The sequence below is a fragment of the Thamnophis sirtalis genome, unplaced genomic scaffold (genome assembly GCF_051295495.1).
Source record: "Thamnophis sirtalis isolate CommonGarterSnake01/CBP01778 unplaced genomic scaffold, rThaSir2_p1.2 scaffold_3, whole genome shotgun sequence".
Taxonomy (NCBI): Eukaryota; Metazoa; Chordata; class Lepidosauria; order Squamata; family Natricidae; genus Thamnophis; species Thamnophis sirtalis.
The window spans coordinates 10,993,016-11,054,568 of NW_028261383.1; the positions used below are offsets into that span (position 1 = coordinate 10,993,016).

Genomic DNA, 61,553 nt, shown 5'->3' on the forward strand with positions numbered 1-61,553 from the left:
GAAGCAATGGGAGGAGCTAGACCTAAGGTTAAACAGGCCGTGCAGGAAGCTCTAAAAATGCTTCAACCAACCAAAGATGACAACTAAGATTTTAACATGGAATGTCAACGGACTGAACTCTCCACAGAAGAGGAAGAAAATATTTCATTATCTCAAACAGTTTAAGAACGATGTAATTTGTTTGCAAGAAACTCATATCAAGTCAACTGATCAAAAATATTTGATCAACTCAAAACTTGGTCAACATTTTGCAGCTTCTGCTATGGAAAAGAAGAATGGTATAGTTGTATACTTAAGAAAAGATATGAAAGCTGAATTAATAGAAGCAGATCCCTTCGGAAGATATATTGCTTTAGACTTAATCTTAGAAGGGAAAAAGACATTACTTTTGGGAATTTATGCTCCCAATCAACAGCAAGATAGATTCTATAGAAATCTTCATGCTAAACTAGTACAGTGGGACTATAGTTCCTGTATACTATTGGGTGACTGGAATGGAGTGATAGACACTAAGAGAGATAAGAAGATTTCCCGCCTAAATACCAAGATGCGAGCAAAGTTACCCAAATCTTTCTTTGACATTATGGATGATTTTGAATTGAGAGATATTTGGCGAGAAAGAAATGCAGAGGAATGTGACTTCACTTTCTTCTCGGACAGGCATCAATCCCTTTCAAGGATTGATTTTATTCTAACCACTAATGATTTGCTTTCTAGGGTCAAGAAAACAAAGATTGCAGCTAGGATCCTTTCGGACCATAACCCAGTTTGGATGGAGTTGGGAAGGGTAGTGCAGGCAAGAAGGTCTTGGAGATTGAATGAAAACTTATTTAGATATGAAAAGTATATTAATGATTGTAAAAAATTACTATCTGAATATTTTGTTTTGAATATGAATAAGGGTACATCTATGGAATTTGTATGGGACGCAAGCAAAGCATATATGAGAGGAGTTTTGATGAATATAAATAAAACACATAGAAATAAGCAAGGGTTAAAACGAACAGAACTGGAAGAGGAAATTAAGAGAAAAGAGCTGGAGTTAACAATGAACCCAGACGATACAAAGGTTAAGGAAGCTATTAACATATTAAAATCTCAATTTGACATGTTGATCTCTGACCAGGTGGCTACTAATCTATTATATGCAAAACACAATACTTTTTGTAATGCAAACAAACCTGGCAGATGGTTAGCTTATCAGATTAGGAAAAAAAGGAAAACTCGAAATATATCTAAACTGATTTACAGAGGGAAGGAGGTGTTTCAACAGGAAGAGATTCAAAAGGCTTTCTGGGAATTTTTTACAGAACTGTATAAAGGGGATAAAATTAATGGTTTAGACATAGACAAATATTTAGATAAAGAGAAAATACCTTCAGTTAGAGAAGAACACAGGCAAAAATTGAATCAACCAATAACCTCGGGGGAAATCCTGCAGGTAATTAAGCAATTAAAGTCAGGGAAAGCACCAGGTACAGATGGCTTGACAGCGGTTTACTATAAAAACTTACAGTTAGAAATGGTAGAACCTCTTAGAGAATTATTTAATATGATTCAAACGGAAGGTAAAGTCCCTCCATCTTGGAAGACAGCGTTTATATCTTTGATACCCAAAGAAGATCAAGATACTACTCAACCCAAAAATTATAGACCTATTTCATTACTGAATGTAGATTATAAAATTTTTACTAAAATATTAGTAAATAGGCTAATGTTGGTCACTCAACAATTGATACATACGGACCAAACAGGTTTTATACAAGAGAGACAGATGAAAAGTAATGTTAGATTAATTATTAATGCATTAGAATATTTGGGAAAGAACAACCAGATCCCTGCTGCGTTTATATTTTTGGATGCTGAGAAGGCCTTTGATCGAGTTAACTGGCAATTTCTGTTGAAGATACTGCAAAAAATGCAGATAGGAGATAATTTTTTACAGTCAATTAAAGCAATATACCAACAGCAAACAGCACAAATCATAGTCAATGGAAGTCTAACAGACTCTTTTCAAATTGGAAAAGGTACAAGACAGGGCTGTCCTTTGTCCCCATTATTGTTTATTATAACTTTGGAAGTATTGTTGAATAAAATACGGGGCTTGGATGGTTTAAAAGGGATCAAGATTAGGCAGCAAGAATATAGAGTCCGCGCTTTTGCGGATGATTTGGTCATAATATTGGAACAACCGCAGGAATCCAGTATGGTTTTAATGAATATGATTAATCAATATGGTCAAGTGTCGGGCTTTAAAATAAACTTAGGAAAAACCAAAATATTAGCTATAAATATGAATATTAAACAAAAGGAAGAATTAGGAGTGATGCTAGGATGTGAGGTAGTTAAAAAAGTCAAATATCTTGGAGTTAACATTTTAACTTCAAATGGGAAATTATATAAGCATAATTATGAACCACTTTGGCATAGCATACAGACAGAGATGAAAAAATGGGAGAAATTGCACTTATCTTTGCTGGGTAGGATAGCGGCAGTGAAAATGAACATTTTACCAAAATTTTTATTTCTCTTCCAAATGTTACCTATACTTAAAAAAGATGCGAACCTTTTAGAATGGCAGAAGGGTATCAACAAATTTGTGTGGGCAGGAAAGAAGCCGAGGGTAAAGATGAAAATAATGCAAGATGTACGTGAGAGAGGAGGATTGAAACTACCTAATTTAAAACTATATTATGATGCAGTGGCATTATCTGTAATTAGTGATTGGATTCACTTAACCAATGATAGAATATTGAACATTGAGGGACACGATCTGGTATTTGGTTGGCATGCTTACCTGTTATTCAACAAAAAATTGGATAAGAACTTTAAAAGTCATATTTTAAGAAATGCTTTATTGCGGGTCTGGAAGAAATATCAATATAAATTAAATGACAAGATACCCATGTGGGCAATTCCTAGACACGCAATTGAAAATATGAATACAGCACAAAAACATGACAGAATTACCTACAGACAGCTTCTTACCTCGGAAAGGGGGGTATTACAATTAAAATCTTTAGAGGTATTAAAAGAGGAGAAGGTAGTTCAAACATGGTTCCAGTATGGGCAATTACAGGCTAGGTGGAAAATAGATCAAAAAATTGGTTTTATTCATGTTGAGGATAATCTGTTTAAACAAATAAGAGATCAAAGCTTAATGCATATAAAGAGGATATATAATGTATTAATACAGATGGATTCGGAAACAGAATTAGTTAAAGATTGTATGATAAAATGGGCTCAAAATATTGAGGAACCAATAATGTTGGATACATGGGAAAGAATCTGGGTAAGAAATGTGAAATTTACACAAGCTCAAAATCTGAGAGAAAATTTTTACAAGATGTTCTATAGATGGCATTTAGATCCTAAAAAGTTGGCTTCTATGTATCCGAATGTACAGCCTAAATGTTGGAGGTGTGGTTCTCTCGATGCTACATACTATCATATATGGTGGACCTGCCAAAAGGTTAAGGCATTTTGGATAAAAATATGGTGGGTCATGCAAAATGTTTTTAAAAGAAGGATAAAGTTTAGTCCTCAGTTATTTTTACTAGGTATATGTACTGACTTTACAGTGGTAGAGACCAATTTGATTCTGCACCTGATAACTGCAGCAAGACTGTTGGTGGCGCAATATTGGAAGAAGGAAGACTTGCCTACAATCCAAGAATGGACATTGAAAGTAACAAACTTAGCTGAAATGGCTAAAATATCGGCATATCTCAAAGATAATTCAAATGAGAGATATAAACGAGACTGGAAAAAATGGATTGACTATATACAAAATAAATACGGGACTAAGAAATTCCAGTTAGCCTATGCTTAAGATCAGAAATGATTTAAACTGTTAAAAGTCAGTTCAGTAAGAAGAAGCTAAGGTCAATCTAGAATGTCATTAATTTCTTTATTTCTTTTTTCTCAATAGATTTTAGACTGTGTTAGTTAAAAATCCATACCGTGTACGGGTTCTGGGAAGTCGGGGGGGGGAAGGAGGAGGGGGGTGGGGGGGTGGAGGGAGGGAGGGGTATACACAACAAAAAAAATTGTACTTCAATGTTTTAATGATTGACAAATGATGACATATTTGTGTTTTTTTTAAAGAAAAATAAAAAAAGTTCTGTTCAAAAACAAATGCCTGAATTATCATACATGATAATCATATGAGCCAAGGTGGCGCAGTGGTTAAATGCAGCACTGCAGGCTACTGCTAGATCAGCAGGTCAGCGGTTCAAATCTCACCGGCTCAGGGTTGACTCAGCCTTCCATCCTTCCGAGGTGGGTAAAATGAGGACCCAGATTGTTGGGGGCAATATGCTGACTCTCTGTAAACCGCTTAGAGAGGCCTGAAAGGCCTATGAAGCGGTATATAAGTCTACTGCTACTACTACTACTACATGTATGGAGATATAATATTTTCAGATTTAATGAACTGATTAATGAAAGAGCCAGAACAACTAAGCAAAAGCTAGACGGTACCATGGCTTTATGTGCCACTATCTGGGAGGATAAAATAGAATAGAATTCTTTATTGGCCAAGTGTAATTGGACACACAAGGAATTTGTCTTTGGTGCATATGCTCTCAGTGTACATAAGGAGAATAAAAATACATTCATCAAGAATGAAAAGATACAACACTTAGTGATAGTCAAATTATATTAGGACACACATATAAACTCTTACCCAGATACAAATGAGAAAAAAACATGTACAATAATATGTATGCAGAATTTCAAAGAAATACTCACAATAAGTCAATGGGAAGAGTTATAGATCAAATCCATAACATTTACCTCAAATTACAACTTAAACAAAAAGTCAGTTTGTCACATATTCATTTATTTTTCCCAGTTTTCAATCATCCATTTATCACACAAATAGTGGACAAGTAACAAAACAAATGCTGGAAACATGTTTGTATGCCTGTCTGGGTATATCATAATGCAGAAAAGTTTGGAAATTAAATTTAAAATGAAACCATATTTTTTACTAAGTATAAATCTAGAAATCATCAACAAGGAATCTCATATTTTACTAAAATACCTGCTCAAGGCTGTAAGAAAAAACTTTGTCCAACAATGTAAGAAAGGTACAATTCTAACAATATCTGAATACTACATATGAATATCTTCTCTATTTTAATCTTTAAAGGTTTGTTATCTATATCAGTGGCTCCCAATCTTTTGGGCACCAGGGACCAATTCTGTGGAGAACAGTTTTTCTGCAGATCAGAGGGGTTTTGTGTTATGAGATGCCTGCATCCCACAGATGGGGTTTCACTTGTTTGTATGGACCAGTTTCTGGCATGCCACAGACTGATGCTAGTCCATGGGTCAGAGGTTGGGGAGCACTGATCTAAATAGAGCATCAGTTATCCCTGCTATGTACCAAATACATACCAGTGTATCAAAATGATATCATCTACTGTATATAAAATAATAAAAGGTAAAAGAAAGGTAAAAAGACAAAAATGATAGAGTTGAAATCAGTTTATTTTAATCACCAAATGCTGCTCATTAGAATTAGAAATGGACATTTTAAGGAACCACTTATCCAATATTCGATTTACTGCATTTTTTTGACATCATATGCAGTTTTGTATTCAAATCAGGTCTTAAGTAAATAATGTAGCACTTGGGGAAAAATATAAAGCTCACCAGACCAGCACTGGAGGCTAAGATGGAGAAGACCTGCACAGCCACCATGTATTTCCCTTTAGTGCTCAGGTAAGTGGGCACAAAGGACACCCAAACACTGCAAAAGACTAACATGCTGAAAGTGATCAGCTTGGCTTCGTTGAAGGCCCCAGGCAGATTCCTGGCCAGGAAAGCCACTGTGAAGCAAATGGCAGCCAGGAAGCCCATGTAACCAAGGGCACAGTAAAACATGGTGATAGACCCTTCATTACATTGCAGAATGATCTCTCCAGACTGAGAATGCTTGTCAGAGTCAGGGAATGGGGGGAAAGTGCCCAACCAAATGCTGCAGAGAATAACTTGGACACCAGAGCAAGAAAGGATGATGGAGTTGGCCAGGCTCTTCCCCAGCCATCTCTGCATTTTATTCCCTGGTTTAGTGGCCAAGAAGGCTAGCACCACTGTGATGGTTTTGGCCAAGATGGAAGAAATGGCAATGGAGAAGATGATGCTGAAGGCTGTTTGTCGGAGAAGGCAGGTTTGTTTTGTTGGCCGTCCAATGAAGAGGAAGGAGGTTAAGAAGGAAAGCAGGAGGGAGACCAGGAGAATGTAGGAAAGGTCTCTGTTGTTGGCTTTGATGATTGGAGTGTCTAGGAATTTAATGAAGATTCCCAGAACAAAGGTTGTGGTTAAAAACATGAACAAGGCTATGGAAGCCAGGATGATCCCCAGAACTTCTTTGTAAGAAAGGTAGTTTTCAATCTTGGGAATACAGTGAACACGTTTGATGTTGGGATGCCGATCTTCTAGACATTTGGTACATTTTTGCGCATCTGAAAAGAGTAAGAATAGGATTGCCCATTAAGCATGTTCTTTAATCAAATCAATTGATTGGGTCAACTTATGGGTGTGATCAATTGGAAGGGAGGGAGGGAGGGAGGGAGGGAAGAAGGAAGGAAGGAAGGAAGGAAGGAAGGAAGGAAGGTCCACTATTTTTATAGCAATAGTTAGGCTTATATACCGCTTCATAGGGCTTTCAGCCCTCTAAGCGGTTTACAGAGTCAGCATATTGCCCCCAACAACAATCTGGGTCCTGCAATTTTATCATTCCACTGAACATTGAGAATAAAAGTCAATCTTTTATAAATGCATCAGAGTACTAATGAAATCCTCTTCACAATGAAATGACATATACTTGAATTACATTTAACTGAATGACATTTAATGAGCTGTGGTGGCACAGTGGTTAGAATGCAGTATTGCAGGCTAATTCTGTCCACTGCCAGGAATTCAATCCTGACCAGCTAAAAGTTGACTCAGCCTTCCATCCTTGTGAGGTCAGTAAAATGAGGACCCAGATTGCTGGAGGCAATATGTTAACTCTGTATACTGCTTAGAGAGGACTGTAAAGCACTGTGAAGTGGTATGTAAGTGCTATTGCTATTTCATACAACTTCTTTCAACCATGGGGCAAGAAATGTAAGGTGGAGGCAATTTGCATGATGAGTTAGATATGGATTGAAGATGTCCTGTGTTACAAATAGCAAGTTGGATATTCTCCTAGGAGGGCAAGATGAAAATTTGGCTCAGCACTGATTTATTTATTTATTTTTCTATGCCACCCATTTCTCCTGCAAGGTGACTCTGAGTGGCTCACAAATTATAAACACGGGAAAAATAGTTAAAATTTTAAAATATTATAAAAAAACTGTGATACAAGAACCAAGTGACAAATGGGGCAAGGATGTGATAAGATTTCCTTTATACTGATGAATGTCTGCCAGTTTTTCTTGGTGTCTCTGAAAAAACAGAGAGATTCCTTTCCTTTCCTTTTTTTCCCTTTCCTCTCCTCTCCTCTTCTCTCCTCTCTTCTTCATGATATAATACAGGAGTTCAATAACAATAATAGTTCAGTTTTATTCACCAGGTCAAATTTCTGCTCAGTATTGGAATCAAAATTTAATAATGTTTTTTTATCTGGATTGTGAACATAGTAAGGAGGAGTACAGAATGGAAAAGGAACAGAAAGAAGTTGCTGTGCATGAAAGATGCATTGTAAAAGTTAAAAAGCAAACGATGCCATCATTCTCATAACAACCCTAGATCTTTTAATGTCCGATCACAGTTTAGCTCCAAGGAAATTTTTCATAATTCACAATCACATAAATGTACATATTGAACATATGCCCATTTCCCCTGCTGTCACCCACCTTCTGTAGTGGAGATGGTTCCTTCTCCACAAGGACGACAGTCATAGCAGCAGATGGGCTTCCCTTCCTGAGCCACTTTCATGAATCCAGGATGACAGCTTTCCACACACTTGGAAGGAGGCAGGGGCTGAATGGATACCACATCCAAAAAATGAATCATGTTTTTATGTTATGAAAAGGGGCAAAAGAAGAAGGCATTGGAAATTTCCAGTTTCAATTTTAAGTGCTATATTTAAAAAATGGAGAACTGATTCTTAATCTCTTCTAATTCTCATACACTAAAATTGTTTTAATTTGAAATGTAATGTTAAATATTAAATTCTACTAAAATGTTAGCTGGATTATCTGCTTTGTGATGGATCAAATCTTTATCCTTTTGTACAGTACGGACTAATATTCTCTCTCTCTGTGTCTCTGTGTCTCTCTGTTGTCTCTCTGCCTCTCCCCCTCTTCCTTCCCCTTCTGCCTCTCCCTCTCCTCCTCTCCCCTCCTCCTCTCCCTTCCCCTTCCCCCCTCTCCCCCTCCCTCTCTCCCTCTTTCTGACTTGTATAGCCTCTCACCTTGATGTCCAGTACTCTGGACAGCTCACAAGTAAAATGAACTTGTATATTTACTTGAATATGATTGTTTATAGACATTTAAACATCTGGCCAAAGAAGATGTTGCCTCTGTTGGTGAACTGAGATGACAGCCCAAGCCTACCCCTCTCCCAAACTGCAATACTTCTTGGTAACAACTTCAAGAAGAACAGAATGATTTCCTTTCCCCACCTTGTTCAGCACGTCCATGTCTTCAATAGCTTTCTGACTGATCGTGAACTTGAAATCCATGGATCCTTGTCTTTCTATACTACCACATTTCATTTTGCTAACAGACATATTGGAGAAAACCACCCAGTTCACAATATCCAGGTCTGCCACCAGCTCTCCCTTCTCATCTGCATACAACACTCCTATGGAATTATTGTAAAACTCAGAATTCTGAAGGAAAGAATGGAACTGGAATGGAAGATAAAATGGATAGAATCAGTCAGAAAGATCTATGGAGAGAAGTGAACATTTCAGATTTATTTTCCAATCTAGAAACATTTAAATTCTAATACTGTATCTACTAATTTAAAGTGTAATTGTGTATGAACTGGACAAACACTGAGATGGGTTAGAAACTCATTTGAACAAGCTTTCAAGATAGCAATAGCACTTAGGCTTATATATCACTTTGTAGTGCTTTGCGGCCCTCTCTAAATGGTTTACAGAGTCAGCTTATTGTCCCAAACAATCTGGGTCCTTATTTTACCAACCTTGGAAGTCAACCTTGATTTGGTCAGGATCGAATTCCTGGCAGTCTGCAGAATCAGCCTGCAAATCTACATGCTAACCACTGGGCCTCTGTTCTTATACCATAAAGTAGCATTTCTGGAATCCTTGCAGATTTGTGCATCTTTTCTCTCAAGGGGCTGGGCTGCAATCCTGAAACCTTCTCCACATTTCTCTGGCCCCCAACTTGTACTAAAATAAAATCTAAACCCAAAAGATATTAAAATATTTTTATTTGAAAAGCCATTTAATAAGAAAACTAGATGCCAATGAAGGTAAACGAGGGATGGTAATACAAAAGAGAAAAGAAATGAATGTTTACATTCAATCTATTTTTTTTGTTTCAAGAATCAACTATTTTTTCAGAATGCCCATCCAGTTCTTAGCTTCAAGAGGAATCTAGTGTCAACCCTGAAGCTGACCTGGCTGTGGCCATTGTCTTTTCTGTAGCCTTTTCTAAGGATTTCTTTTCACATAGCTTCAGGCTTGACACAACCTGTGTCAAGGGGATGGGGTGGGGTGGTATAGCAATAGCTGGGGTTTTGTAGCTAAAACAAAATAGTTCTCTAATTAGCCAAGGACACTCCAACTGCTGGCTAGCCAGAGGAGGAGGAGAAAAGTAACCAGGCAACCAGCCAGAACCCAGATTGGACAATGTGACTTACAGGAAACTTTCACTTTTTAATGAGATGGAAAGTGCGGGACCTCTCAGATTTGGCTTTCCACCAGTCTGTACCAAGTGTTATGACCTAAGCTTCCCAAGAGCATGAAGCAAACTCCTTGTCCTGACAAAAAAACCCACCCCTTTTTAAAATTTACTGTGAATTCTGCTCATTCTCCTACAAGCAAAGTCTTTCCAGGGAGGATTTACATTCACAGACCTTATCTGGCATAGATCCCAGGCTGATATCTGCACAACTTGGCAAGGAGTCTCAGAGAGTCACGGGCCAATTAATCAAACTAATTATCTCCTGCAAACTCCACTCCCCTTTCACTCCCCTTTTATTTCCTCTGGGGGGGAAAGTCATTCATTGTCCACTTGTGGCCTCACTCCCAAGTTGGTCCCTGTTCTTTAGCTGTTCCCTTCATCTGGCAACTCTGTGCATGCACCCACTGGGAACAGGCTCCAGCTGTTCACCTGCCTCATTGATGTCTGACTCTGAGGGCAGCTGATAACTGGCCCTCTCTCTGCCTACCAAAACAGAGCCCTCATCAGAGCCTTCCCCAGACTTCAGGACTGGCCCATGTTCATCCCCAACCTCTTCACTGTCCGAATCTGCTGCCAGCTCTGCTAGCCACTGGAGGGCCACAACACCAAGGTGATATCTCTTAATAAAACTGTTCTTTGAGGAATCAACCTGCCTTGAAGTTCTTTTTGCAATGGGTGTATTATGTGGAACCCTGACAGCTATGCAAAGAAAAAAAAATACCTGCCAAACTTCCAGCCTCGGAGCTTCCATTTTCTTGCCACTTCTATTCCTTGCCCTCTTAGATCTGGAGAAAAGGGCTGCATGTAATGCCCGTGCCACAGCCCAGATTGTGTTGTAAGTGAAATAGTTGTCTACCGACAAGATACGATTGATCTGCTCTTGGGGCAAAACCTCCAGTTCTTCTCCCTCCCTGCAGCGTTTCCAGATTTTCACTGAAAAGGCATCAGGGGAGTAAGAACATGTAAAGGCCATCCCTGAAAAGTGTTTCATTGTAGAATAAAAGTGACGAGTCACATCATAGTTTGCTGTTTGCTTTGTTTTCATAAGAAAGGAAAAAATGCTATGGATGAGTTCAATGAGAGCAGCAATTTCCCGCAAATACAAGTGAAAGTCTCCCATGACAGTTGCCATCAGGACCTTGCCTTTAGCAGGTTCCTTAAAATTTTGGAGGGCTTTATGTATAATTAATATCCCAATATATATGGAGTCCAAGTCTGAAAAATAAAGAAAGACATTCACTTGTCTCCAACGGTGATAGGCTTCAGAAAGCCTAAAGATTTTCTTGCCAGTTGTGGAAAAGCTTTGTGACAAAACTGGACAAATGCCATTCCTGATCAGGATGGAGGTCACTGTCCTCAAGAACTTCTCCCCTTGGTCAGTGTATGGAGCAATCAGACCAACCAAGGTCCACCTGAAATAGAGGAGCAGCTTGACCATCCCTGGGTACTGGACTCCTTCAGAGGGGAGCAATGGGTAGAAGAAGGGAAATTGGCTTTTATCATTCAAAACCTGGGAAACAAAACTGTAACTGATCTAAAACAAAAAGAATTAGAATTAGAATTATTAGAATTGGAATTAGAATCAAAGCATTAGAATGCGCAGAAATGGATATTTGTCCCTATTAAGGACAAAGAAGAAACGGAATATTTTTTGACATGGGATGTATTTTATCAATGGTTAGACAACAGAAACATAAGTCAGAAAGGAGGTGACATAAAAAAGAAGAAATACTAATGCGGAGAGTTGTTAAAGAAGATGTTAAGTATTATTGTTATTATATTATTATATTTTCAATATTATTGTGATGAATGCTACAACAAATAAGTGGATTATGATTGTTTAAAAACAACTGTACCCAGATCAATGGAAAACGAATGTTATATAAATAAAAGAAAGAAAACATGGGTGGGGGGGAAGAATTAGAATTATTTATTGGCCAATTGTGATTAGACACACAAGGAATTTGTCTCGGGTGCATAAGCTCTCACTGTACATACAACTATAGTGATAGATCATTATCATAGTCATTGTGAAAATACATTCATCATAAATCATTAGATACAACATCACTAAGTGTCATGGATACAAAATAAGCAATCCACATAAATCATACTAAGATACTAACTAAGCAATTTAAATCGTACGATAAAAGCAATCAAGTTATAGTCATAAGGGGATGGGGAATAGGGTGGTAGAGAATAATTATGATAATACTGCCTTTCTGGATATTTTATCAGTGTTGTGCGAATTACTTAGCAGAATGATGGCATGGGGAGAAAAACTGTCCATGTGTCTAGAAAGAAAGTTGGCATTTTATTTGACACTCATAACATTGAACTTTACTGGCTCTTATGCCCATTCCCTATAGTGGAGACTTGTTATTCCATATATGGTTTTTCTCTCCATTTGTTTCTTCAGTTGAAAATTTTCCAAACTCCAAGAATTAGAAATCCCTCCAGTCTGGACAAGTACTATAGTTTAAGGGAATATGTTTGCTCTAATCCTTCTCACCCTTTGGACAACCTGAACCTTCAATTTTAGAGGGTATCATGTCCATGACAAAATGTTGTGCTTTGTTTACAAGAGAGGACCTCATAAAGCTCCATAACTAAAACTTTTCTCATGGCAGAGTCCAACCTGTGGGATTTTGTAGATATTTAACATGGTTGAAATCTGGATGGAGATGCCAGTCTGGGCCCCTTCAAGGATGGCCAGTGTGTTTCTCTGCCTTCCACAGCTGTAATTGGGAACGTTGGCTTCCCCGTCTGAAAGCAAGTCCAGCAGAGCATCTGAAGTCATTCGTGGGTTGAAATAATTTTCATAGACATTGTAACCCAGGGTGATGTTGGGTAAGACATGCGGATCCTGGTTGATCTCCTTGGTGGCAAAAAGGAAGGAGAGTGCCTTCCAGTATTCTGGTTTTCCCATCCTAGAAATATAGCAACAGTACTTAGACTAATATACCACTTCACAGTGCTTTATAGCCCTCTCTAAGCTGTTTATGGTGTCAGCATATTGTCCCCAACAATCTTACCTGACATATTCCACTTCATTACAGAAGTTACTTTCTACAGTTTTTAATACTCGATATAAGGATGGAATGGGGCAATTATAAAGTTGGAAAAGGCCATTCACAGCATCAAGTTCAGTAATACATATGCAAATTTACAGAGAGATTGAGCAGCTGAGACTTTTAACAAAGCCCATATCTCTGAGCTTTGAAGTCTCCTGTGTGAACTTCTTATATTCAATGCAAGGAAAAATTACATCCGTCTTGCATTTTTTCAGTCTATTTTGACTTCTTTCTTTTTTTCCAGCTACAGTGTAGAGTTGCCCAAAGGATGTTAAGAAAATTCAGATGTAACAAAATAAAAACAACCCAGCAAAAGTAGAAAATCAAACAGACAATGCTTTATAAGGCTGCATAAACAGAGGGATGCATTCAATATCATGTGAAGTGTTAATACCACTTTATAATGCCTTGGTAAGGCCACACAGTGCCATGCAGTGCCAAAAAACCAACAACACTTACTATGATGGCTGAGATGAAGGCGATAAGTGGAAGCTTAAGGGGTGAAATCTAGCCCTGTTTGCAGAGATGATGCCACCAATGAAAAGCTTTCCTGTCTTGTAATGATTCAGTGGATTCACTCCATCCCTATTCAGAGTCAAGAGGCATTTGACTTTGAGTGTCCCACAGACTCCCTGGGGCCAGAAAAGCAGCACAAGAAGAAGCAAAATCAGCAACATGACTTGTGTTCCTGATTGAGCTTCCTGTGTTGGGCCTGCCTTAAACAGCTATCTGGAGCAGGAAGAAAAGAAAACCCTCTTTGGAGATTGAGGAGTTTTCCATAGTCCTCCCAAGCTTCACATCTCAAGGAGAGAGGTGTAGGTGCAGCCCCTGACTGCTTTCAAAAACAACAGCCCAAATATCTCTTTCTCCAGACCCTTTTATGCACTCCTGTCTTTCCGATGCCTTGAACTCAGTCAACAAAGCTTTACGGTGGTTTTGAGATGAAAACATTGTTACTGACATCCTGCTGTCAAATCTGAAAATGGGTAGAAAAATCTCTGGAGGTTTTGCACCAAGGGAACGAATAAATCATCATGATTTGTATAACCACAAGGAGAAGAGACATTGCTTGCCTTGACTCTGAATGAGTCAATAGGCAGCTGCATAAATTTTGAGTGAAAGGCAGAAGATTTAGCCTCAAGCATATCTGAGATTGGGTGGATCAGTAGCTAAGAGGCTGAGCTTGTCGATCAGAAAGGACGGCAGTTCGAATCCCTAGTGCCGCTTAACAGAGTGAGCTCCCGTTACTTCCAGGTTCTGCCAACCTAGCAGTTTGAAAGCATGTAAAAAAATGCAAGTAGAAAAATAGGGACCACCTTTGGTAGGAAGGTAACAGCACTCTGTGCTCCTTTGGCATGTAGGAAGTTATCACCCAGCCCTCTCCCAGAAAAATGAAATATCCTAGGAAATATTGAAAAGGCAGAATATTTCTCTGGATGTGAAAAGAAAGAAACATGTTTTAAAAGACAGAATAGCTGCCTGTGGCTTCCTGCCCATCCCCACTTTGTCAATGGGCCATTAAGAAGGCCAAGCTAGTCCACTTTACATAATAAAGACTTCCCCACTTCAGCTCCAGGGGAGATGGGATTAAAGCATGATAATATTGGCCCCAACTCACCACATGACATCTGAGAACTCAACCAAACCTGGATTCAAAACACAGCCTAGAGAGTTGCCCCTGCATGGCCCCATGGGAGTCTGACAACCAATCAGAATACATTTCTTACACAAGAACAGAAGACAGAGAGGTAGGGCCGAACATGTTATAAAAAGCCTAGCAAGCCCCTCCCTCAGCCCTTCTCTTCTTTTCCACCAACATTGAAGCATGTGATCACCTTTTCTGTTCAGGACTCAAGCCATGTGGTCCTGTCCAACAATAAATCATCTTTCCAAGCAGCCTCCATGTCTCCAGTGTCTTTTCCCTCATTTGGAGCCGAACCCAGAAGGACATTTCTTTCATCAGGCATTTAGGAATGCTGGTCACATGACCATGGAGACGTCTTCGGACAGCACTGGCTGTTCAGCTTTGAAACGGAGATGAGCACTTCCCCCTAGAGTTGGGAATGACTAGTTCATATGTGCAAGGGGAACCTTTACCTTTACTTATATCTGAGATAATGTCTGCATACAATCCAGTAGCAGGAGAAATAGTTATCATGGGTTACAAGAGTCACCTATCAAAAGTGGATTTAGTCATTCTTGATTTGTGGTGGGCTTTGACTTTATCAGTCAAGTTAGACAAGGATCTGTTGATTGCTTCTTCTTTGAATGCATACAAGTATAGAGATGGATGTGCTTCTGATCAATTATTTCACAAAGTTGATAGCAATGTTCTGAGAAAATAAAATTTTAATTACTGTACTGATGAATAGTTAGGCTTAGTATTCTCCTATTCAGTTATACCCATTTTAAAAATTATTCTTCTGTAGTTAAAAATACATTCTTTCTTTGCTTGAGAAGATAGAACTAAATCATATAGCATAGAATATTGTGTCAAATGTCCTCTGGTCCATCCTCCCTGCTCAGATCATGAGGCTTGTATCATCCCAGGCAATGGGTATCCAGTTCTATCTTCTTCTTGTTGTGTCATATCATCATTGGACTTTGGCAATCACCTTGGCCTATTTTTATCAACAGCCATACGAAAAAGCGCTGCTGACTGTTGTCCAAACCAGTCCCTTAGATTTTGAAGCCATTATGTTCTTCTTCTGCCTGGACCTCATTTGCCTTCAATCTTTCCCTGAATGATTAAATGAAATATGATGCATTTTTCTGAGTGCTGCATCACATGTCCAAAATATTCTAACTTTAGCTTTTTAATGGTTTTTTTAAAAATCTAATCTATTTTTTGAAAACCTCCACTAATGGAGCACTCACAACTCAGGGCATAGAGACAAACTATTCAAAGTAATCAGAATAGAGTTGGAAGGAACTTTGGAGATCTTTTAGTCTAATCTCCCGCAGGAGACCTATAACATTTCAGACAAATGGCTGTCCAATCCTTTCTTAAAAACCTCTTGTTTTGGAGCACCCACAATTTCTGGAGGCAAGTCGTTCCACTGATTAATTGTTCCCACTAGTTAATTGGTTGCTTCTCTCCTTGATTAGTTTCCATCCATTGTTTCTTGTCTTGCCTTCTGATGCTTATTTTCCAAAGCATCAGAAGGCAAGACAAGAAACAATGGATGGAGTTGACATGCTCTTCTTTGTGGCAGCCCCTCAAATATTTTAATGCTGCTATCATGCCACCCCCTAGTCTTTCTTTTCTCCAGACTGGCCATACCCAATTCCTGCAACTGTTCTTCGTGTTTTAGAGTCCTAAACTGAAATGCTTTGCTGCCCATGCAGGAAGCTTCATCAGTCAAAAAAAAAAGAGTTAGTTAGATAGAGAGTGAAAGAGTCCTTGGAATGTACCAACTCTTGTCACACCATCTTCAATTTTTTTTGACTGATGAAGCTTCCTGGATAAGAAGCAAAACATCTCATTTTTCAATTGTGAAAAACGGGATGCATGAGGCAGGGTTTCGGGAGGTCAAAATTCTGTATTCAGTGTATAAGACGCATGTTAGGGATATTTCTATTGGGAGACAGAAAGTAGTGCAGCGGAATGTACAGCTAAAGAGAAGGAACGTTGCTAGTAGAAGAAACACACAAATAGAGTCTCATATACTGCTAGTAAAAACAAGCAGCTTTACTACTAACAATAGCTTCACAAGCAGTGAAAGTAGATGTGTGTCCAAACACAATTCAATGTACAAACAATTGCTTACAGTCACAGTTCACGTTCCAGTCATCAAGCCAGCAAGTAATCATCAAGCATAAGACAAGCAGAGAGAGAGAGTGAGCTTTCCTGACTCCCTCTTATTGCAAAGTTAATTACAGCTGATAAGTACATTCATCCATTTAAAGCAACATTGACTATTTGTTATTATATATGAATCTATATTGCCTATCCAACACTAGGAGTATACTCCCAATAATGCACCAAGATTTTCACCGTCTTTTTTTGGGGGGGGGGGGAAGGGGCATCTTATACTCTGAAAAATACGGTATATTTTTTTGACTGAAGAAACTTCCTGGATGGGATGTGAAACGTCTCAGATTAACCAATTTTGATCCAGTTGCCACGATTCAACATTTTAAATAAACAGACAGAAAAATGTTTTAGACTTGCTGTCTTACGTAGTATCTCAGTAACTTCAATGCAAGAAGGTGTAACAGGAAGATGAAAAAGACAATTGGGAAAAAAACAGCCAAGAGGTAACCTGTGAAGCAGGAGTTTGGAAGTAGAAAGATAATGGAATTATTTCCAAGAATGGCAATAAAGCAAATTTTATACTCCATAACCAGACCCACGAAGGAGCAGAATCATGAGCTCAAACTTTCAACTGATGTTGGCTAGCATAAAGAATTCAAAGAGAGGCCAAAGTTGTAGTGGCATCTGTGCAGTTTATTTAGCCCCTTGATGCTGAACCTATGGCATAAGTGCCACAGGTGGCACATGGAGCCCTGTCTGGGGATATACGACCATTGCCCAGTTCAGCTCCACTGTGCATGTGTGCATGCCTCCCGCCAGCCAGCTACCGCACATGCGGGGGATATGTGCACATGTGCAGGGGTCATGTGCACATGTGCAGGGGGTGCACATGAATGAGGGATGAGGAGCACAAGGGGGGGGGGGTTCCCACTTTTGGTCCCAGGAGGCTGGAGGGAGGCCTACTGGACCCAAAATGGGCCATTTGATGGTGTGGCACCTCCCCTGTGGCCCACTTTTGGTCCCAGGAGGCTTCATGGAGTTCTGCTTGGCCCAAAACAGGGCACAGGGGTGGGGTAGGTTGAGGTAGGGGTATGTGTGCATGCACAGGGAGGGGGGAGCTTAAGGTATGTGTGTGGTGCCCCCCATGGCACTTTTTTAGTCACAGGAGACTTCAGGGATGTCTGCTATGCCCAAAACAGGGCACAAGGTGGGGTACATACATTATTGGTATGGGCATGTGCACAATTTTGGCACATGAAGAGAAAAAGATTAGCTGTCACTGATTCAGCCCATTCTAAGGCCAGGTCTGTCTCAACTTTCTAGAGAGAAGTTCCACCCTTTCCAGAGGATTGAAGTTGATTTTGATGATTTCCTGTGACTACCTCTTCCCACTGACATCCACCCATCTCATCAGGTCCAGCAAAAGAAGCTTGCTATACATTACATCCACTGGAGACAGTCATCTTGTGGAATTCGGAAGTTGAGAGCCATTTCTGCTGTTCCTCCAACCATATGGAACACCCTTCCTCAAAAGGTCAAGTTGGCCCCAATCTAGCTGGCCTCCAAGAAGGACCTGAAGTTCTGACTTTGCCAATTGGCCTGGGAATCAGAAAGAGAAATGTACCCATAAAACAGCTGTACTGTTACTCTTCTTGAATGTTTTTATTGTACATCTTCTCATTTTAAATTGTTTTTAGTGTTTGTATTGTTTGCATGGATGATTTTTTTTGTGGGACCATTTATGTTATAGCTGTAAACCACCAAGTGTCACAAAAGTGAAATGATTAGCTATATAAATTGGAAAAAATAAAAAGCAACAATGGTTCTTGTTAGATTGATATAGATAGAAAAGCAGAAGTTGAGATATTCAAATTGTGTTCACAAATTCATCAACATAAACCAAAGGCCAAAATTTGGTGGAACAGGAAGGGAAACAAACTCTGAGAGGAGTTTTCTACATACACCAACACAATGAAAAAAAAAAGAAATATATTTACGGTTTATAGATTTTTTTTCCTACTGTGATGAAATAAAAAACAGGACTGTGGGTCTAGGTGTATATGAACTCATGCTTTTTCTAGGAACTTTAAAGAACAAATTAATATATTTCAGTTATTAACTGGCATAAGGAGAAAAGTCATTTGGAAAGTTAATTACGATTTTATTTTGACATCAAATATTCTTTTGTATTCAGGTCTGGTCTTAAAAAGATAATGTAGCACTTGGGGATGAAGATGCAGCTTAGCAGGCCAGTGCTTGAAGCCAAGATGGAGAAGATCTGAATGGCCACCATATACTTTCCCTTGATGCTCAGGTAGGTGGGTAGGAAGGATATCCAGACGCTGCAGAAGACCAGCATGCTGAAGGTGATGAGCTTAGCTTCATTGAAGGCCCCAGGGAGATTCCTGGCCAGGAAAGCCACCGTGAAGCAGATGAAAGCCAGGAAGCCCATGTAGCCAAGGGCAAGATAAAACATGGCAACAGAGCATTGATTACATTGAAGGATGATCTCTGTGGATTGTGAGTGCATGTCTGACTCAGGGAATGGGGGAGAAGTGCCCAACCAGATACTGCTGAGGAGAACTTGAACACATGAACAAGAAAGGATGATAGAATTGGCCAATGTCTTCCCTAGCCATCTCTGTATATTATTCCCTGGTTTTGTGGCAAAGAATGCTAATACCACAGTGACTGTTTTGGCTAAGACTGTAGAAATGGCAACCGTGAAGATGTTGCTGAAGGCTGTTTGTTGGAGAAGGCAAGAGGCTCTCCTTGGCTCGCCAATGAATAGGAATGATGTCAAGAAGGAAAGCAGGAGAGAGATGAGGAGGATGTAGGAAAGGTCCCGATTGTTGGCTTTCACTATGGGAGTTTCTCGGAATTTAATGAAGATTCCCAAGGCAAAACTTGTAACTAAACACAGGAACATTGCAAAGGAAGCTAGGATGATCCCCAGATTTTCTCGATAGGATAGGAAAATTTCAGTCTTAGGTATACACTCATCTTGCTTAAAGTTTGGATGCTGATCTGCTGGACATTTGGTGCATTTTTCAGCATCTGGAAAGAGAAAGATAGCATGTACCAATTAAATCAGGTTGTTCCTTCAGGTGCATAGTTGGAGTGAAACTAGTGATGGTGTGGATGAATGTTTTGATTCCGATGTGATATGCATTGTTTGAATCCCAGACTTCATTAACCATCCTTTAGTGGTGAAAACTCTGCAATGTCCCCCTGGCAATAATCCATGGAACAATAGTCTCTTGGACCTCCAAAATGGGACCATTTCAAACCCAGGAAGGAGGATCACTTAGTCTCAGTGGGCCTTCCAGCTCTGCTCATGTGTATGAATAAACTGGAGGAAAGGAAAACTCTTTTATCAAATCCCATTTTGCCCAACTTGACTCAAGAGTCAATTCCCCCCCCACACTGCTGTGATCAAGGAAACTGGACAGTTGCTGCTCTGGCTGGTGTATTCCCCTGATCAGGAGCCAGTCAGAGTCAATCCTTCCTCATGGGCTCCATCATGAATTTGAAAGCCTGGAAGACTCAACTCTGTTCCTAGTGACTGAGTCAGGTTGGATCATGTGACTTTATCCTGGGACCAGTGGTGGGTTCCTACCAGTGCAGACTGTAGTAGTTTGGGGGCCTGGGTCACTGGAACTGGCAGCAACCCATGCCTGCCACATCCCCAAACCAGTTCTCTGGGTGCCACCATAGACGCCATTATAGGTGCTGCCATTTTGTTTTTCAGTCTTCGCATGAGCAGAACAATTTTCATCGCACTGTACATGGGCACACATTGCGGCACGCACATGAGCGAACCGGCAGTACTACCTGTCAGAACCAATCCCTGCCTGGAACACATATTTGTCTTCATTCCTCAAATTTCTCATCTTCCCAACTTTTCTAGGAAAACATTCCAGAGTCCCCTCCCAGTAATAATCCATGGAGAAATCGTCATTGGGACCTTCCAACCTGGACAATTTCAGATGAAGGAAGGAGGAGAAGGTTAGACTCAAGGTTAGATTCAAGGTCCTAGTGACCTGTTCCAGATCTCATTCTTCTGGGCATCTGTATGAATAAACTGGATGTTAGGAAAACTTTGTCATCAACAACCCCTTTGTAAATATCAATTTCCCCCCACTGCTTTGACTGAAGAAACTGGACAGCAGTAACTCTGGATGGTGTATTCCTTAGGGTTTTTTTTAATCCTCCCACCCATTTCCAGAAAAGCAAGCACCAATGGCTCCTGTTTCCATGGGCATCTCTTTTGAAGGGTGAGGAAAAGGACCAGCTTCAGTTTTAGCATTCTTCCTGTGAAACCAGTTAGAAGAGGAAACTCTTGTCTCTTTCACCCACTTAGTTTGATATTTCTCATCAAGGTTCGGGAAGGATGGAAGGAAGGAAGGAAGGAAGGAAGGAAGGAAGGCAGGAAGGAAGGAAGGAAGGAAGGAAGGAAGGAAGGAAGGAAGGAAGGAAGGAAGGAAGGATCTAGGGCTGGACTTGTTATTGGGATTGTTAAACATACAAGTTCAGTCTTCATTACTGGGCTTAAGAAAAGGAGAAATGAAAAGAAAGAATTACTCCATTTTTCAGAAACACCAAACAGTAAACAAGATGAAGAGCAAGAAATCTTCTAATGCCAAGGCTTCTTTGATCCCCTGTCTTTTTATATCCTTCCCCTGATTTAATCTCAAATATTATTCATTTTCATATATTATGGAGATTTTCTTTTAAAAGAAAAGTCATATCGGAAAAAAAAATCATGAGCTAGGTTGGCTTCTATAGACTTCCCAAAAGTCTATATCATTTTCTGATGCCACCCACCTTCCATGGTGGAGATGGTTCCTTCTGCACATGGAAGACAGTCATAGCAGCAAATGAGTTCCCCTTCTCTAGCTACCTTCTTGAAGCCAGGAAGACAACTTTCCACACACTTGGAAGGAGGAAAGGGCTGAGGAGAGAAAGGAGAAATATTTACAATATGAACTCCCCACCCCGAAAAATATTAAAGGAATAAAGGCTAATTGAAATATGTCAAGGTACTGAGGATTTAATAGCTGCCAGCTGATGAAAGGTTGTAAGCTGTAATGCAATGTAAGGCAAGGGTGATGCAATGAGGATGATTTCAGCAATACAGGCATAACCTTTTTAGGATTCTGATGGGAGGTCCACACAAGTCCATATATAGGTGGCTATTAAGAGGGTGTTTTCTTCTCAGAGTGTATTCAGTTCTCTTGTGAATTTCTAAAGCGTTACCATGACTAATATCAGGATGGCATGGAAGGGGAAAGTCCATGTATGCCTTCAGCCAGAGTCAGATCTCATGTCTACAGCCTAGTTGGAGAATATGAATTATGACGCAGGACAGAAGGGAGGGGATACAGGGGTAAACTGTTCGTGAAGCATATCTACCGACTGCATGTAGTACCTCGAAGAATTATCTCCGACAGAGGGGTCCAGTTCACGGCTACGTTCTGGAGTTCCTGCAGTCCATTGGGTCATCTTACGGTCTTAGCTCAGCTTTCCATCTGAGCACCAATGGAGCAGCAGAGAGACTTAATGCCATGATAGAGCAGTATCTGAGGTGTTACATGAATTATCAGCAGTCCAATTGGGCAGACCTTTTATCTTTTGCTGAGGTCACGTACAATAATGCTGTTCACAGTAGCACAGGACTCATGCTATTCAAAATAGTGAGCGGTATGGACTTCGTCCCAATGCCTGAGTATCCAAGGGATCCCCCCTCCTCAGTCAGCTTGACTGATTGGATGTCGATGCTGAAATCAACCTGGGAAAATGTCAAAAAGGCACTGGCCAAAGCGGCACAAACCTATAAGAGACAGGCAAATAAACACCGGGCTCCACAACAGCCATTCCAGGTGGGAGAAAAGATTTACCACCCCACAAAATATTTGAGATTAAAACTGCCTAGCAAGAAACTGGGGCCAAAGTTTATGGGACCATTCCCCATAGTAAAGATCATCAACCCAATCACAGTGCAATTGAAACTACCTTGATTGTTGGGGAAGATACACCCAGCGTTTCATAGTAGCTTCTTAAAGCCTGTGATTGGATCCACTCTGAGACCACTACCCCGGGAGCCCCTGGGCCCTATGGTTATAGGGGGCCAAATCCATTATGAAGTTAAATGAATCCTCGAATCAAGGTGGCACAGGAGACAACTCCAATACTTAATCAAGCGGAAGGGCTACCCATTATCGGGGCATCATATGTGAAAAGTAGAAATATCCAGGCTGATCGACTCATAGCAAAGTTCCATGCAGAAAATCCAAGCAAGCCTGGGGGAGGGACACATCCCTAAGTTATATACCTGTACTCAAACTGTCTTTGTGTCACACAGGTTGCTTTCAGGAAGTGAGGGGAGCTGGATGTCAACATCTAAAGTGTTGCCATGACTATTATCAGGCTGTCATGGAAAGGGAAATTCCATGTATGCCTTCAGCCGGAGTCGGATCTCATGTCTACAGCCTAGCTGGAGAATATGAGTTATGACGCAGGACAGAAGGGAGGGGATACAGGGGTAAATTAAGCGTAAACAGTTTTGGTTCCATAGGAGTCCACATCAGAATGTTGATCCTAATAAATGATTGGATTTCTTTTGAAGTTTGTCTCAAGGCTTGTAAATTAATTAGGTCGTCTTCTGGGAACTTCACATCCCTCTTGTGTCTGTAGTGAATAGTCAGGGATTTTATCTTCTGTATGTGTTTGCCTATATATAGTTGTAAATAAACCACTTGTTAATTGTCTTAAAGACTCTGTGTGCTATGTTATTGCTACTTGGTGTATCACATAAAGTCATGCTGCCAAAACTCTGACAAAATACGAGATTTATCCAACAAATTATCTAACAAATTGATCTGATACTCCTCTGTTTTTGTCCTTCCTCTTGTTGTTTCATATGCACTATGATTTTGAGACGTTGATTTTAAATTTTGTTATGAAATTTATCAGGGAACTATTCATTGGATTCTTTGGTTAGGTAAACGACGTTATCGACAAAACTGGCTCAATCTCCTTCCCTTTCCATAGACTCAGTGAATATATACTATATGTGAAAATAGTTAACTCTGTTTTTCAAGATCACCTGAATAACTGATAAAAAAATTTACACTCTTTAGATTCAGGTCAGTTGACTTGAAAACTCAAAGGCATTGAAAGCAAACCTCCACCAATCCGAAAACTGGAATCATGTTTTTGCCACTTTCAGTGAAATAAAATAATTAGTCCCACCTTGCTCAGCATTTCCACCAGTGAGATACTCTTCTGGTAAATGATTACTTTAAAACCTTGGGATGCATCTTTTTCTAGGTGCCCAGATTTCATTTCGTTGACAGATCTGTTGGGGAAAATGATCCAGTTCAGAATATCCAGGTCAGCTGTCAGACCTCCATTTTCATCCAAATACACCCCATCTATGGAATTATTGTGAAACTGTGAACTTTGAAGGAAGGAGTGAAGCTGGAATGGAAAAATCAGAGTTTAGAAACGACATCAGACTGGGGGAAGCTATGTGTAGGTTTGTGTGAGAAACCTTCAACAGAAAGATAGCACATAAAGGGGAGGGGGTTCAGAGGTACCAATTATAATGTTACCTCATTTCGGTAATGAAATATCTGCAAGGAAACAATCAAGCTCAGGGAGCACCAAGAATACTCCCCCCCCCATTCAGAGGAATTTGACTTCCCTCTTGTATCAGAAGGAATGGAAAGGGGTTCTCTGAGGCACATAAACACTTATGCTTTTAGAGAGAAAGTCCAAAGAAGAGCGACATGGACACAGAATAATATTATAGTCAGGTAAACGGGAGATATTTGATTGAATGAGATAGCAGGATAGAGGAATGAACAAGGTATCAAAGTATTCTGTTTGGGGAAAAATTAAACTGATTCCCAACTGTAAGAATGTTGGAATTCATTGTTGGAATGTATTTCAATGCAACAACAACAATAATATTCAGCCAGTAGGTGTTTACAAGTTTGGATCTATGGTATATATATATGTTCTTTTGTTTAAATAGAGCTTCTTGTTAACAGTTAAAACAGTTAAGCAGTAAAGCACATGGTGACTGTACTCTTTGTTAGCTCTGTGGTGCTATATATAAACAGAATTTCTAACCAGGGGAAATGCAAAAAAGAAATACCTGCCAACCTTTCAGCCTTGGAACTTCCATCTTCATACTCTTCTTCCTCACAGATTTCTTGAATCTAGACACATAAACTGAATTTAAGGCCCTTGCCACAGCCCAAATAGTGTTGTAAGTGAGATGGCTGTCTACTGCCAGGACCCAATCAATCAATTCTTTTTCCAAAATCCCCAGTTCTGTCTGTCTGCACCGTCTCCAGACTTTCAAGGAAAAGGCATCCTTGGTAGATGAACATGTAAAGCTTTTCCTCATACTATTACGCATGGCTTTGGAAGCAACAGAAAAAACATTAAAGTTTGCCCGTTTCCCTTTCTGTATCAGAAAGGAAAAATGGGACCAATGTGTTTATAGGTAAACATATTAAACTTCAAATCAAAACTGAGATCCCAATGAGCTGTGGTGATCCAGACTTTTTCCAGAGTATTTCCCATTGCATGTAGTACTTCTTGTACAATTCTTATTCCTACCCGGAATGAACTAGTTTGTGATCCATAAACAAAGACATTAATTTTCCTCCACTTGAAAAATGGTTCTACTATCATATCCATTTTTTGCTCATTTAGTGGAAAGGTTTGATATATAACTACACAAATGCCACTCTGTAGCATCAATGAAGATATTGTCCTCATGAACCTCTCCCCTTGGTCAGTTTCTGGAGCCACAAGACCAACAAAGGTCCACCTGAAATGGAGGAGAAGCTTAACTATTCCTGGGTACTGGACTCCTTCAGCAGGCAGCATTGGGTAGAAGAAAGGAAAACAAATTTTATCCTTCAGAAGGGGTGTAGCCAAACTGTAACTAATCTGAAAGGAATGGAAGATGGTAATATTTTACATTTAAGAAGCAAAATGCTTTTGCTCTCATCTCTGTAATGAAAAGAGTTCCTCCAGCAGAGGACCTCTTATTCAAAGATGCAAGACTGAAAACTGCCTCCACAAGAAAGACCCACCTGAGGGATTTTGTAGGTGCCCAACATGGTTGAAATTTGGGTGGAGATGCCAGCCTCGGCCTCTTCCAGAACAGCCACCGTGTTTCTCTGCCTTCCACACCTATAGTTGGGCACATTGGCCTCCCCATCTGAAAGCAGGTCCAGCAAAGGATCTGTAGTCATCTCTACCTTGAAGAAATTTTCATAGATATTATAACCCAGGGTGATGTTGGGTAAGATATGACCATTCCGATTGATGTCCTCAATAGCAAAAGAGAAGGGCATAAATTTCCGATAAAATTTGGATGATTTGCTGCAGATACAAGCATATTGAAGAAAATAGCATTCAACTTTTCTTCCACAATAATACTTTTAATCTGCTAAGTACCATATTTTCACGACTATAAGCCGCACTGAAAATCCTAAAATTTGATCAAAAACCAGCAGTGCGGCTTATAACCCGGTGCGCTTTATATATGGAGCAGTTTCCCTCCCCAGCGCACAGGCTTTCTCCTCCGTTCCTGCCTCCCGTCCCTTCTACCATCTGAGCAGTTTCCCTCCCCAGCGCACAGGCTTTCTCCTCCGTTCCTGCCTCCCGTCCCTTCTACCATCTGAGCAGTTTCCCTCCCCAGCGCACAGGCTTTCTCCTCCGTTCCTGCCTCCCTTCCCTTCTACCATCTGAGCAGTTTCCCTCCCCAGTGCACAGGCTTTCTCCTCCAATTGGTTTTAATGGGGAGGTCCGATGGAATAGCGCTTAATTGGAGAAGGATTAATAGTTTCTCGGGTTCAAGCTGCGGATTCTAACTTTCACAAAGGGAACTAAAGCTGAGCAGGTAATTGCTTTATTAAAGCCGATTCAGTTCGCGGGAGATATTTGGTGCACTTCTTTGAAAATCTCCCTCCCAATTCTGCCCAACGCCTCCCCGACCTTACTGGACGAACGGTGCGGGGGGGGTGTATCATGTAGTGCGGAGTGCGAGGAGTGGCAGGTTGCGATTTCATTAGTAATTGCAAAAAACCGTGCGGCTTATAACCCGGTGCGCTTTATATATGGAAAAAGTTTGAAAAATTAACGTTAACTGATACTGCGGCTTATAATCCGGTGCGGCTCATGGTCGTGAAAATACGGTAACAGTTTTCCTTTTAGCAGTTAGTAACATTCTAAAATATTAAATAAAATAAAATCAATGAAAATTTTTGGATTCTACAGTTTTTTAAAGACACTCACATACTTGTTTAAACTACTATAATCTAGATTTCATGTGTTGGTGTTAGGGTTCCAAGTAATACTCCCCAATGAAAGATGACTCTGAGGCCAGTAATTCCTCAAAGTTCCATTTTATTAGAGATGTGATATTGGCACATCTGAGAAAACCCAAATCTTAGAGTTCCATTTTTTTCCCACCCAAAAGAAATTTCAAATCCCTGCCCAGCAACCACATGTCCATCACATGGTCCAACATGTCTCTCCCGGTCATGAATATTTTAACATTTTCACACTTTCCAGAAACAATTGTTACAGAAGCTATGAGTGGTATAAAGAGCCATGGAAAGATACAGCATTAGAAGCAAGATAGACCTACAAACAAATTAGAGAACAAATGAAAGTATATGATGCCATCAAGAGAGTAAAAGAATTGAAATGGAAATAGGCTTGTCACATAGCAATAAGGACGGATGGAAGGTGGACCAAGGCAGTCATAGAATGGACCCCGCTTGATCAAAACAAACCCCACAAAAGACTTAAAACAACATGGATAGAAAACATCAGCAAGTCATGCAACCCCAATTGGCAAAAGAAAGCTCAGGATCAGGAGAAAACCAGAAGCATCACAGCAAGACCAGTTGGAAAAATAGCGGGCTCCAATAAGCTCCATAAAAATCCAGCTGGACAAACTGATGTTGGGGGATCTTCAGACCAGAAATGTCCTGTAAAGATGGGGAAGAGGGAGAGGCATCTCTGACAACCAAGAAGAACTGGTAAGTTCCACAGTAGGTCAGAGAAACCTTTTTGGACTAAACGGCAGAGGTGGGGGCCTTTTCTAAATGACTGCTCTGAAGCTGGGGCAACCAGACAAGGTTTTTTGAGCAGGAGCAGTGTTGGAACAAAGTGTTGGAACTGGGTGAGTGATTGGCCAACTCACAGGTAAAAGAAAACTTTGATTTTGGACTTAAAAGGGGTGTTGGAGCTGAAATTAGTAGCTAATTGGCATTTGGGAAACTCCATGGAGGAAGAAGGATAAAGTGGAGGCTAAAACACCAAAGCCCAAGAAGATTCTTGCTTTTATAATTGGATTTGGAGAAACTAAAAATAAAAAAGAAGATATTGGATAATCATTTGTCTGAAGTGGTGTAGGATTTCCTGCCTAAGCATGGGTTTGGACTAGAAGACCTCCAAGTTCCCTTCCAACTCTGCTATTCTGTTCTGTTTTGTTATATTCTATTCTATTTTAAATATTCCAAATTTAGAATAGATCTAAATGTTTTTTGGAATTGGAGCAAAAATTTAGTCTTATTGAAACTGGCTCCTGCGTGGATGACATTTGTTATCCTTCTCTGCTTTGAAAAAGAGTGAAGGTTCAACTTTGATTGGAGGGATCTTTGTTGTTTTTGTGTTGTTTCTTATTATTCTTTTCATGTTTTTTGTCATATTTTAAATTATAAGACATGCTCCAACACTGAGGGTTTTTATTGCTCCAACACTGAGATTGTTGCAAATTCAGTGAATGCCAAATTGTTTATTGAGAATCCTTCTTCACAGTAATGAATTTTGGTTGGGAAAAAACAAAGGTGGATTTATCTCATCTCCAATTGGGAGAAAAAATGCAACAACCCTCTGTTCTTGGATTGGCATCCCCCATCTCAGCTCAGGGTTGAGGTGGAACGAGAAATCATTGTGTTCCTCTGTGTGCACACTCTAGTTCTGTTGATAGGACAGGAACTAAAGAGGATGGGGACAAATTTCTTGGTTTTGTTCTGATACTTGGCAGCTAGAAGTGAGCACCATTACCTACAGTGTGAATTAAGGACCCCAAGTTAGAATTGTAAAGTAAGAAAAAAAGATAGAATGTAGAACATCTGGGTTGGAAGGGGCTTTGAAGGTTTTCTTGTCTAATCCTCTGCTTAGGCAGGAAATCCTATACCATTTCATTCAAATGACTATTCAGTCTCTTCCACAACTTATGAGGCACCCACAACTTATGAAGCCAGTTGATTGTTCTAACTGTCAGGAAATTTCTCCTTAGTTCTAGGTTTTTTTTTTTTTTTTTTTTTTTATAGCAATAGCAGTAGACTTATATACCGCTTCATAGGCCTATCAGGCCTCTCTAAGCGGTTTACAGAGAGTCAGCATATTGCCCCCAACAATCTGGGTCCTCATTTTACCCACCTCGGAAGGATGGAAGGCTGAGTCAACCCTGAGCCGGTGAGATTTGAACCGCTGACCTGCTGATCTAGCAGTAGCCTGCAGTGCTGCTCTTTAACCACTGCGCCACCTTGGCTCTTCTAGGTTGGTTCTCATCTTGGTTAGTTTCTATCTGTTGCTTCTCGTATTGCCTTCTGGTTCAGATTAAGGGAGAGCATCCTATATTTAGAGAGTGCTGGAATTGTAAACAGTAACTTATATGGAAATGATCTAATGCAGTGGAGGAAGATTTACTTACTCTGACAATTCTGTTGAAGGACTTTTATGAAAACTTAATAATTGAAACCGAGCCTCCGTTGAAGAGATGATGCCACTAATGTAATAATCTCCTGGCTTGTAAAGATGCTCTGGGTCCACTTTACCTTGCTCCAAAGTCAGAAGGCATTTCGCTTTCTGCATCACACCAGATGCCAATGGCCACAGAAACAGCACAAATATAAACAGCAGAAACATGATTTGTATTGTTGATTGAACCTTCTATGTTGCACCTGCTTTTGAACAAAGAATGAGAAGAAATGGAAGAAACTAAAGCTCCTTCCAAGACTGAAATTTTGCATCCAGACAGCATCAAGCCAAAGGACATAAGTACAGCCCACCTGCCCTAAAAATAGATTCCTTCTCTATCTCCTGAGCCATTTCTGACATAGACCACACCCAGCATTGCTTTTGAGTTTGATATTTACACCAAGACATCCTGACGTGTTATTCTTACTTTCTATGGAAGTTTGCAGAAACCTCTCTAGGGACTTAACATAAAGGCAGCAAATAAAAGAGTAAATAAATCACTGTGATTTTGATAATTGCAAGGAAGAGAGCACAATCCTCTCTGAATCTTGAACTAGTCAACAGGCAGGTGCCCAATGGGAGAACTCATAGAGGTCACTCTAAACTTTGAAGATAAGCCAGTGAAGGATATCTGAGAATTTAGCCTCAAATCTTTCTAATAAAACACTTTTAGAAATGGCATTGATTTTTTTAGATGCACAGAAAGCCCTTGATAATGTAAATTGGCAATTTATGATACAACAGTTAGATTGTATGGATTTTGGTGAGAGGTTTATAAACATGATAAAGGCAATATATTACAAGCAAATGGCAAAAGAAATAGTTAATGGAAACCAGATGGAGAACTTTAATATAAAAAAGGCACAAGATAAGAATGTCCATTGTCCCCATTCAATTTTTTTTACTACCGGTTCTGTGGGCATCGCTTGGTTGGCATAGCTTGGTGGGCATGGCTATGTGGTCATGTGATTGGGAGGGCATGGCCAGGTGGTCATGTGACTGGGTGGGTGTGGCCAATTCAGCAGTTTATTTTTCCAATTTAGCAGTCCATTAAATAATACACAGGAGCCCCCTTTTCTATTCTTCTTTTTAATACTGCATGAAGTTTTTGCTCTAGGTTTTTTTTACTAAAGGGGAGAGGCTGGCGATGCCTGGGGAAAGAAAGACATGCTTTCCACAGATATCCTGGCTATATTTAAAGGGCCACCTAATGTAATTGGTGATGGGAGATTCATTGGTGAGGTGATAGTGACTTAAGGTGCAATGTTCACTGGTGCAGTAACTGGAGTTGGCCAATTGACAGGTGTGGTGAGTGTTAACAGAGAACTCATTAGGCTGGAAATGTTAACTGTGCTCAAAACATTGGCTGGGCTTCTCATATTCACTGCAGGAGCCACAATGCGAGGAACTGCTCCTTTGGTACTAAGTGAATTTTGCCCCATTTAACAACCTTTCTTGCCACAGATATTAAGTAAGTCACTACAGTTGTTAAGTTAATAACACAGTTGGTAAGTGAATATGTCAGAAGGTTGCAAAAGTTGATCACATGATCCTGGAACACTGCAACTGTCATAAATATGGATAAGTTGACAATCATGTGAATTTTGTGTCAGCTCCGGCCAGGCCTGAGCCCTGGAGCTGCCATTCAGGGGAGAAAACTGCACCAGCTACCAAAACTTGAGCTTACCAGATTTCCCTCCTCCACAAGCAGTCCAGCAGAGAAATCTACAAAGCTCTTGATAACTGACTGAAAACAATCCATGATTAATTGTCGGGTAGTTTTGACTCTGGGTCACGAGGTGATGTGTGTGCGCACACGCTGGGATGGAGTTTATCCTAATCATCAAGTAACTATAAAAGGTACTGGGGAGCAGGGAGCATTGGGTAGAAGAAAGGAAAATGAATTTTATCCCTCAGAAGGCGGGGTAGCCAAACTTTAAATAATCTGAAAGGAATGGAAGATGGTAATATTTTACATTTAAGAAGCAAAATGCTTTTGCTCTCATCTTTGTAATGAAAAGAGTTCCTCCAGCAGAGGACCTCTTATTCAAAGATGCAAAACTGAAAACTGCCTCCACAAGAAAGACCCACCTGAGGGATTTTGTAGGTACCCAACATGGTTGAAATCTGTATGGAGATTCCAGTCTCGGCCTCTTCCAGAATAGTCACGGTGTTTCTCTCCGTTCCACAACTGTAGTTGGGTACATTGGCCTCCCAATCTGAAAGCAGGTCCAGCAAAGGATTTGTAGTCATTTCTACCTTGAAGAAATTTTCATAGATATTATAACCCAGGGTGATGTTAGGTAAGATATGGCCATTCTGATTGATGTCCTCAAAAGCAAAAAAGAAGGGCATAAATTTCCAACGAAGCTTGAGTACTTTTCTGCAGATATGAACGTGTCAATGAAAATAACATTTAGTTTCATTCCAGGATAACATTTTTAATAAACTCAATCACATTTTTTCTTCCAAACAATTTGCAATGTTCCAAAATATCTACATAGAAAAAGAATAAAAACAATAGAACATTTTAAATCACACAATATTATTTAAGAATCATTCTCCTATTTGGTTACAGTAGCACAACTTCAATTTCACGTGCTGGTCTTCTAGCATTTGGTTCCATATTTAATGAACTACTTTCCATAACTTAGTAAACATGATTGATATACACAGAGAGATAAAGGAATAATTGATTATATATTTTATATTCTAGACACTATCAATATTTTTGGTATTGGCCCTAGAGTAAGGTGACCAGACGTCCTGATTTTGGCAGGATAGTCACGATTTTTAATAATTTGTCCCGTGACCCTTTGTGTATTGAAAAAGTCCCGATTTTCCAAAAGAAAGAAAATCAATTTTAAAAAGGACGCCGTTAAAAAATTTTTTTTTATTTCTCTAAAGTTTCATTCCTGATGTGGCCTTTAGAGGGCAGTGTTTCCCTCCCTCCCCTTTTGCGAGTGCACATGCCGATGCGTGCCGTATTTCTGCAGGGAGAGCGATGGTAAGGAGGAGGCTTGGTCCTGGGCCAAGCAGCTCAGCCGTCGGAAGTTTCCCACCCCGCTTCTTTTGGGCTCTGCTCTTCTGCAGCCATGCCGTGCCAGCCGCTGTCAATCTGGTCTGGGTGAGCCGAGGGGAGGCAGGCGGGGATCCGGTTGGGAGAGGCTGGTGATGGGGGTAGCTTTTAAAAGGGTTGGGAGGCTCGGGGGAAGGCAATCGGGGGAAGGCTGCTTTGCAACTGCCAGCAAAGTCCCATCCCCCTCCCTGCTCTTACCTTTCCTTCTGCTTGCTCCATCCCAGCGGAGGCTGAGCCCGCCTCTTATTTGGACCTCCTGCATCCCCCCCCAAACGGAGCACTCCATTTCAAGCAACGAGGGGCGCCAAGCAGGGCAGGGTTGCACCCTCCCTCCCCCCAAGGCTGTAGGCGAAAGCTGCTCTCCAGCATCCCGACCCATCCCTGCCTTCCCAGACCCAGAGCCATCTCTGTGGAGGTCCTTTATGGCTTTAACGCGAAGCCTTGAGGGGGGAACAGGGCGCACCCAGGCACCTCTGCCCCTGAATCAGGAACGCTGGAGAAGCGGGCGCAGATCGCTGGCTTTTTAAATCAACTTTTTGGAAGGAGGATGGGAGGATGGATGGGGCGAGTACTAAAGGCATCCCGGCTGAAATCACTTTTAAAAAAAGCCATTTAAAAAAAATCCCACTTTTAAGGCGGTGAGCAGATCTAATGCTCCTTCCAACTCCCCACAACAGAGAAGGGGGGGGGGAGAAAGTTAGGGAAGGAAGGAAAGAAGGAAGGAAAGGAAAGAAAGAGGGAAGGAAACAAGGAAGGAAGGAAAAGAAGGAAGGAAAGGAGGAAGGAAGAAAGGAAGGAAGGAAGGAAAGGAGGAAAGAAGTAAAGAAGGGGAAAAAAAGAGTGACTGGACTTATTTCATCCAAGCAGGTTTTCATGCCCAAAATGGGACTAGAAACTCCTGATTTCTTGTCTGGACGCCTGAACCACTAATGAAAAGAAGGACTAGGAGAGACATGATAGCAGTGTTTCAATATCTCAAGGGTTGCCACAAAGAAGAGGGAGTCAAACTATTCTTCAAGGTACATGAGGGTAGAACAAGAAGCAACGGGTGGAAACTAATCAAGGAGAGAAGTTGTGAATGTTCCAACACTGGAAGTTTTTAAAAAGATGTTGGATAACCATTTGTCTGAAATGGTGGAGGGTTTCCTTCCTAACTAGGGGGTTGGACTAGAAGATCTCCAAGGTTCCTTCCAACTCTGTTATTCTATTCTAACATATACTGTTTTAAAGAAGCACAGAGGGAACAATCCTCCAGGCTTTAGTGACCATCACTAAGTGTTGTAGCTTATGATTTTTGATGAATGTATTCTATTTTATTTTTCTTTATGTACACTGAGAGGATATTCACCAAAGACAAATTCCTTGTGTGTTTAGGAGTTTAGCTTCTCTCTCTTGAAAATGTAAGCTACCATAAGGCATTATAATGCAAGCTGGCCTTAGCTTTCAAACAGTTCATTTAGTGACCAAAATTGCAATAGCATTGAAAAAGTGACTGATGACCATTTTTCACACTTAGCGACCATTTTCACACTTAGTGACCATTGCAGCATCCTCATGATCACGTGATCAAAATTTTGATGTTTGGCAACGGTTACAATTTATATTTGTAAATTGTAGTTATGTTGAAATAAAAAAAATATTACTATACTATTTTTGCGTTGTATGAAATATTTTGTTGCTCCGAATAAATTTTTTAATCAATCCCCCCCCCCGCTCAAAGGTGTCCCTCTTTATCAATCTGAAAATCTGCTCACCTTAACCTAGAGTTTAGACTGAGTCAAAATGGCTCCAGCATGGATGATATTCAGAAGCTGCTAAAGAACAGGTTATTTTCTCTGGGGCAAAGTTGAGCCCCTGTTGTGAGTTACTTTTTGTTGTTTTGTGGAGTTTTCTTGGATTATTTTCCTGTTTTCTATTTCTTGTTTTAATTGTAAGCCACCTAGAGACAGACACTGCGAATTCTATAAACAAATAAAGAATGATTTTTTTCATTTTTTTTTAAAAAAATTCCCCATTCCTGGGCATGAACTAATGAATTAAAGTGAGACATATTTTCACTTTCCATCAATTCCTATGTTAACATCACAACACCCATCATAAGATTCACAGACAACTTACAGCTGACCCATCAAAAAATCCTCACTTGATACACTCACATCTGAAGCCCTTATCGACACTGACACCGACACTGACATCCCCTAACTGAAGATGTTACTTATTCTGGTAACATCAAAACAAAACTTTCAGAAACCAACCCACAAGCAAGGTAGAGAGGTAGAGATTCCCCTCATACATATGTGCTAGTCATTCCTGACTCTAGGGGGCGTTGCTCATCTCCGTTACAAAGTCGAAGAGCCAGTGCTGTCCAAAGACATCTCTGTGGTCATGTTACCTTCCCACCAAAGGTGGTTCCTATTTTTCTACTTCCATTTTTGCATGCTTTTGAACTGCTTGGTTAGCAGAAGCTGGGACAAGTAACGGGAGCTCACTCAATTACGCGGCACTAGGGATTCAAACCACCAAGCTCCTTACCTCTCTGATCGACAAGCTCAGCATGTTAGCCATTGAGCCACTACATCCCTTTTATTTCATTATTTTGACATTAAATACTATTTTCAATTGGAATAAAAATATTGGAGGTTGACTCCTCCAAAAGAATAGTAGGGGGGTCACTGCTGCAGAGAAAAGGATGCATTGATATTTAGACATTTCAGAAAGTAGGGGAAAATGATGTGTATGTGTGTGTGTGTGTGTGTGTGTGTGTGTGTGTGTGTGTGTGTATGTATGTATGTATGTATGTATTCATAGGAAATAATGTAATAGTTCATAAATTACTTCCACCCTTTTCTTATCCATGAGAACAATGGTCTTAGAAGAAGAATTTGCATTCTTTTTTATATATAATTTTATTTATAGTTTTTTCTTTAACAGCCATAAGTGCTTAGTGAACAGTGTATCTGGGCCGATATACTTTATACACAATATTATAGAATGATAGAATGACAGAGTTGGAAGGTACATTGGAGGTCTTCTAGTCTAACCCCCTGCTTATGCAGGAAACCCTACATCACTTCAGACAAAGTATTATTAATGATAAGAATACTATTTAAATATACATAATTATAATCTTTCAACTTCTAATGTTTGTGTATACATTGTACTTATAATATATTCTACTATACATTAGTATAAATAATATTATTTTCCCAATTTCTACTTTCTATCCCTTTTTTCCAAATCTTAGTAAAATAGCCACCATGTTAAGAATTATTCTACATCTATCCATCTTCTTTTGCCCTTTTTAGTATTTCAATTCTGATTGATTTTTTGATAAATCTTTCATGTTTCTCCCTTGGGATCTTGTATCTCCTTACATTACACTTATTTAATCTAAGTATTATCTTGACAGGATTGATAACCCCAGAACATTGTTTTATTGATTTATTAATTATTTGCTTTATCAAAAAGAGCTTGAGCTGTAAATCACTGAGACATTTGGCTTCTTCAAGATTTGGGACAAGGTACAAAATACAAAGTACCTTTTCAAATCTATTAATCCATGGCCTCTGCCTAACATGATTTGTTAAAAGTTTGTAGGGGAAAAAAGGAATACCCAGATTACCTGTCAATTTCTCTATGGCTCTCTGTTGCAGTTTGGGTATGTCCAAGAGGCACCAGCCACTGGATCACTGCTTGTAAAGACCAATATGAAAGGTTCACTATAGTAGTGAATACCAACATTATGGATGAAGTTTTAGATATGGGAATGAGGTTCTAGACATATTGATGGAAAGAAATTCTTGTTTATGGGAGGTGGCAGACAGAAAAGTAGAAGTTGAGATAGGCAAACTGTATTTACAAAATCATCAACATAAACCAAAGACAAAAATTTGGGAGAACAGGAAAGGAGACAAACTCTGAGAGGGGTTTTCTACATACCTAAACACAATGAAAACAGGTTAAATATATTTATCATGTATAGAGTTGTTTCTAATGTGATGCAAAACAAAACAGATATGTGTGTGGACTCATGCTTTTTTAAGGAACTTTATAGGACAAATTAATATATTTCAGTTATTAAATGACATAAGGAGAAAAATCATATCAAAAGTTAATTACGATTTTGTTTTGACATCAAATGTTCTTTTGTATTCAGGTCTGGTCTTAAAAAGATAATGTAGCACTTGGGGATGAAGATGCAGCTTAGCAGGCCAGTGCTTGAAGCCAAGATGGAGAAGATCTGAACGGCCACCATATACTTTCCCTTGATGCTCAGGTAGGTGGGTACGAAGGATATCCAGACGCTGCAGAAGACCAGCATGCTGAAGGTGATGAGCTTGGCTTCATTAAAGGCCCCAGGGAGATTCCTGGCCAGGAAAGCCACCGTGAAGCAGATGAAAGCCAGGAAGCCCATGTAGCCAAGGGCAAAGTAGAACATAGCTACAGAGCCTTGATTACATTGAAGGATGATCTCTGTGGATTGTGAATACATGTCTGACTCAGGGAATGGGGGAGAAGTGCCCAACCAGATGCTGCAGAGGAGAACCTGGATACCAGAACATGAAAGGATGATAGAATTGGCCAATGTCTTCCCTAACCATCTTTGTACATTGTTCCCTGGTTTTGTGGCAAAGAATGCTAATACCACAGTGACTGTTTTGGCCAAGACTGTAGAAATGGCAACTGTGAAGATGTTGCTGAAGGCTGTTTGTTGGAGAAGGCAAGTGGCTCTCCTTGGCTCGCCAATGAATAGGAATGATGTCAAGAAGGAAAGCAGGAGGGAGATGAGGAGGATGTAGGAAAGGTCCCGATTGTTGGCTTTCACTATGGGAGTTTCTCGGAATTTAATGAAGATTGCCAAGGCAAAACTTGTTACTAAACACAGGAACATTGCAAAGGAAGCTAGGATGATCCCCAAATTTTCTCGATAGGATAGGAAAGTTTCAGTCTTAGGTATACACTCATCTCGCTTGATGTTTGGATGCTGATCTGCTGGACATTTGGAACATTTTTCAGCATCTGGAAAGAGAAAGATAGCATGTACCAATTAAATCAGGTTGTTCCTTCAGGTGCATAGTTGGAGTGAAACTAGTGATGGTGTGGATGAATGTTTTGATTCCAATGTGTTATGCATTGTTTGAATCCCAGACTTCATTAACCATCCTTTAGTGGTGAAAACTCTGCAGTGTCCCCCTGGCAATAATCCATGGAAAAATAGTCTCTTGGACCTCCAAAACCTGGACCATTTCAAACCCAGGAAGAAGGATTACCTAGTCTCAGTGCCCCTTCCAGTTCTGCTCATCTGTATGAATAAACTGGAGGAAAGGAAAACTCTTTTATCAAATCCCATTTTTCCCAAATTGACCCAAGAGTCATCCCCCCCCCCCCCGCTGTGATCAAGGAAACTGGACAGCTGTTGCTCTGGCTGGTGTATTCCTTAGGGTTTTTTTATCCTCCCACCCATTTCCAGAAAAGCAAGGACCAATGGTTCCTGTCTCCATGGGCATCTCTTTTGAAGGGTGAGGGAAAAGACCAGCCTCCGTTTTAGCATTGTTCCTGTGAATCCAGTTAGAAGAGGAAACTCTTGTCTCTTTCACTCACTTAGAGACAGTCTGATATTTCTCATCAAGGTTTTGGAAGGAAGGAAGGAAGGAAGGAAGGAAGGAAGGAAGGAAGGAAGGAAGGAAGGAAGGAAGGATGGAAAGAAGGAAGGAAGGAAGGATGGATCTAGGGCTGGACTTGTTATTGGGATTGTTAAACATACAAGTTCAGTCTTCATTACTGGAAAAGGAGAAATGAGAAGAAAGGATTACTCCATTTTTCAGAAACACCAAACAGTAAAAAAGATGAAGAACAAGAAATCTTCTAATGCCAAGGCTTCTTTGATCCCCTGTCTTTTTATATCCTTCCCCTGATTTAATCTCAAATATTACTCATTTTCATACATTATGGAGTTTTTCTTTTAAAAGAAAAGTCATATCGGTAAAATCAACAATTCATGAGCTAGGTTGGCTTCTATAGACTACCCAAAGGTCTATACCATTTTCTGATGCCACCCACCTTCCATGGTGGAGATGGTTCCTTCTGCACATGGAAGACAGTCATAGCAGCAGATGAGTTCTCCTTCTCTAGCTACCTTCTTGAAGCCAGGAAGACAACTTTCCACACACTTGGAAGGAGGAAAGGGCTGAGGAGAGAAAGGAGAAATATCCACAATATGAACTCCCCACCCCGAAAAATATTAAAGGAATAAAGGCTAATTGAAATATGTCAAGGTACTGACGATTTAATACCTGTCAGTTGATGAAAGGTTGTAAGCTGTAATGCAGTATAAGGCAAGGGTGATGCAATGAGAATGATTCAGCAATACAGGCATAACTCTTTTAGGACTGATGGGAGGTCCACACAAGTCCATATATAGGTGGCTATTAAGAGGGTGTTTTCTTGTTAGAATGTATTCAGTTCTCTTGTCAACTTCGAAAGCGTTGCCATGACTATTATCAGGCTGGCATGGAAGGGGAAATTCCATGCATGCCTTCAGCCGGACTCAGATCTCCTGTCTACAGCCTAGTTGTAGAATATGAGTTATGACGCAGGACAGAAGGGAGGGGATACAGGGGTAAAGTTCAAACGCAATTAAGCGAAAGCAGTTTTGGTTCCACAGGAGTCCACGGCAGAATGTTGATCCAAATAAATGATTGGATTTCTTTTGAACTTTGTCTCGAGGCTTGTAAATTAATTAGGTCGTCTTCTGGGAACTTCACATCTCTCTTGTGTTTGTAGTGAATGGTAAGGAATTTTATCTTCTGAATGTGTTTGCCTCTATATAGTTGTAAATAAACCACTTCTTAATAGTCTTAAAGACTCTGTGTACTGTGTTATTGCTCCTGGGTGTATCACATAAAGCTAGTCATGCTGCCAAAACTCTGACAAAATACAAGGTTTATCCAACAAATTGATCTGAAACTCTTCTGTTTTTGTCCTTCCTCTCGTTGTTTCATATGCACTATGATTTTGAGACTTTGATTTTAAATTTTGTTATGAAATTTATCAGGAAACTATTCATTGGATTCTTTGGTTAGGTAAATAATGTCATCGACACAACTGGCTCAATCTACTTCCCTTTCCATAGACTCAGTGAATATATACCATGTGTGAAAATTGTTAACTCTATTTTTCAAGATCACCTGAATAACTAATAAAAAAGTTTACACTCTTTAGATTCAGGTCAGTTGACTTGAAAACTCAAAGGCATTGAAAGCAAACCCCCACCAATCCGAAAACTGGAATCATGTTTTTGCCACTTTCAGTGAAATAAAATAATTAGTCCCACCTTGCTCAGCATTTCCACCAGTGAGATACTCTTCTGGTAAATGATTACTTTAAAACCCTGGGATGCATCTTTTTCTAGACGCCCAGATTTCACTTCGTTGACAGATCTGTTGGGGAAAATGATCCAGTTCAGAATATCCAGGTCAGCTGTCAGATCTCCTTTTTCATTCAAATACACTCCTTCGATGGAATTATTGTGAAACTGTAAACTTTGAAGGAAGGAGTGAAGCTGGAATGGAAAAATCAGAGTTTAGAAACGACATCAGACTGGGGGAAGCTATGTGTAGGTTTGTGTGAGAAACTTTCAGCAGAAGGATAGCACATAAAGGGGAGGGGGTTCAGAGGTACCAATTATAATGTTACTTAGTTTCGGTAATGAAATATCTGCAAGGAAACAATCAAGCTCAGGGAGCACCAAGAACACTCCCCTTCCCCATTCAGAGGAATTTGACTTCCCCATTGTATCAGAAGGAATGGAAGGGGGTTCTCTGAGGCACATAAACACTTATGCTTTTAGAGAGAAAGTCCAAAGAAGAGGGACATGGACACAGAATAATATTATGGTCAGGTAAACAGAAGATATTTGATTGAATGAGATAGCAGGATAGAGGAATGAACAAGGTATCAAATATTCTGTTTGGGGAAAAATTAAACTGATTCCCAACTGCAAGAATATTGGAATTCATTGTTGGAATGTATTTCAATGCAACAACAACAGTAATATTCAGCCAGTAGATGTTTACAAGTTTGGATCTATGGTATATATGTTCTTTTGTTTAAATAGAGCTTCTCGTTAACAGTTAAAACAGTTAAGAAGTAAAGCACATGGTGACTGTACTCTTTGTTAGCTCTGTGGTGCTATATATAAACAGAATTTCTAACCAGGGGAAACGCAAAAAAGAAATACCTGCCAACCTTTCAGCCTTGGAGCTTCCATCTTCATACTCTTCTTCCTCACAGATTTCTTGAATCTAGACACATAAACTGAATTTAAGGCCCTTGCCACAGCCCAAATAGTGTTGTAAGTGAGATGGCTGTCTACTGCCAGGACCCAATCAATCAACTCTTTTTGCAAAATCCCCAGTTCTGTCTGTCTGCACCGTCTCCAGACTTTCAAGGAAAAGGCATCCTTGGTAGATGAACATGTAAAGCTTTTCCTCATACTATTACGCATGGCTTTGGAAGCAACAGAAAAAACATTAAAGTTTGCCCGTTTCCCTTTCTGTATCAGAAAGGAAAAAATGGGACCAATGTGTTTATAGGTAAACATATTAAACTTCACATCAAAACTGAGATCCCAATGAGCTGTGGTGATCCAGACTTTTTCCAGAGTATTTCCCATTGCATGTAGTACTCCTTGTACAATTCTTATTCCTACCCGGAATGAACTGGTCTCTGATCCATAAACAAAGACATTAATTTTCCTCCACTTGAAAAATGGTTCTAATATCATATTCATTGTTTGCTCATTTAGTGGAAAGGTTTGATATATTACTACACAAATGCCACTCTGTAGCATCAATGAAGACATTGTCCTCATGAACCTCTCCCCTTGGTCAGTTTCTGGAGCCACAAGACCAACAAAGGTCCACCTGAAATGGAGGAGAAGCTTAACTATTCCTGGGTACTGGACTCCTTCAGCAGGGAGCATTGGGTAGAAGAAAGGAAAATGAATTTTATCCCTCAGAAGGGGGGTAGCCAAACTGTAACTAATCTGAAAGGAATGGAAGATGGTAATATTTTACATTTAAGAAGCAAAATGCTTTTGCTGTCATCTTTGTAATGAAAAGAGTTCCTCCAGAAGAAAACCTCTTATTCAAAGATGCAAGACTGAAAACTGCCTCCACAAGAAAGACCCACCTGAGGGATTTTGTAGATGCCCAACATGGTTGAAATTTGGGTGGAGATGCCAGTCTCAGCCTCTTCCAGAACAGCCACTGTGTTTCTCTGCCTTCCACACCTATAGTTGGGCACATTGGCCTCCCCATCTGAAAGCAGATCCAGCAAAGGATCTGTAGTCATTTCTACCTTGAAGAAATTTTCATAGATATTATAACCCAGGGTGATGTTGGGTAAGATATGACCATTCCGATTGATGTCCTCAATAGCAAAAAAGAAGGGCATGAATTTCCAAAAAAATTTGGTTGATTTGCTGCAGATACAAGCATATTGAAGAAAATAGCATTCAACTTTTCTTCCACAATAATACTTTTAATCTGCTAAGTAACAATTTTTCTTTTAACAGTTAGTAACATTCTAAAATATTAAATAAAATAAAATCAATGATTTTTTTGGGATTCTACAGTTTTTTAAAGACACTCACATACTTGTTTAAACTAATATAATCTAGATTTCATGTATTGGTGTCAGGGTTTCAAGTAATACTCCCCAATGAAAGAAGACTCTGAGGCCAGTAATTCCTCAAATTTCCATTTTATTAGAGATGTGATATTGGCACATCTGAGAAAACCCAAATCTTAGAGTTCCTTTTTTCCCACCCAAAAGAAATTTCAAATCCCTGCCCAGCAACCACATGGTCCATCACATGGTCCAACATGTCTCTCCGGGTCATGAATATTTTAATATTTTCACACTTTCCAGATACAATTGTTACAGAAGCTATGAGTGATATAAAGAGCCATGGAAAGATACATGCTCAGCATTACAAGCAAGATAGACCTACACACAAATGAGAGAACAAATGAAAGTATATGATGCCATCAAGGGAGTAAAAGAATTGAAATGGAAATAAGCTGGTCACATAGCAATAAGAACGGGTGGAAGGTGGACTAAGGCAGTCATAGAATGGACCCCACTTGATCAAAATAAACCCCACAAAAGACCTAAAACAACATGGATAGAAAACATCAGCAAGTTATGTGACCCCAATTGGCAAAAGAAAGCTCAGGATCAGGAGAAAACCAGAAGGATCACAGCGAGACCAGTTGGAAAAATAGCAGGCTCCAATGAGCCCCGTAAAAATCCAGCTGGACAAACTGCTGTCGGGGGATCTTCGGACCAGGACTGTCCTGTAAGGATGGGGAAGAAGGAGAGGCATCTCTGACAACCAAGAAGAACTGGCAAGTTCCTTAGTAGGTCAGAGAAACCTTTTTGGACTAAATGGTATAAGCGGGGGCCTTTTCTAAATGACTGCTCTGAAGCTGGGGCAACCAGACTAGGTTTTTGAGCAGGAGTGGTGTTGGAACAAAGTTTTGGAACTGGATGAGTGATTGGCTAACTCACAGGTAAAAGAAAACTTTGATTTTGGACTTTAAAAGGGGTGTTGGAGCCAAAATTAGTAGCTAATTCGCATTTGGGAAACTCCATGGAGGAAGAAGGATAAAGTGGAGGCTAAAACACCAAAGCCCAAGAAGATTCTTGCTTTTATAATTGGGTTTGGAGAAACTAAAAATTATAAAAAGAAAGAACCCGTGAAAAGTTTTTTTTAATGTGGATTTAAAGTGTTTTTGATAGTTTTGACAAATTAGCTGGTTTGACTGTATTATGGTTTTAAGAGAACCATCTGCTGGGAAGAGAGTATTGCCATACTTGGTGGAAGATAGAAGAGAAAGTGCAGCTGGTAAAATTGGCCTTGACTACCAGAAAAGATAATTTGGAACTGTGAGAACTTTTAAGGAGTGTTTGTTTTTCTACATTGCTTGGTTTTGATTTTCTATAGCTGTGGAAGGTAATAAATTTTTGGCTTGGATTGCATTGGACCAATATTAGAATTAGACATTAGAATCTGAAAATTAAAAAAGAAAAGACTGCATGGACTTTTAAGTTCTAATTAAATGTGACATAATTTAAAAGTCTTAAAAGCAATTTAGAACTAAGGAGAAATTTCCTGACAGTTAGAACAATTAATCAGTGGAATAACATGCCTCCAGAAGTTGTAAATGCTCCAACATTGGACATTTTAAAGAAGATAGTGGATAACCATTTGTCTGAAGTGGTGTAGGATTTCCTGCCTAAGCATGGGTTTAGACTAGAAGACCTCCAAGGTCCCTTCCAACTCTGCTATTCTAGTCCTGTTCTGTTCTGTTCTGTTCTGTTCTGTTCTGTTCTATTCTATTCTATTCTATTATATTCTATTCTATTCTATTCTATTCCATTATATTCTATTCTATTCTAAATATTCCAAATTTAGAATAGATCTAAATGTTTTTTTGGAATTGGAGCAAAAATTTAGACTTATTGAATCTGGCTCCTGCATGGATGACATTTGTTATCCTTCTCTGCTTTGAAAAAGAGTGAAGGTTCAACTTTGATTGGAGGGATCTTTGTTGTTTGTGTGTTGTTTCTTATTATTCTTTTCATGTTTTGGCATATTTTTAATTATAAGACATGCTCCAACACTGAAGGTTTTTAAGAAGAGACAGACAAATTTTCCGAAACGATATAAGGTCTCCTGCTTGATCAAGGATTGGACTAAAAGACCTCCAAGGGTCTTTCCAATTCAGTTATTCTGTTGTTCTGTTAGTACCCTGGTATGCACTCATGAATGAGAATGAGAGATTGTTGCAAATTCAGTGAATGCCAAATTGTTTATTGATAATCCTTCTTCACAGTAATAAATTTTGGTTGGGAATAAACAAAGGTGGATTTATCTCATCTCCAATTGGGAGAGAAAATGCAGCAACCCTCTGTTCTTGGATTGGCATCCCCTATCTCAGCTCAGGGTTGAGGTGGAACATGAAATCATTGTGTTCCTCTGTGTGCACACTCTAGTTCTGTTGATAGGACAAGAACTAAAGAGGATGGGGACAAATTTCTTGGTTTTGTTCTGATACTTGGCAGCTAGAAGTGAGCACCATTACCTGCAGTGTGAATTAAGGACCCCAAGTTAGAAATGTAAAGTAAGAAAAGAACATAGAATGTAGAACATCTGGGTTGGAAGGGACTTTGAAGGTTTTCTAGTCTAATCCTCTGCTTAGGCAGGAAACCCTATAACATTTCATTCAAATGACTATTCAGTCTCTTCCACAACTTATGAAGCATCCACAACTTATGAAGCCAGTTGTTCGTTCTAACTGTCAGGAAATTTCTCCTTAGTTCTAGGTTGGTTCTCACCTTGGTTAGTTTCTATCCGTTGCTTCTCGTATTGCCTTCTGGTTCAGATTAAGGGAGAGCATCCTATATTTAGAGAGCGCTGGAATTGTAAACAGTAACTTAAATGGAAATGATCTAATGCAGTGGAGGAAGATTTACTTACCCTGACAATTCTGTTGAAGGACTTTTATGAAAACTTAATAATTGAAACCGAGCCTCCGTTGAAGAGACAATGCCACTAATGTAATAATCTCCTGGCTTGTAAAGATGCTCTGGGTCCACTTTACCTTGCTCCATAGTCAGAAGGCATTTGGCTTTCTGCATCACACCAGATGCCAATGGCCACAGAAACAGCACAAATATAAACAGCAGAAACATGATTTGTATTGTTGATTGAACTTTCTACGTTGCACCTGCTTTGAACAAAGAATGAGAAGAAGAAATGGAAGAAACTAAAGACTGAAATTTTGCATCCAGACAGCATCAAGCCAAAGGACATAAGTACAGCCCACCTGCCCTGAAAATAGATTCCTTCTCTATCTCCTGAGCCATTTCTGACATAGACCACACCCAGCATTGCTTTTGAGTTTGATATTTACACCAAGATATCCTGACGTGTTATTCTTACTTTCTATGGAAGTTTGCAGAAACCTCTCTAGGGACTTAACATAAAGGCAGCAAATAAAAGGGTAAATAAATCACTGTGATTTTGATAATTGCAAGGAAGAGAGCACAATCCTCTCTGAATCTTGAACTAGTCAACAGGCAGGTGCCCAATGGGAGAACTCATAGAGGTCACTCTATACTTTGAAGATAAGCCAGTGAAGGATATTTGAGAATTTAGCCTCAAATCTTTCTAATAAAACCCTTTTAGAAATGGCATTGATTTTATTTAGATGCACAGAAAGCCCTTGATAATGTAAATTGGCAATTTATGATACAACAGTTAGATTGTATGGATTTTTGTGAGAAGTTTATAAACATGATAAAGGCAATATATTTTAGTTTATTACTTAGTTTTAGTTTATTATTTATAGGCCGCCCTTTTCCCTGAGGGGACTCAGGGTGGCTTACAATTTATAGGGAGGGGAATACAAAACAATAAGACATAAACAATACATAAATTAAAATAGAACACAACATTCATTCATCATTCGGGTGGGGACGGATTACGATCTTTATCCCCAGGCCTGACGGGATAGCCAGATATTGAGGTCGAGGCGAAAGGTCTGGGTGGTGGTGAGGGTACGAATCTCCACGGGGAGATCGTTCCAAAGGGTTGGAGCTACTACTGAAAATGCTCTCCTCCGCGTAGTTGCCAGTCGACACTGACTGGCAGATGGAACTTGGAGGAGGCCTAATCTGTGTGATCTAATAGGTCGTGAGGAGGTAATTGGCAGGAGGCGGTCTCTCAAGTACTCAGATCCACTACCATGGAGGGCTTTATGGGTGGTAAGTAGCACCTTGAAGCGCACCCGGAGATCAACAGGTAGCCAGCGCAGCTCGCGAAGGATAGGTGTTTTGTGGGCGAACCGTGGGGCACCCACAATCACTCGCGCGGCCGCATTCTGGACTAGCTGAAGTCGCTGGATGCTCTTCAAGGGCAGCCCCATGTAGAGCACGTTGCAGTATTCCAGCCTAGAGGTCACAAGAGCTCGAATGACTGTTGTGAGAGCCTCCCGGTTCAGGTAGGGTCGCAACTGGCGCACTAGGCGAACCTGGGCAAATGCCCCCCTGGTCACAGCTGACAAATGGTGGTCAAAGGTCAGCTGTGGGTCCAGGAGGACTCCCAAGTTGCGAACCCTGTCTGAGGGGTGTAAAATTTGGCCCCCCAGCCTGAGTGATGGAATACTAGCCAAATTATTGGGAGGGAAACACAACAGCCACTTGGTCTTATCCGGGTTGAGTACCAGTTTGTTAGCCCTCATCCAGTCCCGAACGGCCTCAAGACCCCGGTTCATCACGTCCACCGCTTCATTGAGTTGGCATGGGGCGGACAGATACAGCTGGGTATCGTCCACGTATTGGTGGTATCTTATCCCGTGCCTCCGAATGATCTCGCCCAGCGGTTTCATATAGATGTTAAATAGTAGGGGGGATAAGACTGAACCCTGCGGCACCCCATATGTTAGGGGCCTAGGGGTCGATCTCTGCCCCTCAACCAACACCGACTGCGACCTGTCCGAGAGGTAGGAGGAGAACCACTGCAAAACAGTGCCTCCCACCCCCACCTCCCGCAGTCGTCGCAGAAGGATACCATGGTCGATGGTATCGAAAGCCGCCGAGAGGTCAAGGAGAACCAGGATGGATGCATGGTCTCCATCCCTGGCTCTCCAGAGATAATCGGTCAATGCGACCAAAGCGGTTTCTGTGCTGTAACCAGGTCTGAAGCCGGACTGGAAAGGGTCAAGGTAACTAGCTTCCTCCAAGGACCGTTGAAGCTGGAAGGCCACCACCTTCTCAACAACCTTCCCAACAAAGAGGAGTTTGGAGACAGGACGGTAATTGTTGAGAACGGCTGGATCCAGAGATTGTTTCTTCAGGAGGGGTCTCACCACCGCCGCTTTAAGTGCGGAGGGGAAGTGCCCCTCCCGAAGGGAGGCGGTAACGACCGCCTGGATCCAGCCTCGTGTCACCTCACTGCTGTTGGCAACCAGCCAGGAGGGACACAGGTCCAGTACGCAGGTGGAGGCACTCACAGCTCTCATGGCCTTGTCCACATCCCCAGGGGCAACATCCTGGAACTCAACCCAGGGGTGGTCTGCCAATTTATCATCTTGTGCCTCGGCTGGATCTGCAAAGGTGGAGTCCAAGTCCGACCGAAACCGAGCAACTTTGTCCGCTAAGAATTGGGCATAATCCTCAGCTCTACCCTGCAAGGGTTCCCCCGTGTCCCTCCTATTTAGGAGGGAACGGGTTATCCTAAACAGGGCGGCTGGGCGGGACTCAGCGGACGCAACCAAGGTGGCAATATGAGATCTTTTTGCTGCCCTAAGTGCCCTGATGTAATCCTTGGTGCAGGTTGTTAATAGTGCTCGATTCGACTCGGACTTATCGGACCTCCACAAGTGCTCTAGGTGTCTCCTCCAGCGCTTCTTCTCCCGGAGCTCCTCGGTGAACCAAGGAGGTCTCCAGGATCCGCTGACCCGGAGGGGCCGTAGTGGCGCAATCCGGTCAAGAGACTCCGATGCCGCCGAATACCAGGCAGCAGCCAGAGTCTCCGCCGAACTGTGGGCGAGAGTATCAGGAATAACCCCAAGCTCCGTCTGGAACCTCAAGGGGTCCATCAGTCGCCTGGGGCGGAACCACCTGGTCGGTTCCTCCTCCCTACGGTGGGGGTTTGGCCTCCGGAAGTCAAGCCTCAGTAGGCAGTGGTCTGACCACGACAGGGGTATGGTGTCATTTCCCCTCAGACCAAGATCACACATCCACTGCTCCGAGAGAAATACGAGGTCGAGCATGTGACCCGCTGAGTGGGTTGGACCCCGAATTACCTGGGTCAAGCCCATGGCTGTCATGGAAGCCATGAACTCCTGCGCCCCATCAGAGTGTTCACCGAGCGATGGCAAATTGAAGTCCCCCAGAACCATAAGCCTGGGGAACTCAATTGCCAGCTCGGCTACTGACTCAAGGAGCGAGGGGAGGGCTGCTGCAACGCAGTTGGGAGGCAGGTACGTTAGCAGCAGACCCACTTGACCCTTGAGGTCCAACTTCACCAGCAGAGTCTCACACCCGACAAGCTCCGGAGCAGGGACCCTACGAGGTACTAGAGACTCCCGGATAACAATAGCCACACCGCCACCCCTTCTCTGGGCTCTCGGCTGATGAAGCACCTGAAATCCTTCTGTTCACATCTCTACAAGGGGGACTCCTCCTTCTGTGCCCAGCCAGGTTTCAGTAATACATGCCAGGTCTGCCCTCTCGTCAGAAATTAAGTCCCGGACGAGAGGAGCCTTGTGAGCAACAGACCTGGCATTTAGCAACAGCAGCCTGAGACCAGGGTCCTGACTACTCACGCCATCTGGCCTTGGAGTGGGACTCATAGGGCCGGAAGGAGGGATCTCTGTAATATAGCGAACCCTCCTTCCCCGGTAATGGCCAGCCCTAAAGTCCCCGCCGTATCTGCCTCTCCCTGTAGTGACCGTTATGCTCCGACCCACTCCCGTATCCCTGGTCCCCCCAGCCACCCCGATGACCCCCGCGTTCCCCAGCAGGTCCTCTGAGGCACTCATACTCATTCACTCACCCAAGCAGTCTCCACACGGTAATTAAAACACAAAATACAGCAGATAAGTCAATAAAAGTGGAACCATTCGCTCAATCACATGCGTATCCCATACATATCCCATACAAAGGAAAAAAGAGAAGAAAAAAAAAAGAAAGAAAAGAAGAGAAGAGAAGAAAATTGCGCAGTTACTTAAAAGGTGCAAATTCTGGAAAAGTCCAAAAGAAAGTCCCGAGTGGTTGGGGGAGGGGGAGGGCCTTCTTGCGAACTGTAAGTGCCCTCCACTCGTCCAATAGTGGTGCTGTCTGCGGCAGCAGGTCCGAGGTGGCATCAGGCAGCGATGGACATGGTAGATGGAGGTGCAGATGGAAGTGCAGGTAAAAGGGCAGATAACAATACAGTCCAAAAAGTCCGAAAGCCACTCTCAAGAAGGAGTCAAGTCTCACGCAGTAAAAGGCCCTGCAATGGCAGGGGCCCAGTGGGAGAAAGAATGCACTAACAGGAGAGGCCAGGCCAAGGGGAGAGGAAGGGGGGTGCAATAATAGCAGATGGAAACGACCTCCCATTCTCTCCCAGTGCTGTCCCAGGCTGACCGCCTTCTCCCTTGGACAAAAAAGATGGATAGTCCAGTGCAGTTCTAAGAACTCCTCGCAGTCCTCAAGGTCGGGAAGGCGCAGCTGAAAATGCCGAAAAAGCTGAGAGGTGCACCCAAAGGCATCATACGAGGGCCGCCCAAAACGGCGACCCAGCTGTTTGCTTCTTCGGGCCCCCTGGAGCTCGTTCTCCTACAGGAGCCTCTTCCCTCACCGGCCTGAGAAAAACTGCAGTGGGAACCTGGCTGCTTTGATGTTAGAGTCCAGCTACCCGAGCCGCCGAAAAAGGGAGAGTCGCGTTTCAAAACGGCCACAGTGACTAGAGAAGCAAACATGGAGGGGAGAATACCCGAGGGAGGGGGGGAAGTCTCTCAGCCAGCAGATGGAGAAAATCGAGACTCTCTCAGGCCAGCCGGGTCGTAAAAGCACCCCCGAACATATTACCCAACATCTCCAGCCAAGTTGGGCTGCAATGCCTGGGGAAAGAAAGACATGCTTTCCACAGATATCCTGGCTATATTTAAAGGGACAGCTAATGTCATTGGTGTTGGGGGATTCATTGGTGAGGTGATAGTGACTTAATGTGCAATGTTCACTGGTGCAGTAACTGGAGTTGGCCAATTGACAGGTGTGGTGAGTGTTAACAGAGAACTCATTAGGCTGAAGATGTTAACTGTGCTCAAAACATTGGCTGGGCTTCTCATATTCACTGCAGGAGCCACAATGCGAGGAACTGCTCCTTTGGTACTAAGTGAATTTTGCCCCATTTAACAACCTTTCTTGCCACAGATGTTAAGTAAGTCACTACGGTTGTTAAGTTAATAACACAGTTGGTAAGTGAATATGTCAGAAGGTTGCAAAAGTTGATCACATGATCCTGGAACACTGCAACTGTCATAAATATGAACAAGTTGATAAGCATCTGAATTTTGTGTCAGCTCCGGCCAGGCCTGAGCCCTGGACCTGCCATTCAGGGGAGAAAACTGCACCAGCTACCAAAACTTGTGCTTACCAGATTTCCCTCCTCCACAAGCAGTCCAACAGAGAAATCTACAAAGCTCTTGATAACTGACTGAAAACAATCCATGATTAATTGCCGGGTAGTTTTCACTCTGGGTCACGAGGTGATGGATGTGCGCACACACTGGGGTGGAGTTTATCCTAATTATCAAGTAACTATAAAAGGTAGTGGGGAGCAGGGAGCATTGGATAGAAGAAAGGAAAATGAATTTTATCCCTCAGAAGGCGGGGTAGACAAACTGTAACTAATCTGAAAGGAATGGAAGATGGTAATATTTTACAATTAAGAAGCAAAATGCTTTTACTCTCATCTCTGTAATGAAAAGAGTTCCTCCAGCAGAGGACCTCTTATTCAAAGATGCAAGACTGAAAACTGCCTCCACAAGAAAGACCCACCTGAGGGATTTTGTAGTGGCCTGACATGGTTGAAATCTGTGTGAAGATTCCAGCCTCGGCCTCTTCCAGAATAGTCACTGTGTTTCTCTGCCTTCCACACCTATAGTTGGGCACATTGGCCTCCCCATCTGAAAGCAGGTCCAGCAAAGGATCTGTAGTCATTTCTACCTTGAAGAAATTTTCATAGATATTATAACCCAGGATGATGTTGGGTAAGATATGGCCATTCTGATTGATGTCCTCAAAAGCAAAAAAGAAGGGCATAAATTTCCAACGAAGTTTGAGTGCTTTTCTGCAGATATGAACGTGTCAATGAAAATAACATTTCGTTTTCATTCCAGGATAACATTTTTAATAAACTCAATCACATTTTTTCTTCCAAACAGTTTGCAATGTTCCAAAATATCTACATAGAAAAAGAATAAAAACAATAGAACATTTTAAATCACGCAATATTATTTAAGAATCATTCTCCTATTTGGTTACAGTAGCACAACTTCAATTTCACGTGCTGGTCTTCTAGCATTTGGTTCCATATTTAATGAACTACTTTCTATATCTTAGTAAACATGATTGATATACACAGAGAGATAAAGGAATAATTGATTATATCTTTTATATTCTAGACACTATCAATATTTTTGGAATTGGCCCTAGAGTTTAGACTGATTCAAAATGGCTCCATCATGGATGATATTCAGAAGCTGCTAAAGACCAGGTTATTTTCTCTGGGGCAAACTTGAGCCCCTGTTGTGAGTTACTTTTTGTTGTTTTGTGGAGTTTTCTTGGATTATTTTCCTGTTTTCTATTTCTTCTTTTAATTGTAAGCCACTTAGAGACAGACACTGCGAATCACAAATAAAGATTTAAAACAATCTACCAAACAATAGATATTTTTTTTCATTTTTTTAAAAAAATCCCCATTCCTGGCATGAACTAATGAATTAAAGTGAGACCTATTTTCACTTTCCATCAATTCCTATGTTAACATCACCCATCATAAGATTCACAGACAACTTACATCTGACCCATCAAAAAATCCTCACTTGATACACTCACATCTGAAGCCCTTATAAACAGAAGAACACAGACACTGACATCCCCTAAACTGAAGATGTTACTTATTCTGGTAACATCAAAACAAAACTTTCAGAAACCAACCAACAAGCTCGGAAAACGAACCTTTACCCACATCCTACACTCGAGCAATAGCTATTCACCACTATTGCAAATTCCTATGTTTTTAACTGGAATGATTTCGTCCCAGTACCAAATTTTAGTGGGGAGAAAATATAGTGCATCTCTTATGCGTAGAGAAAATACATAGCGAAAAGCATTCTGCCATTCTAGAACCAGGTGTCCCCTGGATAGCAGCCCAGCTCTGGAGTGGGGTGGAAGAGAGATTTCACTCTTTCTTCTGTGTCTGCACTCTAGTTCTGCTCATAGTAAAGAATGGATCGTGGATTGGGTGGGAAGCACCATGATTGAGTTTTTATACTTTAAAGCCTGAAATGAGTTTCATAATCTGCAGTGTGCAATAGGGACCCCAAGTTACCCCTTGAAGGATAGGACCTGTAGACATTTATTGAAGTGGCTGTAATGTAGTGCAGGACAATTGACTTACTGTAGAACGTTTTTTTTAAAAAGAATTTTTATTTATTTATTTATTTTCAAAACAAACATATATTGTAAAAAGTATATCAGCTGGTTACAAAAAGCTTTTGTGCATCTCTTCCAATGTCATCAAATATAATTCATATTAATTCAAATATCTTAACTCAAATATTTACCATATTAACATCATCATACCTTCACTTTTATTTGACTACAGTTATTTAAACATCCTTCATCCTTAAGAATACCAAAATTCAATACATAGCCACATGCTGGCATTTCATTTACTTATTTGTAAAATCCTCCATTAACATTAAATCCTCATATCCTATTTTAGCTAAACATCCATAATATTTAATACCAAAATTTTCTAATTCTCCATGTATATAATTTATTATCATTATCCTTTCTTTATTTAACTATATCCTATATCATAACATTTTCCCCGTATTAGTTAAAACTTAACTTTATATAGTTTTGTTTTTTAATTATAATTATTATTGCTTTTAATAATCTTTATAAATAGTCCAAAAATATTTCTAACCTTCCCTTCTCATGTCCAATTATTACTTATCATAACAGCTCAACATTGTATACATTACTATCATTATCAATTTTTATTTAACTATACCTATTACCAATGGATTTAACTAAGTTTAGCTAATTTCAAATTATACTCTTCCATCTATCCACCTGTATCTCTTCAATAACCGAACAATCTTATATCTACTGCCATTTGTGGATCCAATTCTCCAAACATCTTTTTAAACAAGTCGATACGAAGTGATCTTTGCACCTTCTTGTTTGTGGTATCTCTCATATAATGTTGACGCCCTCCTTTTGTTTCCTTTATCAGCTTGTCTTTAATTCTCAGCAGTGTTATCAAATGTTTAGCAAATAGTATTTCATAGTCCATAAGTTCTTTAATGCTTTCTTCTTCTATGTCCTGTCCTTTGAAGTAAATTTTCTCTCCATTTAACTCCTCTTCAAAAATTCCATTCTTTCCTCCCTCATAAATAAACCAATTGTCACAAATATCAACAAGCTCAAATTCTTTATCTCCGTTTTCCATTTCAATTTTTTGAATTTCCATCTTCTTATTTTGTATTTGATGAACATCCTCAGTTTTTTCATCACAATTTGTTGCCAAATACACCAAATAATCCAATTTTCTCTGAAATCTTTCCTCTGTATCAAACACCCTCTTCAAAGCTGAAAGTATCACTTGGAGAGATGCTTGAAGAGACGCCATGTTTATACATAGTTGTATTTTTTCTTAAAAGCTCAGCAAAACTGAAAGACTCACAAACTACAAAGGAACAGCTGTACAATCTTATCAGATCTTAAGCCAGAACAGCCAAGTAATAAAAGTGTCGAGATGTAATCCACCCATTTGAAAAGGTTTACTTAGAATCAATCCATGTAAATAACATTTAAAAAGTAAGATAATCACTGTCCAGAACCATTAGAAAGATCAAAATCACCGCTAAGTTCTTCTATTCTTTGATTTAAATTATTTGTAAAAAAAATTTAGGCAGTACGTTTTTCTTTAAACGGTAAGTTTCTTACCAGCTAAACACTTCTCCTCCAAATTGCCCTGACTTTGTCAGCCTTAAAAGACTGGAATTTTTACAGCCAACAGAAGACTTTAGACCTGCTTTTCTCAGAGATTTTGTGATATCTCCGAGATCAGCAAGATGTAATCTTCCTGTTCACCATCTCTTCGGCATGATTTAGGTTCATTGGAATCCCCCAGCAATAAAAGTATCGAGTGTGATCTCAGAGCTTTGAGATCACACGTCGTCTCGTCACGGCATCCAGGCTCCGCGCCACTGTGAGAATGTTGTTGAAGGACTTCTATCAAAGCTCAATAATTGAAACCGAGCATCCATTGCAGAGACTATGCCACTAATCATGTAATCTCCTGGCAGGTAATGATGCTCTGGGTCCACTTCACCCTGACACAGAGTCAGGAGGCATTTGGCTTTGGGCCTCACATCAGATCCCCACAGGAAGAGAAACAGCAGAAAGAGAAGCAGCAGCAGCAACATGTATTGTGTTCCTGACTGAGCCTTCTCTGTATCACCTGCTTTTTAAGAGAGAAGAAGAAGAGGTGGAAGAAACTAAATTCTCTTTCCAGATGGAGGCTTCAGATTTAGTCAGAATCATCCAAGGTGCCATAAACATAGAATCTGCTTCATCTAAAACAACCTTGTCATTCCCTTTCTGTATGTACCCAGCATTCTCTGACACAGACTCCACCTAACATTGATTGTGGGACTGATATTTAGTGTTTGTGTTAAACCTTTTTTTTTTTTTTTTTGCAGAAAATTCCTTAGGGTCCTAACATAAAAACAACAAATACATCACTATGATTTGAATGATTGAATGAGAGAGGACTTTTAGCTTTCTGTACCCTGGATGGGGCAACGGGCAGCTGCTCAGGGGAGAACTGGCTCCAAACTGTGAAGATGGGTCAGTGTGGGTGATTGAACAATTTGGCCGAAAACTTTTTAATAAAACACTTATAGAAAACTCAGGATAAAGGGAAACTGTTAGCATGGTCACAAAGTGTGATCTCTTAAAATGGATTCAATTAGGCTTTGGAGAATTTATAGATAGATCTGTAGGCAATGGTGATATTTGAATTTTTTTGCTACTGGTTTTGTGGCCGTGGCTTGGTGGGCATGGCGCAGGAAGGATATTGCAGGATCTCCATTCCCACCCCACTCTGGGGTTAGCCAGAGGTTGTATTTGCCGGGTCTCCAAACTACTGAAAATTCCTGCTGCTGGTTCTCCAGAACCTGTCAGAACCTGCTGAATTTCACACCTATCTGTAGGTACCTAGGAATCCTATTTAGAGATGAGTAATGAATCCCCTAGAGGGATGTGGTGGCTCAGTGGCTAAGATGCTGAGCTTGTCGATTAAAAAGTTAGGGTCAATGGTTCGAATCCCTAGCGCCATGTAATGGAGTGAGCTCCTCTTATTTGTCCCAGTTTTTGCCAACCAAGCACTTTGAAAGCATGTAAAAAAAATGCAAGTAGAAAAATAGGGACCACTTTGGTGGAAAGGTAACAGCGCTCTGTGTTCCTTTGGCATGGAGACAACTTCAGACAGTGCTGGCTCTTTGGAAACGGAGATGAGCACCTCCCCTAGAGCTGGAAATGACTAGCATGCATGTGTGGGGGAACCTTTACCTTTAATAAATCCCTATTTTGAGATAGATGAAAGTGGGGATCAGCAAAAAATTTCATGCAGAGTGGGTTTCACATAATTTTACTACTGGTTCACCGCACACCAAAAATGTGAGTGTGTGTGGCTTGCATGCATGCATGCAGCTTAGAAAATTTGGCGAAATAGAGTAGCCTAGTCATGCCAACCCACAGATCGCCACTACCAATTCACCTGATCCAGTATGAACTGGCTGAATACCAGCATCGATTTCCTCTTTATTTGACTACTTTATGCTCGACTTATGCTTCCCATCAAATTTAGCAAATTCCTGGAGAAAACGCTTGCTGAGTGGGAGCTGTATCAGCAGCTTTGCTTCAAGTTCTCCAAATGCCACTCAACTGTGGCTCCTTTTTTATATAAAAAAAAATTCTCTTGTCTTGTGAAGTTGAACTAACCAGCTTGATTACCATATTTCACTTGTAAATATGGTATTTATTATCCACAAATTATGTGTCAGTTTGGAAACCCCTGATGCAATGATTCAATATTTAGGGTACCTGCTGTTCTTCATGGAGATGTACAAACTCACATCCTGAAACTTTTTGCTCTGAAAAGCAATTCATAGGCTGAAGAAATATGGGGTTTTTATTTTTAAATATTAACATGATAAATATTGTGTGATGAAATCATCACTTAATCTTTTTGGGATCCTTTTCCCCAAAAAGCATTTTATTTTATTAAAGGTAAAGGTAAAGGTTCCCCTCGCACATATGTGCTAGTCATTCCTGACTCTAGGGAGCATTGCTCATCTCCGTTATAAAGCCGAAGAGCCAGTGCTGTCCAAAGACGTCTCCATGGTCATGTTACCTTCCCACCAAAGGTGGTTCCTATTTTTCTACTTCCATTTTTGCACGCTTTTGAGCTGCTTGGTTAGCAGAAGCTGGGACAAGTAACGGGAGCTCACTCAATTACGCGGCACTAGGGATTCGAACTACTAAGTTCCTTACCTTTCTGATTGACAAGCTCAGCATGTTAGCCATTGAGCCACTGCATCCCTTTTATTTCATTATTTTGACATTAAATACTATTTTCAATTGGAATAAAAATATTGGAGGTTGACTCCTCCAAAAGAATAGTAGGACAGTCACTGCTGCAGACAAAAGGATGCATTGATATTTAGATATTTGAGAAAGTAGGGGAAAATGATGTGTATGTATGTATGTATGTATGTATGTATGTGTATATGTATATGTGTTTGTATGTATGTGTGTGTGTATATTCATAGGAAATAATGCAATATTCTATATATATATATATATATATATATATATATATATATATATATATATATATATATATATATATATATATATATATATATATATATATATATATATATATATATATATATATATAATATATATATATAATATAAGTATACATAATATTATTTTCCCAATTTCTACTTTCTATCCCTTTTTTCCAAATCTTAGTAAAATAGCCACCACATTAAGAGTTATTCTATATAGCCGAGAGCCCAGGGAAGGGGTGGCGGTGTGGCTATTGTAATCCGGGAGTCTCTGTTACCTCGTAGGGTCCCTGCTCCGGAGCCTGTCGGGTGTGAGTCTCTGCTGATAAAGTTGGACCTCAAGGGTCAAGTGGGTTTGCTGCTAACGTACCTGCCTCCCAACTGCGTTGCAGCATCCCTCCCCTCGCTCCTCGAGTCAGTAGCCGAGCTGGCAGTTGAGTTCCCCAGGCTTATAGTTCTGGGGGATTTCAACTTGCCATCGCTCGGTGAACGCTCTGATGGGGCGCAGGAGTTCATGGCTTCCATGACAGCCATGGGCTTGACCCAAGTAATTCGGGGCCCAACCCATGCAGCGGGTCACATGCTCGACCTCGTATTTCTCTCGGAGCAGTGGATGTATGATCTTGGTCTGAGGGGTAATGAGATCATACCCCTGTCGTGGTCAGACCATTACCTACTGAGGCTTGACTTCCGGAGGCCAAACCCCCACCGTAGGGAGGAGGAACCGACCAGGTGGTTCCGCCCCAGGCGACTGATGGACCCTCTGAGGTTCCAGACGGAGCTTGGGGTTATTCCTGATACCCTCGCCCACAGTTCGGCGGAGACTCTGGCTGCCGCCTGGCACTCGGCGGCGTCGGAGTCTCTCGACCGGATTGCGCCACTACGGCCCCTCCGGGTCAGTGGATCCCGGAGAGCTCCCTGGTTTACCGAGGAACTCCGGGAGAAGAAACGCCGGAGGAGATGCCTAGAGCACCAGTGGAGGTCCGATAGGTCCGAGGCAAGCCGAGCACTCTTAACTACCTGCACCAAGGACTATGTCCGAGCATTAAGAACTGCAAAAAGATCATATATTTCTTCCTTGGTTGCGTCCGCCGAGTCACGCCCAGCCGCCCTGTTCAGGATAACCCGCTCCCTCCTTAATAGGAGGGATGCGGGAGACCCCTTGCAGGGCAGGGCTGAGGATTATGCTCAATTCTTGGCGGACAAAGTAGCTCGGTTTCGATCGGACTTGGACTCCACCGCAGTAGATCCAGCTGAGACACAGGAGGATCATTTGCCACATCAGTTCTGGGTTGAGTTCCAGGAAGTTGCCTCTGGGGATGTGGACAAGGCCATCCGAGCTGTAAGTACCTCCACTTGTATTCTGGACCCGTGTCCCTCCTGGCTGGTGGCTAACAGCAGGGAGGTGACACATGGCTGGATCCAGGCGGTTGTCACCGCCTCCCTTCGGGAGGGGCACTTCCCCGCCGTACTCAAAACGGCGGTGGTGAGACCCCTCCTAAAGAAACCATCGTTAGATCCAGCCATCTTAAACAACTTTCGTCCTGTCTCCAACCTTCCCTTTATTGGGAAGGTTGTTGAGAAGGTGGTGGCCTTTCAGCTTCGACGGGCCTTGGAGGAAGCTAGCTATCTTGACCCCTTCCAGTCCGGCTTCAGACCCGGTTACAGCACAGAAACCGCTTTGGTCGCATTGACCGATGATCTCTGGAGGGCCAGAGATGGAGGCTATGCGTCCATCCTGGTTCTCCTTGACCTCTCAGCGGCTTTCGATACCATCGACCATGGTATCCTTCTGCGACGACTGCGGGAGGTGGGAGTGGGAGGCACTGTTTTGCGGTGGTTCTCCTCCTACCTCTCGGACAGGTCGCAGTCGGTGTTAGTGGGGGGGCAGAGATCGTCCCTGAGGCCCCTAACATGTGGAGTACCTCAGGGTTCGGTCCTATCCCCCCTACTATTTAACATATACATGAAACCGCTGGGCGAGATCATTCGGAGGCACGGGATAAAATACCATCAATATGCGGACGATACACAATTGTATCTGTCCGCCCCGTGCCAACTCAATGAAGCGGTGGACGTGATGAACCGGGGTCTGGAGGCCGTTAAGGACTGGATGAGTGCTAACAAACTGGTGCTCAACCCGGATAAGACCGAGTGGCTGTTGTGTTTCCCCCCCAATAATTTGGCTAATATACCAACGCTTAGGCTGGGGGGTCAAATTTTACACCCCTCAGATAGGGTCCGCAACTTAGGAGTCCTCCTGGATCCACAGCTGACTTTTGATCACCAGCTGTCAGCTGTGACCAGGGGGGCATTTGCCCAGGTTCGCCTGGTCCGCCAGTTGCGGCCCTACCTAGATCGGGGGGCCCTCACAACAGTCACTCGAGCCCTTGTGATCTCTAGACTGGAATACTGCAATGGGCTCTACATGGGGTTGCCCCTGAAGTGCATCCGGCGACTGCAGCTAGTCCAAAATGCAGCCGCGCGAGTGATAGTGGGCGCACCTCGGTTCGCCCACGTTACACCTGTCCTCCGCGAGCTGCACTGGCTGCCTGTTGGTCTCCGGGTGCGCTTCAGGATACTGATGACCATCTTTAAAGCACTCCATGGTAGTGGATCTGGGTACTTGAGAGACCGCCTTCTGCCGATTACCTCCCTAAATCGACCAATTAGATCTCACAGACTGGGCCTCCTCCGAATTCCATCTGCCAGTCAATACCGACTGGCGACCACGCGGAGGAGAGCCTTTTCTGTTGCTGCTCCGACCCTATGGAACGAGCTCCCCATGGAGATCCGCACCCTCACCACTATCCAGACCTTCCGCGCAGCCCTCAAGATCTGGCTCTCCCAGCAGGCCTGGGGATAGGTTCCTAATTACCCGCCCGAGTGTTTGACTGTTGAATGAAAGTTGGGTTTTTATTACTTTTCTGTTGTTCACATATTGTTTTGTTTTGACCTTGCACCTCCCCTCCCTTGTCGTTGTAAGCCGCCCTGAGTCCCCTCAGGGAAAAGGGCGGCATATAAATCCCAATAAATACCTAAAAAATACCTAAATATATCTATCCATCTTCTTTTGCCCTTTTTAGTATTTCAATCCTTTTTTATTGAAGAGTTTTAATAGATTTTACAAATATTTCCCCTTCCCTCCCTCCACTCCAAACCTGCCCCCCTCCAACCCCCCCTCCCCCGAACCTCCCAGAGAAAAAACAGGGTATAAACATTTAGGAATCATACACTAACATAAGCTAAGTAACTATAGCATCCTACCTCCTCTTGTACTTTAACTCCCCTTTTATTAAACTAACTTTAGATAAATTGTAACATTCCTTGTTCATTCATTTGTAAGCTAATTGAAATTTCTTAGTCCGATATTTATTTTGAATGTAGTCAATCCATCTTCTCCATTCCAGCTTGTATTTCTCATCTGAATAGTCCTTCAAATATGCTGAGATTTTGGCCATCTCTGCTAAATTTATTACTTTTAACATCCATTCTTGAATAGTAGGCAATTCTTCCTTCTTCCAGTACTGCGCCACCAACAATCTTGCTGCCGTTGTTAAATTCAGAATCAAATTAGTCTCAATAACTGTACAATCTGTAATTATACCTAGCAAAAACAGCTGGGGAGTGAACTTTATCCTCTTTTTAAGAGTATTTTGAATAATCCACCATATTTTTATCCAAAATGCTTTAACTTTTTTACAAGTCCACCATGTATGATAATACGTAGCGTCAACACAATCACATCTCCAGCATTTAGCTTGTAAATTTGGATACATACAAGCTAACTTTTTGGGATCTAAATGCCATCTATAAAACATCTTATAAAAATTCTCTTTCAAGTTTTGAGCTTACATAAATTTTACATTTCTTACCCACATCTTTTCCCATGTTTCCATCATTATTGGTTCTTCAAAATTTTGTGCCCATTTTATCATGCAGTCTTTAACTAGCTCTGTTTCAGAATCTGTTTCAGTATATTATACAACCTTTTTATATGCATTTGACTCTGGTCCCCAAATTATCCTCATTTTGTATGATACCAATTTTCTGATCCTTTTTCCATCTAGCATGTAACTGTCCCTACTGAAACCAGGTTTGAATTACCCTTTCCTACATTCAGAGGCTTTAACTGTGGTACACCTCGTTAAGAAGCTCTCTATATGTAATTGCATCCTGTTTTTGTTCTATAGTATTTCAATTCTTATTGACTTTTTGATAAATCTTTAATGTATCTCCCTTGGATCT

The 61,553-nt window shown here is 41.1% G+C and overlaps 2 protein-coding genes across 2 annotated transcripts; both read right to left on the reverse strand.

Moving 5' to 3' along the window:
* Positions 1-5,553: 5,553 nt before the first annotated feature.
* On the reverse strand, positions 5,554-12,804 carry LOC148047162 (vomeronasal type-2 receptor 26-like). The gene is made up of 3 exons (XM_087707977.1): positions 12,514-12,804; positions 7,851-7,977; positions 5,554-6,473 (listed from the first exon to the last, which is right to left on the reverse strand). The coding sequence occupies exons 1-3, from the start codon at positions 12,802-12,804 to the stop codon at positions 5,554-5,556; spliced, it is 1,338 nt and encodes a 445-aa protein (XP_087564103.1).
* A 23,896-nt stretch (positions 12,805-36,700) lies between these two features.
* On the reverse strand, positions 36,701-52,401 carry LOC148047163 (vomeronasal type-2 receptor 26-like). The gene is made up of 7 exons (XM_087707978.1): positions 52,396-52,401; positions 51,208-51,447; positions 43,165-43,272; positions 41,782-42,021; positions 39,923-40,150; positions 38,650-38,776; positions 36,701-37,608 (listed from the first exon to the last, which is right to left on the reverse strand). The coding sequence occupies exons 1-7, from the start codon at positions 52,399-52,401 to the stop codon at positions 36,701-36,703; spliced, it is 1,857 nt and encodes a 618-aa protein (XP_087564104.1).
* Positions 52,402-61,553: the final 9,152 nt, after the last annotated feature.

Bases quoted from the DNA above. Each gene is read 5' to 3' on its own strand.
- LOC148047162 (XM_087707977.1), bottom strand. From the start codon at position 12,804: ATGGGAAAACCAGAATACTGGAAGGCACTCTCCTTCCTTTTTGCCACC. The intron at 7,978-12,513 runs GTTGGACTCTGC...GTATCCATTCAG, and splicing joins ATATCTACAAAATCCCACAG to CCCCTGCCTCCTTCCAAGTG. The intron at 6,474-7,850 runs GTGGGTGACAGC...TACTCTTTTCAG, and splicing joins AACCATCTCCACTACAGAAG to ATGCGCAAAAATGTACCAAA.
- LOC148047163 (XM_087707978.1), bottom strand. The intron at 40,151-41,781 runs GTGGGTCTTTCT...TTTCCATTCCAG, and splicing joins GCATCTACAAAATCCCTCAG to CTTCACTCCTTCCTTCAAAG. The intron at 37,609-38,649 runs GTGGGTGGCATC...TTCTCTTTCCAG, and splicing joins AACCATCTCCACCATGGAAG to ATGCTGAAAAATGTTCCAAA.